This window comes from Gorilla gorilla, chromosome 9 (genome assembly GCF_029281585.2).
Source record: "Gorilla gorilla gorilla isolate KB3781 chromosome 9, NHGRI_mGorGor1-v2.1_pri, whole genome shotgun sequence".
NCBI classification, from domain to species: Eukaryota; Metazoa; Chordata; class Mammalia; order Primates; family Hominidae; genus Gorilla; species Gorilla gorilla.
Window position 1 is genome coordinate 65,128,482 of NC_073233.2, and position 60,948 is coordinate 65,189,429.

General features: G+C 52.2%; 2 protein-coding genes across 2 annotated transcripts; one reads left to right on the top strand and one right to left on the bottom strand.

Moving 5' to 3' along the window:
- The first annotated feature begins 3,939 nt into the window (after positions 1-3,939).
- On the top strand, positions 3,940-21,068 carry RTN4RL2 (reticulon 4 receptor like 2). The gene is made up of 3 exons (XM_004051162.5): positions 3,940-4,406; positions 11,127-11,608; positions 19,695-21,068. Exons 1-3 carry the CDS (start codon positions 4,376-4,378, stop codon positions 20,442-20,444), a joined length of 1,263 nt encoding a protein of 420 aa, XP_004051210.1. The 5' UTR covers positions 3,940-4,375; the 3' UTR covers positions 20,445-21,068.
- Positions 21,069-28,022: 6,954 nt separating this feature from the next.
- On the bottom strand, positions 28,023-58,579 carry SLC43A1 (solute carrier family 43 member 1). The gene is given in 15 exon segments (XM_019037676.4): positions 28,023-28,743; positions 30,600-30,723; positions 32,421-32,494; positions 32,756-32,897; positions 34,720-34,858; positions 35,087-35,122; positions 35,212-35,358; positions 37,832-37,948; positions 37,951-38,009; positions 39,928-40,061; positions 41,649-41,741; positions 44,671-44,747; positions 44,880-44,935; positions 45,046-45,223; positions 57,792-58,579. Coding segments are annotated over 15 exon segments (1,755 nt in total). The 5' UTR covers positions 58,024-58,579; the 3' UTR covers positions 28,023-28,596.
- Between the last annotated feature and the right edge of the window lie 2,369 nt (positions 58,580-60,948).

The window sequence follows — 60,948 nt, forward strand, 5'->3', positions numbered from 1 at the left end:
AGACAGAATGACACACTGTCTCAAAATAAATCAATAAATGACAGCAGATCATCATTTTTCTTTCTGCCTCTAGACTGCAACGCCTATTTCTCCAGGTTGTCACTAGGCTAAAAGTAAAAATAATATTATCAGCATTTATCAAATACAGGGTCAGCTACTCTGTTATGTTCTTTCATGCTTTGTTTCTTTTAAGCCTCAAACAACCCTATGAGCTGGGAACAAGTATCGCCATCCTTCCTCCCATCTTATTTATTTATTTATCTATTTATTTATCTATCCATTTATTTATTTATTTTGAGACAAGGTCCTTCTAAGTCACCAGGGATGGCCTCAAACTTGAGCTAGGAACTAGTGTCACCACCTCCCAATTTCTTTTATTTATTGATTGATTGATTGACTGGCTAATTTTGAGGCAGGGGTCTCGCTAAGTCGACAGGGCTGGTCTTGAACTCCTAGTCTTAAGCAATCCTCCCGCCTCAGCCTCCCAAATTGCTGGGATTACCAACACGAGCCACCATGCCCAGCCCCTCCCATCTTCTGAATTGGAAAACTGGGGTTTGAAAAGGTAAGCGACTTGCCCAAAGTCCCCTCCCTAGCTAGAGAGCTCCAGAGCCAGGGCACAAACCCATCAAAGCCTGTGCTCTCGCCCATTGAGCCACCGGACCTCGTACACTAACCGCCAAGCGTTCTACACAGTGAAGGTGACAAAGAGGTGAAGGGAAGAGCCAGGGAGGTTCTGTGGACTCACTCGGTGGGTATGCCCAGAGGGAAGGGGGATCTTGGGTGGCACATTGAGAGTAGCTGCGCTGTTAGTAAGTGAGAACTCGGAAGTCCAGACTCATCCAGTCTGTGCCAATATACCCCTCCTTCTACCTGGTCTCCTTTCCAAAGCCAGCTGTTCTCCAGACAATGGGGTGGGCGGGGGCGGGTGTCCTCCTCCTTCTCAGGGAAAATCCGACGCTGAGCCCATCTCCAGAGATCTTGGCTTCCCATGGGGCTGCAGATCCACCTAGAGCCACCAGAGGGCGGGCCAGCACTGCGGCCAAGGCTTGAAGACCCAGCACCCCAAAGCCCGGCCAAGCCTCCAGCCCAGTGTCCAAGAGTCCAGCCAGAGGCCGAGTCCTCGATCTCAAAATGTCTAACTGCAGAAGCCCAACTCATGTTCAGGCATGATGTGTCTGATTCTAATGGGACAACCATTGCCACCAAAGAATTACTGCCAAAATAGTAACGACATTAGCTACCTACCACCCCTCCACACACAAACACACCTCATTTTACCAAGCACTTTCTCATGCCTGGGGTGCCTGGAGACTTAATGCAGCCTCGCGATGACCGGGTAGCCTCACCGTACAGATGAGGAAACTGAGGCACAAGGAAGGGGAGTACCTTGTCTAGGGTCACCTGGAGAACTCTGATCTCCAGACTCAAATTTCCAATTCGTCCCCCCCCTCCAACCCTAACCGGAGCTAGGTGGAGTGGGGACAGCAAATGTGGATGGGGAGAGGTAAGAGGGGTCAGAGTGCTCTACAGAGAAGACTAAAGGCATTGTGGCACCTACTGTAAAATGAGACCAGCCAGCCACCCACCCACCAGTCAGCCACCTAAAAGTCTTCAGTGGGCACCTGCTGGAAACACGACAATGGATGACACGAGTTCCCTGCCCTCAAAAAGCTGGTAGTCTAGTTGGGGGTGGAGGGGGTGAGTCAGCAGATAATTATGGGAAACGGTGACACCTGTATAAGGGGCGGGGATGAGCAGAGGGGCTGCGACTGCCTGGAGCCAGGGATTCCTGGACGGGGTTTCCCTTTTCTCGCAGCTCGTCCCAGGAGGGGGAGCTCCCCCCCAGCTTCGGGGTTCCGCCTGCGTTGGGGGCCCGGGGTCCCCTCCCACCCCTCCCCGAAGAGCGCGGGCCCCGGGAACCGATGACAGCACACCTGAGTCAGCCCGCCGCCCACCCGCCCCTCAGCGTCTGTCTCCGCATCTTGTGATATTTCGCTCCCCGGGAGCCAGCCCCACTGCGCTCCGGAGGCAGCTCGGCAAACAAACCCAGCGACAGATTGTGCCGCGGCTCATTCCGGGGAAGGACGCCAAACCCCACCCTGCTACCCCCAACACTCCCTCCCCGCCGCCGCCTCCAGGCCCTCCCCCCAGGCGCAGGCCCTAGTCGGGGTGGGTCCTGGGGAAACGCAGGGTCCTGTCCTGCCTCCTGGAAATAGGGGGAGCCCGGGGTGAGGGAAGACGGGAGCCCCAGAGACTTTCCTTTCTGTTTCTACCTGATCCGAAAACGAGAGGGGCGGGAGAGGAAATTTAGGGGCACAGAGAGGAGCTGGGGGGCCGAGAAGGTCCGAAAATGGAACCACCAGGGGGCACCCGAGAGCCGAGGTGCCCGCGGGCCGGGAGCCTGGGAATGAAACTGGGGAAGAGAGGGAGAGAAAGGGAGGCAGAGACACCGAGACACACAGAGACGAGAGACAGAGACGCAGGGAGCCCCGGGGGGGAGGAGGAGAGAGACGAAGACACAGAGAGACAGTGAGAAAGACAGAAGACCGGGCAGGGAAACAGACGAGTAGAGACAGAAAAGGTCCGAGAGAGAGTGAGGGAGGGAAGGAACAGAGAGACAGAGACCACGAAATATGAGTAAGAGTCGGGGGAGAAAACCAGAGAAATCGAATGAGAACGCGAGAAGAACGAGAGACCGTGGAAGGAGCAGAGAATGTATGGGAAGAATAAGACCAACATTTATCAAGAGCCGACTGTATGCCAGGCACTGCATTGGACCCTGGCACGGATAGGAAAGGAGGAGCCGCGGCGCGGGCAGCGGGGCGAGGGGCTTCTGTGCTCGCGGGAGCGGCAGCCCAGGGGGCTCAGCAGCCCCGGCACCGCCGCACCTGCGGCTCCAGCAGCCCCAACCCCGCCAGCGCTGCCTGGCCACCGTACCCGAAGCGGTTCCCCCCGAGGGCCCCGAGCCTATCCTACGCCGGGGCGGCTCCGCGGACGCTCCGGGCCGAGTCAAGACCTGGGTCAACCGCCCTGCAGCCTTTGTAGGGAAGTGCCTAGGTGATGGGTCCGCTGATACCGCCTGTGACCAGGCCATGAAGGGCCAGAGGGGCTCCAGTGAGACCACAATCCGCCCCTCTTTAAAACGGGGTAGAGGAAGTTCACGCGAAGCCAACAGTCTTCTCCCCAGCTTTGGGTCCTCTCCTGCACCCCCGCGGGAGATAAGGTCTCCCCTCCCGGACACATCATACATACACAAAAAAACGCACACACTCGCACGCGCGCCCATCTCGCACCCGCTTGTAAATGCACTAAGGGGCATACACACACCGGGCACATATTTCTTTCCACCCATCCCCAGGATCGCAAGCGCAAAACCTTGCACAGCCTCACGTTTCCCACCAGCTCAGACATGCACGCTGGCGGACTTTCAGCGGCTCACCCGTGTGCACACTCACGTGCCCCCCCGCTTCCCCAAGCCCGTACAAAGGGTAACGGGCAAGCATCCTGAGTCACACCTGCACAAGCATCCTTGCGCGCACGTGCACGCTCATATGCACTCGATCTTGCACGCACAAACTCTTGCATATACTATTCTTATAGTCGCACACTGGGCTTGAGGTCTGGGAGTGGAAGGAAAAGTGGAATCTTGGAGCTGTCCCAGGGGACAGAAATGCTGGAGGCTGGGACACTGGCGCGAGGGACGCCGCTGGGGGCGGGGGAGGGGGTGACCCAGAAGCTCATCTTCTCCTGGAAAGTTGGGAGCGGGGAACAGGACAAGTCCACGGGTTCCCCTAAACTACCGCATTCCCCCAAGAAGGGATTTCTCTAGAAGAGTGGCGCCGCGAGGACGATCGAACACAGTCCTCCGGGTCGCTTAAGCGGGGGGGAGTGGGGCGGGGTGGAGGGGGTTAGAAAGCCGCTCCCGCCTCCTAGTGGTCGAGAAAGGGTTAAGTCGGCAAGCCAGCAAACGAGGGAGGAGCCAGCGAGTGCGGGAAGGAGTGGGGGTGGTTGGGAAAAGCTTCCTCGCTGTCCCCACTCTCCCTCGGCTAGCAGCCTGGGCACACGGACCGACGGACTGACGGACTCTCGAGCGGACAGCGCAGCTAGCGGGGCGCGGGCGCTGGGCGTCGACGGCCAGCCCCAGCCTTCCCCGCCCCGTCGCGCCCCGCCCCGTCCCGTCGGGGCCGATGGCTCCTCCCGAGGCCCGCAGCCCGGGCGGCGCAGGGTAGAGCGCCGCGGCCCGGCCACGCAGCCCGGGGACTCCCGGGCCCTCCCGGAGCCCCGCGGGGTCCCCGCCGTGCATCCGGCGGGCTCAGGGAGCGAGTGGGAGCGCCATCCCCCCGCTGCCCCCTCCCCCGAGCATCGAGACAAGATGCTGCCCGGGCTCAGGCGCCTGCTGCAAGGTAAGAACGCCAGCGGCGGGAGAGCGGAGGGCATCCTGGGGAGAGAAGCAGGGCGTCCCCTCTTTCAGGGATTGAGGGTGGGGCAGTTGGGGAGGTGGGGTAACCTGGGGAAGGGGAAAAGCTCAGCGCTGGGGCCGCGCCCCCGCCGCCAGGGCTGTTCTCAGCAGGAGGGCATTTGGCTGGGAGCCTGCGGGCGCGTGCGAGGAGCTCGTGACCGAGGTGGGACGCAGGGGGCAGGTGGACCCGGCCCGGAGCGGGGAGGGAGGCTCAGGTTCCGCTGTCCCCGCTCCACCTGCTCCGGGGGACGCTGAGGACTCGGGCCGGCTGGGGAAGCGCCGACTCAGCAACTCCTCCTGCCCGGTGCCTCAGCACTTTCTGGCCACCTGGGAAGACAGGAGATGTGGGTAGGGGGCTGTCTGGGGAGGTAGGAGGCGCAGAGGGAAATCCAAGTGGCCCTCTTTGGTAGGAGAGATGGAGGGCGCTAGAAAGAGGATAGTTCTACTGATTGAGTGACAGATAAGGGTGTGGGCCAGAGATTGGGGGTGGGGTGGGGAGGGGTCAGGGGGAGAGGGATAGGAAGGAGAAGTCAAAGATGGAGAAAGTGGTGAGGGAAGCTCAAAGGAGGAGGGAGATGGAGCGGGGGAGGGGGAGAAGGAATAAAGGTTAGACGGGAAAAGCGTGGAGGGAAGTGGGACCCAGGTGAAGACCAAGGAAGAGGGAAGGAGAGGAAAGACCAGATCAGGGGAGGGATGGGAAGAAGACTATGGACAGGGACCCAGAATCCTGGGATGGAGGTAGCGGGAAAGAGAATCAGGACTGGGACCCTGGGGACTGGAATGGAAAAGGAGAATGGAAAGATCAGAAATCAGAGAAGGATAGGGATGGTGACTAGAGAAGGGGTATCAGGAACCGGGGAAGAGGGTTGGAGACAGCGAACCATGGATGGGAGAGGGGCTGGAGAGGAGTGAAGAGGAGGAGGACGAGAAAGGCTGAGAGAGAGGGACTGGGGATTGGGGGTGCTGCCCAGGGATGAGACAAAGAGGCTTCTGGTAACCACTTACACGTGGGAAGCCCTCCATTCCCAAAGCGCCTGCCTGCCACATTTCTTCTCTCAGGGAGTGGCTGGTGGGCCAGATGGGGGGTGCTTTGAGCTCAGGGCCCTGGGGGTGGCTGTGAGGGACAGAGGGTGAGGACTTTGGAAGGGGAGTGGCAGCCTCCGAGGGTGGGCAACCAGGCTGGCTCCTGTGCTGCCATTTATTTATCCGGCCCGGACGTTGGATTCTGCAGCCGCCGCCGCCACCACCACAGTGGCTGCTTATTTTGGGGTGTTACATTCTGGCAGAGTGAGAAGCTGTTTGCAGCAGCTCTAAACCTCCGTCACCCGCGTCAGTGCTTCCCCAGGCCCCTGCGTCACTGGTATCACCACCACCTCCATCCCACTCCTCAGCTCCCACCTCCTCAGCCCCTGCCCCCTCAGCATCTGCCCGCAGGCCCCAGCCCTTCCCTGAAGCAGCCCGTTGGGTGTGGAGCCCTTGCTTCTCGTCTGGGACCCTGTGCCCCTCCTTCCAGAGCGAGAGGCCTCCGCTGCCTTTCCAGGGAGCATCCTTTCCTGGGACCACTCTGCACCAGCGACTCTGCCCTGTGGGTGGGTAGCCTGGATCCTGCCCCCTACTTTGGGTCCAGTTTTCTTCTCCTCAAGTTCCTTCTTCTACAGGGGCCTCCGGCCCAAAGAGTGGCCTGTGGGCTGAGAACTTTGTTTCTGAGCCTTGGTACTCCAAGGTTTGATAGCCAGAGTCCTGGACAGTGGTCCCTCAGTGAACAGATACTTTTGGCTCTGGACACTTCAGCCTTCCGGGATCAATACCATGTTCTGGCCTCTCTTGGCTCCCTCCCCTGGTCAGTTCTGGCCGTATCTTCTGGACAGGGGTCATCTCTTGACTCCCAAATGTAATCACTACTCTAGAGCAACCACAACTGGAAGCCTAGGAGGTGAAAGTTGCAGAGAGAGCTGGAGTCCCTTCCTTGCCTTGACCCTGAATAGCCAAACAGACTCAGCATTGTGGCTGGCCCAGCCCTAGGCACCTGGGTGCAATTTCTCTCCTGTCTTTACCTCAAGGGCAGTGTCTCACACATTCAGGCGTGGTTTCTGCGGAGGATGTGGCCACCTCTTAAAGAAAGATCAGAGTGTCTTTCTGACATGGGCTTGATGCCCCTCTTTTCCAATCTGGGTTCCACCTTGTACTAGCTGCATGACCTGAGGCCACTGTGTCATGTTTCTGGGGCTCCCTTCCTTCATCTGCAAATTGGGGGCCACAATATTGACCTCCAGGGGATTATGTGTGTTGTGTTCAATGTATAAAGAAGTTAACCTGTACAAATGCAGTGCCTGGGACAAAATAGGTGCTTCTTGGTTTCCTCCTACCCTGCTGTACTCTCCCCTGCAGCTCTAGCCATCCCCTGCTGACTTTAGAGGAGGGGGTGAGCAGAGAGGGTGGGGGAGGCTGCTACAAAGGGCTTTCCTCTGTCCATGAAGTAGTGGAGGGATGAAATGAAGGCTTCTGAGAAAGACAATGAAGGCGAGCTGTAGAGACCTGGTCAGGAGGCCTGGGGTGCTCAGAAACTCACACTTCCCCTCCCCAGCCCTCAACAGTGTTACCTATGATGTGAGGGGTCGGCTCTAGGTGGCCACCGAGGTATCCCCCTTTCCAGCTCTGACACTCTGTGCATCTTGCCCCAGTCTCCACTGGGAATTCACAAAATGAAGGCCAGGAGTGGAGCCGTGGTCCTCGGGAGAGACAGGAGGCCTGGGCCTGGAGGGAAGGAGTGGTGCTGAGGAGGCGTGAGAACAGGGGGTGGGGAAGGGACGTGGCAAGAAAGAAAAGGGCACACACTGGGCAGGGCAGGGACTGAGGGCGGGGGAGAGAGGGAAAGGCACAGCTCTCTAGTCCCCCAACCCCCCAGTCCCGCCACCTCTGCCCTGGAGTGCTCGCTCCAGCCCCAGCAGGCCTGGGGCAGTGAAGCCCAGAGCCCCCGACCCTCCCCTCCTCCTTGCCTCCAGTGAGAGCCGCTGCGTGAATTATGGATGAGCTCCTTGGGTTACAGCTGCTTTGCACGGCAGTGGCAAGGGCCAGAAATGGCAACAGAGTCACTGTTATGCGGCAGCTGTTATGGAGGAGCCCCCAGCACGGGGTCGCTCTTCAGAGAGCCTGCAGGGACCACTATCATGGGCTGGGGGAGGTGAGCCCTGGTTGGGGGAGACATGGGAACAAGACGGAAGAAGCGTGGGGAAAGAGAAGAGAAGTAGTGTAATGTGGGCAGGTGGGGAGCAGGAGAGTCTAGGGAGAGAAAGAGGAGTAGGCACCCTTGCCAGCTCCTGCAGAGTTTACCCTCAAGGCCGGAAGGAACCCTGATGCCAGGGGAATGGGCCTTGCCTCTGGGGCAGGGCCTTGCCTCTGAGATTGCACATCCTTCCCTCTGTCTCTCCTGGGGCAGCGGTCAGTCCAGAGGCTGGGGGAAAGCTCTGTAATCCTCCAGGGCCTAGCGGCCATCAGGGCTCACACTCTGGTGAGCTTGTGGATAAGGGGTAGGATTAAGGGATCAGAGAAGGATTTGGCTTCTTTTGGTGTCAAGTCCTTAGGGAAGTGGAGATCAGAGGGTGACTCTGACAGGAAGGGAAGTGCCCTGGCTGGGCATCAGGAGACTTTTCTGGCCCTTTCCCTGCCAACACTTTGCTGTGTGACCTTGGGTAAGTCGCTTGCTCTCTCTGAGCTCCAATTATCACCTCAGTAGAACAGATGCTTGAACCAGAGGAATGGAGGGGACCTTTCCGGCTTTGAAATCTCCAGTTCTAAGCCCCAAACCTCAACCCTCATGAAACCCACTCAGGGTCCCCACTGTGCTTCCACACTCCACCTCTGCCTGGTTCAGATGAGGGGTGAGAGACATTGCTCCTCCACCCCACGTGGGTCTGAGAAACTCGGGAGGAGAAAGTAATCGTGAAACGCCGCACGGGGGAGGGGTGAGAAGGGCCGAGAAATGCGGAGGTGGTGTGAACGAATGGAACAGCAGCCGCTGTGTCACTGAGTATTACATCACACCCAGCCTACACACGCACGGGGCCCGGCGCTCACACACACGCGGAGGACAGCCAGCACGCACCGACGCAGCACCGACGCAGCGCCAGTAGGGGCCGGGGACACTCACGGTGGGGCCCAAAGGCAAGGAGCAGCACACTGGGAGTGTGGATCTTCCACCCCGCACCTGTGTGCTCCCCCATCTGGAGGAGGAACACCAGGGCAGCTGGGATGCCAGTGCCACACTCGGGGCCTGTCAGTCCCATGCGTGCACACCTGGCTCAGCAGCACTGCATTTGGTGAGCACCTGGCTCACGCCACTACCCAAAATCACAGATACATACACACATTCACACACACGGCAACCTCAGGAGCATGACACATCACACACAAAACCACCACTAAGCATGTGCAATTCGCAGCCTTGGAGACCCCACACTCAAAATCACCAACCCCTCAGTCTCTCCCAGGGTCTCTGAACCCCAAGGAGCCCCAGGATCTCAGAGTGCAGAAACAAGTCTTCCTCCCCTCTGCCTTCAGAAGCCTAGGACGTTGCTTGAAGCAGAAGGTGTTCAGTCACTGTGTGCCCAGGGAATGACTGCCTGGCTTTGGGGGTGCAGGCTCCCTTTCTCCCCAGGCAAAACTGCCAGAAGAAAATCCCAGGAGTCACCTGGAAATCATAAGAAAGTGTAGAGGTCAAGCTAGTTCCGGCCTAGAACTTTATCAGCTATAGTGACGGCAAAGGCCAGGGATGATGGGAGGCCCTGCACCCCTATTAAAATATGAGTACAGACACCTGCACTCCACTCTCTAGCCCCCAGGCTCTCTGGGCCTGCTTTTCCATCAGTATCATAATAAGGATGGATCATATCCAACCTTCAAAAGTTACTTTGGGGGAAAAAAAAAAAAAGCTTTGGCTGGATGCGGTAGCTTATGCCTGAAATCCCAACACTTTGGGAGGCCATGGTGGGAGGATTGTTTGAGGCCAGGAGTTTGAGACCAGACTGAGCAACATAGCAAGACCCCATGCCTACAATTTTTTTTTTTTTTTTTGAGACAGAGTCTCGCTGTGTCACCCAGGCTGGAGTGCAGTGGTGCGATCTCGGCTGACTGCAAGCTCCGCCTCCCGGGTTCACACCATTATCGTGTCTCAGCCTCCCAAGTAGCTGGGACTACAGGTGCCTGCCACCATGCCCGGCTAAATTTTTTTTTGTATTTTTAGTAGAGACGGGGTTTCACCGTGTTAGCCAGGATGGTCTCGATCTCCTGACCTCGTGATCCACCCGCCTCAGACTCCCAAAGTGCTGGGATTACAGGCGTGAGCCACCGTGCCCGGCCAAAAATTTTTTAAAAATTAGCTGGGTGCAGTGGCACGGGCCTGTGGTCCCAGCTCCTCAGGAAGCTGAGGCAGGAGGATTGCTTGAGCCCAAGTGATCCAAGTTGCAGTAAGCTGTGATCGTACCACTGCACTCCAGCCTGGGCGATGGAGCAAGACCCTGTCTCCAAAAGAAAAAAGAAAAAAAGTTTTTAAGTAACTGCGAATGAGGAGAGCCTGGAGTGTAAAATGCAGATTCCCAGGCTGTCCCCCCAGGAATTCTGCATAGTTCCTAGGACTGGCTGGTGGCCTCACTTAGAGACCCGACCCTTAAGGCCCCTCCCGGCACAAAGAGGCTCTGACTCTGCAAGGGCGAAAAGTACAGGAAAGTAAGAGCACTGGGCACCAGTGGGCTGGCAAGACCAGACCCCAGAGTGAGTCCATTTCACACAGGCCTCAGATCTCCAAAGGGTCCCAAGTTACTTCCAGTCATTCTCCAATGGGGTGACTTTGCCCCCCAGGGGACATTTGGCAATGTCTGGAGACATTTTGGTTGTCACAACTGGAGGCAGGGTGCTGCTGGCATCTAGTGGGTAGAAGACAGAGATGCTGCTAAATGCCTTATATAGGGCTGCCCCCACAACGAGGAACTATCCGGCCCAACTGTCAATACTGAGGCAGAGAAACCCTGACGTTAGTTTTTTGACATTAATCTCTAGACAAGGTCAAACATGCAATAGTGAAAACAGGAATGAAGAGATGATCATTCTTCAAACAATTTGCAGTGCTTTCTACAATGGCCTTTTGGCATTATTTTTTAATATATGAGAAGCCTCAGAAAGTGGAAGTGGCCAGGCCACTTGAGGCTATAATGTTGTCCCCTGAGCCCCCAGACATGGGAGCACCAGGGCTCTAGGCCTTTATTTTTATTTTTTAATTTTTTCCCCCTGAAATAGGGTCTTGTTGTGTTGCCCAGGCTGGAGTGCAAGGGTGTGATCATTGCTCACTACAGCCTCAAACTCCTGGGTTCAAGCGATCCTCCTGCCTCAGCCTCCCAAGTAGTTGGGACTACAGGCACATGCCACCATGCCCGGCTAATTTTTTTTTTCTTTTTTTTTGTAAAGACAGGGATCTCCCTATGTTGCCCAGGATAGTCTCAAACTCCTGGCCTCAAGCAATCCTCCTGCCTTGGCCTCCCAAAGTGCTGGGATTACAGGTGTGAGCCACCATATGCAGCCAGGTCTAGGCCTTTACCAAGTTGGGGGGCTGGCCCCCAGCTGGCACTCCTGCCCTGGAAGCCCACCTAGTAAGTTCTGCTTCCCCTCCCCACAGCTCCCGCCTCAGCCTGCCTCCTGCTGATGCTCCTGGCCCTGCCCCTGGCGGCCCCCAGCTGCCCCATGCTCTGCACCTGCTACTCATCCCCACCCACCGTGAGCTGCCAGGCCAACAACTTCTCCTCTGTGCCGCTGTCCCTGCCACCCAGCACTCAGCGACTCTTCCTGCAGAACAACCTCATCCGCACTCTGCGGCCAGGCACCTTTGGGTCCAACCTGCTCACCCTGTGGCTCTTCTCCAACAACCTCTCCACCATCTACCCGGGCACTTTCCGCCACTTGCAAGCCCTGGAGGAGCTGGACCTCGGTGACAACCGGCACCTGCGCTCGCTGGAGCCCGACACCTTCCAGGGCCTGGAGCGGCTGCAGTCGCTGCATTTGTACCGCTGCCAGCTCAGCAGCCTGCCCGGCAACATCTTCCGAGGCCTGGTCAGCCTGCAGTACCTCTACCTCCAGGAGAACAGCCTGCTCCACCTACAGGTGAGCCTGCCCTGCCCCCACCCTCAGCCCCTTTCTGGTTTCCTCTCTCTGTGGGCCCCTCTGTTCCCCGACCCTGGCGTGTGTCCCTCCTCTCTCCCCAGGCCACCCTTCCTGCCTCAGCATCTCCATTTCTCTCTGTCTCTGTCTCTTTTCTCTCTTACATTCTCCAGGGGCTTTACTTTTTCCCTTCTGTCTCTCTACCTGTTTAGGTCCCTTGCTGCTCCTCTCTCTCTCTCTCCAACTCCACAACCTTCACCTCTCTGCCTCTGCCTGTCTGTCTGTCTATCCCTTTCCATCCATCACTGCCTCTCTCACTAACTTGCCTCCCCCATCTGTCTTCTGCCTCTTCTGTCTGTCTCCCTTCACACACCCACTCCGCATACACCCCCATGTCTGTCTGCGTGTGTGTATCTGTCTCTTTCTGTGATCTCACGTGTTTGCCTTCAGGGCACTCTGCCTTCCCCCAGGGTCCCCTGCCCAAAGGCCTTTGCAGCTGTTTTTCTCACCCACCCTCAAGTCTGCCCACATCACGGGGAAGTAGAGAGAGAAGGCAGAGCCACAGCCACTGGCATCCCACAGAAAGTTGCGCTTCTCTCCAATTCACTGGGCAATGGGACGGGAGAAGCCCACACCCCTTCTAGATTCCCGTTTTCCAAACCTGTCATCTCAATGCAGGGGAAGAAAGAAAAGGGTAAATCTCTGTTATGCAGCTGGAGGATGGATGCTCTGAAAATGGAAGGAATACCAGTAATTGTTATTCATTGTTATTATTATTGATCTAATTATTGTTTACTGTTGTTGTTATGCTGACTGTTTGACACGCAAATCATCCCACTCCATTTCCCCAGGAAGCAATAACACACCCTCCAAACCACCCTGAGAGAAAATCTTCCCTTGGCTACAGAGCCTCCGGCTGGAAGGGAGTGAGAATATCCAAATTCTGCCCTCTCCCTACTTGAACCTGGAACGTGCTTCCTCTGCCTCATCCAGGGCTAGTGCCTAACTAGTTATCAATCTGCTAGTTGGAAAATCAGGTCAGTGCTGATGATGCTAATGATAAAAACAATAGCCATAACAATCGAACAAACATACTGAGCACCCACTACGAGCTAGATGCTAAGAATACGGTAGTGAACAGAACAGACCAAACCCCCTGCCTTCACAGAGATACCATTCCCATGAGGAGGGAAAGAAGTAAAATGCACGGTATATTGGAAAAATATGTCTTATATTATTCTTATTGTTGCCTAAACAGTGACAGTAATAGCAATAGCCGCCACCACTTAGTGGGTACACAGGGTCAGCCACAGTGCCAAGCACTTTATAGGTATCCACTCTGCCATTTACAAGCATGTGACTTTTTTTTTTTTTTTACCTCCTCAGACCTCAGTTTTCTCATCTGTACAATGGGGTAGCAAGAGCACCCATCTCCTAGGGATTTTGAAAGCATTAAATGCATGAATAATTTGTAAAGCACTTAGAATAGTGCTTGGCATACGGTAAGTGCTATATAAATGCTTGTTAAAATACTATTTTAAAAAAAGAAACGAGCCTTATTTAACATTGGTTTCAGTGAAGTGGTGAAGTGGCCCAACCTGGACTCCATCCTGAAGATGTGGGTCAACTTCAAGGATTATACTAAGGTCATGAGTGAGTCCCAGAAATTGCACCTCACAGTTTATGAAGTGCACTCAGCCACCTCATCTCATTTCTACAGCCCAGTTGGGAGATTATTTTCACCTCCTTGTTAACAATGGAGAAGCTGAGGCTGGGGGCCCTGAAGACCCTACAGAGATATAGTCACCTCCAATCATAAATCTTTTCAACCATTGTCGGTGTGACCGGAGGCTTATGTCTTCTCACCATCATGTTGAGCCTCACAACAGCCTGGTGATAGGGACAGTTAGGGGCACTAGGGACATGGGATGAATGTTCCTGAGGCCACACACCCAGGAAGAGCTGGCGCTTGAACCTCATGGTCTGGCTACAAGGGGGACAGTACTCTGGATTACAATTGAGCAGGCTCATTTTTGAAAGCACACAGTTTGGACTCAGCAAGACCTAGGTTCAAATCCTGGCTCCTATATATATGACTTTGGACAAATTACTTAACCTCTCTCAGTCTCCATTTCCTCATCTCTAAAATGGCAATCAGGATAGTACTTAATAATAATCTTTTTTTTTTTTTTTTTTTTGAGATGACGTCCTGCTCTATCGCCCAGGCTGGAGTGCAGTAGTGCGATCTTGGCTTACTGCAACCTCTGCCTCCCAGGCTCAAGTGATTTTCCTGCCTCAGCCTCCTGAGTAACTAAGATTACAGGCATGTGTCACTACACCCAGCTGTTTTTTGTATTTTTAGTAGAGACGGGTTTCACCATGTTGGCCAGGCTGGTCTTGAACTCCTGACCTCAGGTGATCCACTCACCTCGGCCTCCCAAAGTGCTGGGATTACAGGTGTGAGCCACCATGCCCAGCCAATAATAATCCTTATTTAAGAAGTTTTGTAAGGATTAAAATGTAAGGCATTTAGCACAAAGATTAAAATGTAAGGCATTTAGCACATATGGGCACTATAATAATAATTACTACTACTACTACTACTACTAATACTGAGATCAAATACTACTACAAATTGATCATGCATTTAATGCTTTCAAAATCTCCTTATCAATATATATTAGTTATTTAGGAGGAATTTGGAGTCAGAGGGCCTGAGCTTGAATCCCGATCTACTATTTTCTGACTTATTTAACTTTAGGCAGGTTGCTAACCCTCTCTGAACCTCACTTACTTTATCTGCAAACTGGGAATGATGAAAATAATACCTTCCACCAAGAATGGCTGTAAATAGGAAATGAGTTAGTGTATAGAAAGCCCATAGTTCAGGCCTGGTGTGGTGGCTCATGTCTGCAATCCCAGCACTTTGGGAGGCCAAGGTGGGTGGATCACTTGAAGTCAGGAGTTCGAGACCAGCCTGGCCAACATGGTGAAACTCCGTCTCTACTAAAAATACAAAAATTAGGCAGGCGGGGTGCAGGTGTCAGTAATCCCAGCCACTAGGGAGGCTAAGGCAGGAGAATCACTTGAACCTGGGAGGTGGAGGTTGCAGTGAGCTGAGATCGTGCTACTATACTCCAGCCTGGGTGACAGAGCAAGACTCTGTCTCAAAAAAGAAAAAAAGAAAAAAGCCCATAGTTCAGTGCTGAAGAAATCATGTTATTATGACCCCATCCTCCATTGACTCTCAGGCCAAGAACAGCAATCAGGACCTGAGGTCAGCAAAGGCTTGGGCAGAGGGGACCTCAGGTGGACATTGGGGTCTTCTGAAATGGGAAGTGTTTGTTCTCTACGCCCCTGGCATGAATGGTACCAGGCATCATGGGAAGGAAGCAACTTCACACCTGGCCTTTTATAGAGGAGATGGAAAACACAGCCTCTGCCTGTGAACTGCCTGGTAGGGCTGGGCTGGGAGATGCCACAGGCAGGTGAGGAAACGTGGGCTGGGGTGAGATCCGCAGGGTGCAGGTGTGACCCAAGATGGAGCCAGGCCTGCCCCGAAGGGGAGCTTTGGAGGAAACTCCACCAGAGGACCACAGCTTTTCAGAATGGGGAAGGGCCAGGCACTGTGCCAGGTGAGTTCATTCATCAACAGATATTTACTGAGTACCTACCACATGCCAGGCAATGTTCCAGGTGCCAGGGATTCAGGAGAGAACAGAAACAGTGGCCTTGTTCTCCCAGAGCATATTCCCTACTCAAGTGTAGCCAGATGATAAAGACACTTGTTTTCTTTCTTTTTTTTTTTTTGAGACGAAGTCTTGCTCTCTTGCTCAGGCTGGAGTGCAGTGGCACGATCTCGGTTCACTGCAACCTCTGCCTCCCAGGTTCAAGCGATTCTCCTGCCTCAGCCTCCCAAGTAGCTGGGATTACAGGCATGTGCTACCATGCCTGGCTAATTTTTGTATTTTTAGTAGAGACGGGGTTTCACCATGTCAGCCAGGCTGGTCTTGAACTCCTGACCACAGGTGATCTGCCCACCTCGGCCTCCCAAAGTGTTGGATTACAGGTGTGAGCCACCGCACCCGCCGACACTTGTTTTCTCTTTCAGTCATTACAGTGGCCTGCATGGTTTTTGTTGTTTTGTTTTGTTTTGTTTTTGTTTTTGAGACAGTCTCACTATGTCACCCAGCTGGAGTGCAGTGGCGCAATCTTGGCTCACTGCAGCCTTACCTCCTGGGGTCAAACAGTTCCCCCATCTTAGCCTCCCCAGTAGCTGGAACTACAGACATGTGCCACCATGTCCAGCTAATTTTTCTATTTTATAGAGACAGGGTTTCACCATGTTGCCCAGGCTGGTCTCGAACTCCTGAACTCAAGCAATCCACCCGCCTCGGCCTCCCAAAGTGCTGGGATTACAGGCATGAGCCACCGTACACAGCTGACCTGAATGGTTTAAAAATAGTCTTTATGCTCAAGCAGATCAGATCTCAGTTTGAATCCCAGCCACACCTCTAATTTGCTCTATGGCTTTGTGCAAGTTATTTAACCACTCTGAGCCTCGATGGACCCATCTGTGAAATGGGGATAACCTGTACCTTGGCGAGCAGGGGTTGTGAGGATTAAAGGAGATACTACTGAGCTCACAGCCCAATGTCTGGTACAAAGTGAGTATCCAATGAATGGTAGCTATCCATTAACATTTACCAGGGAGGACACCAACTGAAGCTCAGCAAAATAAAAGCACAGTCCAAGGTCACCCAGCTAGTAAGGAACATGATCTAGAATTGGCCCAGGTCTGTCTGACTCCAGAGTGCAGTTGTTCAGAGGTCTCTGGAGTTGGAAGCCACGTTCCACTGCATATTAGCTGTTGGACCCTAGGCGAGTCACTTCACTTCTCTGAGGCTCCATCTCCTAATCTCTGAAATGGAGATAATAATAGTATCCACCTCATAGGGTTGTGACAATTAAGTTACTATATAGGATCTGTGTAGCACAGAGCTTGGCACATGGTAAGAGCTCAATCAGTTACCTGCTTGACAATGCTGACGCCGATGATGACGATGATACCCATCCTAGACTGATGAGCTCTGTGAGCGGGGGTGCCTGGCACAGAGTAGACACTCGGTACAGCTCTGTGGAATGAATGAGGCACATCCCAGAACTCACCAATTCATAAAAATCAGATGCAGATGGGATCTTAAAGATCACCTATCCTAAGTCCCTTGTTTCACAGATGAAAAGACCCAGGCCCAGAGAGGTGCTTGGAGCTGTGCAAGGTCACACAGCCAAGCAGCTCATTTGATTAGTGTCAGAGCCAAGAGCTGGGAGTTTGGAGGGAGGCAAGGTTAAGAACAGGATGCTGTCAGGGAAGCGGGCAGGGATGCTGCGTTAAGATTCCAAATGGATGCAGAGAGCTGTGAACCGGCCAGTGGGGAGGCAAGGGAAATGTGGTTTTTGAAATGGAAGAGGATGACTTTAGCAGAGGCTCTCAGCCCAGAGGGAGGGGAGATAGGGAGGGGCGGGGGGAGGGCTAGGGCTGTGAAAGTCAAGAGCTTATTAATGCATAGAGAACGGTTTTAACAGTGGAGAGAGGAAGGACCGGATTTGAAAGCTACAGTCAAGGAAGTGGCAACGGGATTTGGCAACAGCTTGGATGAGGGGAGGAGGCAATGGACCCCAAGGCAGAGGCTCAGAGAAGGGAGGGGCAGGACTTTTTGCAGAGAAACAAAAGGAGAGGAGAGGAGGTTAGAATCAAGAAATTCTGTGGGCCAAAACCTGGGGCTGTGTGTCAAAGGCACCTGAATTCCCTAGGATCTCTGGACGTTTGGTCTACTCTTCTGACCTCCCGAGGTCCCCCAAAATGTGGATTATCCCTGCTCACTCTCCGCCCACCCCGGCCCCTTATCGATCCTCTGACCATACATCTCTGGGTGTGTCCTACTCTTGCTGACACTTCATAAAAGGAGGAACCCCATTTAGGTGTTTTGAGTGGCAGGGATTCCAAGCCTATCCCCTGGATGGGCCTGGAAGAGAACAAGAGCACCAGGCCATGGTGAGTCAGGCTGAGGCCAGGGAGGTGCAAGGAGCCAGCTGGAGGCCTGAGCCAGGATTTGGGGTGGTGGCAGCAGGGGGCAGAGAATGGTGGTGTCAGAGGCAGCCGAGAAGGTTGAGGGGGACGGATCTCAATGTGGCCAAGAGGAGGGCTCTTGGCACGCTCAGTTCCTGTAGCGAAGAGGGCGGAAGCCAGATGGGAGGGGGCGAGAACAGGCAGGAGCACAGGAAGGTGGAGGCTGTGGGTGTGGGCTGGGAGTCAATGCCCTCCCCCAACCTGAGGCCTCCGACCAGGCTCCTGGGTGGCAGGCATGGGGAGGGAAGCGTCTCCCCAGGCAGTGAGGGAGGGAAAGCCACAGTCAGGGAACAGGCCCCCTGGGTGAACTGGCCTGAGCAGAGTGGATGCTCCTGTTCTGAGACCCAGACCTCCTGGAACCTGCTGACCACAGTGATGCCCTGCACAAGAGGGGAGGACCTCAAGGCAGTGAGGTCAGGGAGCTGAAGTCCTGCTTCCCTCTCTGGCAAGCCCTTATCTCTTTGAGCCCCAGTGCTCTCCTCTAAAAAAGTGAGCTGGGCTGATGGGTGCCAAGGCATTAGCTCCCAAGTCAGCTGATCATCAGAATCCCCCGGTGAGCTGGTTATAATGCAGAGTCCAGGAATCCCCACTGGCCGTGGGCCACACACACCCGCCAGCCCCCCCCCCCCCCCCCGCTGTTAATTCTGAACCATAGTTCCAAGGTCCTTTCTGCACTAATGTGACCTGATTAGGTGACTCCCTAGCACCAGGCAGGTGGGACAGCGCCTCTAAGGGGAGTAGTAATGCAATGTGGCTTCCTTCCTCTCCTCTCCTGCCGCCTCTGGGGGTGGAGCTGATGCCCCTCACCCCAATACCCAGCCTAGTAGCAGTACTTTGGTTCCCCCAGGGAGCTCCTCTTTTAAAGAAAAGGGACAGGACCCAATTGTAACTGAGCCCCTATTGTCATAGTAGCCACCATTTATTGATGGTTGACTATGCACCTGCCAGATACTGTACCCTTAACAGCATTTATCATCCAACCCTCCTTTAGCCTGCTGAGGGGGTTATACATAATAAGGAATATTGCACATACTGAGGAACCTGAGACTCCATGAGGTTAAAACTTGCCTAAAATAACACAGCTAGGGAAAAGGCAAGCTGGATTTTGAACCAGGGCTCTAAGTGCTGAGCCTGTGGGCTTCATCATTGGACCAAATCCCTGTGTGCTGGGCACGTGTCCAGCACTTCCCTCATATGATCTTTATGTGAACCATCCTCTGGAATCCTCAGAACAAACCCAGGAAGTAGGTATACTCATCCCCATTTTACAGATGAGGAAACAGGCACAGAGAGATGACTGGCTTGGCCGAGTTAAGAATAATGGCTAACAAACAAAAAAACAAAAATTAAAAAATAAAAAGAATAATGGCTCACTCATGGAACTCATAGAACTCCACATGGAAAGGTGTTCTAAGCACCTTCATACATGCTGCTTCATTTAATCTCTACATTATACAGATGAGGAAACTGAGTCACAGATATCCTGAGTGACTTGCCCAAGGTGGCATCAGTTAATGACAGATCCAAGATTTGAAATCAGAAAGGCTGGCTCCCCAGTCTCCATACTTCACCAAACCAGAGGTTCTGAAACTCAAATTGTGGTCCTGCCATGGCCACACTGGCTTCCCTGGGGAACCTGTAGACATGGGGATTCCCAGGCTCCACCCCAAACCTCCTGAATTAGAAACTCTGCCCCCCGCCCCACCCCGCTCAGAGATCCGCAGGGGATCCTAATACACCCGAAAGTTTAGGAACCACTGACCTCACCAATACCACTTTTTCCACAGCAATAGGTTAGAGGAGGCAGAATCCAAATCCAGGATGCTATGAATCAAAAGGTCAACCCTTTCTCTTCTGCCACGGTGCACCCCCTTCCCTCCCCCGGCCCAGGCCCCAGCGGGGTCTGCACCCTGCCTCAGGCCCATTCTCTTCTTCTGTGCCCCACTCCACCCCACCCAGGATGACCTGTTCGCGGACCTGGCCAACCTGAGCCACCTCTTCCTCCACGGGAACCGCCTGCGGCTGCTCACAGAGCACGTGTTTCGCGGCCTGGGCAGCCTGGACCGGCTGCTGCTGCACGGGAACCGGCTGCAGGGCGTGCACCGCGCGGCCTTCCGCGGCCTCAGCCGCCTCACCATCCTCTACCTGTTCAACAACAGCCTGGCCTCGCTGCCCGGCGAGGCGCTCGCCGACCTGCCCTCGCTCGAGTTCCTGCGGCTCAACGCTAACCCCTGGGCGTGCGACTGCCGCGCGCGGCCGCTCTGGGCCTGGTTCCAGCGCGCGCGCGTGTCCAGCTCCGACGTGACCTGCGCCACCCCCCCGGAGCGCCAGGGCCGAGACCTGCGCGCGCTCCGCGAGGCCGACTTCCAGGCGTGTCCGCCCGCGGCACCCACGCGGCCGGGCAGCCGCGCCCGCGGCAACAGCTCCTCCAACCACCTGTACGGGGTGGCCGAGGCCGGGGCGCCCCCAGCAGATCCCTCCACCCTCTACCGAGATCTGCCTGCCGAAGACTCGCGGGGGCGCCAGGGCGGGGACGCGCCTACCGAGGACGACTACTGGGGGGGCTACGGGGGTGAGGACCAGCGAGGGGAGCAGACGTGCCCCGGCGCTGCCTGCCAGGCGCCCCCGGACTCCCGAGGCCCTGCGCTCTCTGCCGGGCTCCCCAGCCCTCTGCTTTGCCTCCTGCTCCTGGTGCCCCACCACCTCTGACTGCGGTGCTGAGATCGAAGAGGCCAGTGTCCGATCCCCGCTTCCCGTCCACCCGGGGCTGCGGCTCCGGCCCCAGTCGCCCCCCCCGCCCCTGGCCTTGCTGCCTCCCTTTCCCCTCCCAGCTCCTCTCCTCCTCGGGGAGCAGGCCGCCTCTCCTTGCCTGCCCCCTGGGCTGTCCTGACTTATGGCAGCCCCAAGAGGGCGTGTGTGGTGGCTCAGCCCTGCCCTCCCCAACTCTGGCCATTAACTCTTCCCCATCCCAAGGCTGGGGTGGGGCCCCCCAGGCAGCCGCTGACCCGCACTCCTAAGGGCCCACAGCGGACACCAGAGGGGCTTTTGTCTGCAGAGCGTCTTCCACCAGCAGAGCCTTTGGAAGCTCCCCCAGGGAGCCCCACCCAGGACCCTTTGGGGGATGCCTCAGTCAGGGCCAGGCTGACCCTGACCCCTGCTTACCCTAGTCCCCTCAACCTCCTGACACTGGAGGAATACTTTTCTCCTAAGTCTACCCTGGACACTTTTTAGGGCACCTGGAGAGAACTTTCCTCTCCACTGTGGCCCCTGCGTGGTGAAGATCAAAAGAAGTTGTTTGGGAAAAAAAATTTATTAAAAAATTCTATTATTTTATCTACTGTAAGATTTGTTGACTTGGGACCCCGAAAGCGGGATGAGGTCTCAGAATGTAAGGATTGCAGGGCCAGGAGGGTTGGAGAAGGGGAGCCGTCCCCCGCCATCAAAGAGCTTCCTGGTGGCTGGAAGTGGTGTGCGCTCCCCCGCCATGATGAGGAGCTGAAGCCCTGCATTCTAGGTGAGGCGCAGTGTGGCAGCCAAGAGTGGGTGCTGGTGGCACCTCTTCTCTTCATTTGTCCAGGGGAAGAGCTGCAGCCAACCCTGAGTGGTCTGGCGCCTGAGGAACTAAGCCTGGGGAAGACCTGCTGTCTGGTTAACAGCCCTCTTCCAGACCCTGTTCCTTCAGGAAACAAGAGCAGTTCTCCTGCAAGGAGGAGTCACATACACACTCCTGGTCACAGACAGCCCCAACATGGCTTTGGGTAAATGTGAACAAGGCACTGCTCCCTCAGGGAAACACAGCCCCATGCCAGAGCAAACACCTTAGCAAACAGAGACCAAGGCTGGGTTTCCGCGTACACTTGCCTCCTTGGCTAAGTGCCCTTGTGCAGTGCACAGCGTACACACGTGCACACAGCAACCCTGTGGGTATGTGGTCTCTCTCTCGGCTCCTGTGAGGTAGAAGCCATCAGGGATGAACCAGGTCAGAGAAGCAGGTTTCCAAACAGGCTAGAAGAGGGACCGAGGAACTCGGGTGATCAGTGGGACAGGAATCCCAAATTGGGATGCATTACTGGCTTGAGGTACAATCAGAACCTTCATCTTTCTGGTATGTGGAAGAGAGGCTGGGGACTGGGAAGAGCTCAGGCTAAGAAGGACTTGGGTTGGGATTTAGGGGTGAGTCTCATCAGACTGAGCACTTGGAGAGAAGTTTGGTAGTTTGAATTTGGAGCTAAGAATCTAGCTTGGGCAGGGTGTGGTCGCTTGCACCTGTAATCCCAGCTAATTGGGAGGCTGACGTGGGAAGATCACTTGAAGCCAAGAATTTGAGACTAGCCTGGACAACATATCGAGACTGAGTCTCTTAAAAATGTTTTTTTAAAAATCTAGCTTGGAGTGGGGTGTGATGTCTCAACGTCTGTAATCCCAGCACTCTGGGAGGCTGAGGTGGACAGATCACCTGAGGTCAGGAGTTCAAGACCAGCCTGGCCAACATGGCAGAAACCCCGTCTCTACTAAAAATTCAAAAAAATTAGCCAGGCGTGATGGCGGGTGCCTATAGTCCCAGGTACTCAGGAGGCTGAGGCACAAGAATCACTCCAGCCTGGGTGACAGAGACTCTGTCTAAAAAAAAAAAAAAAATCTAGCTTGGGAGGTGGGAATAGAAAGACAGAGGGGGCCTAGATGCTAGGGCTTGAGGAGGCAGGCTGAGGTTCTGTGATTCTGGCTGGGGAGGTCAAATGATCTTGAGAAGAAGAAAGGAGAAGAAATCAGCATCTAAGCCTGAGGCAGGTAGACTCCGGTTAAGGGTGTGGGGTGGGTTGGGGGAGAGTGAGAGCAGTTGGTCAGAAACCCAGGGAGCTCGGAGTCTGGGGTCTTGCAGGGGCTTGTGTCAGGCTGGCTGTGAGGAGGTTAATGGGTTGGATTGGAGGGACAGCCAGGCAAGAGCTCTGGTGGAGGAGGGGCTGCTGGGGCCTGGGCAGGGGGAGGGGGGCTGCTGGTAAATTAGAGGCAGGCTGTCCAGGTCATAGAATTATCATTGTGAAATATTCATGGGCCTTCGGTCCAGATGCTATTTCAGAACAGTGAAAGCAGGAGGAGTGTGTGAGCCTCAGGAAGAAGCCTGAAGCAAAGCCACTCTCCACCAACCCCCACCCCTCCCACCACCAGCCCAGACAGACCCACGGACGCCCATCACGTGCACACCCACACTCCCGAGCTCTCACACACACTCGCACCAAGCACAGCCATGTAGCACGTGCAAGCACACCAACCACCCACGGGTCCCACAAACAGGCAGGTGTCCCTAAATTCTGACATGCACACTGACATGCACACCCACTCAATCAGGACCCAGCAGAGATCACCTCCAGCGATCTCACATGCACAGACCCCCAAACAACCCAGATTCACCACCTTGACCCACACACCCTGAAATAGGAGGGATGTTCAAGGCGATCCAGCCTAACCCCCACCAACGCTCTGATGGGGAAACTGAGGCCATAGAAAGGAAGGGATTTGTCTGAGATTCCTCTATCCCCTGAAAAAAGCAAAATTCATTCACCTCCCACATTCTGAGTGTACCCCCATTCTGCATTTTCGTCTGCCAGACACCCAGCCTAGTTGTAATTAACTCCTCCCTTTCTCTAATTTCCTGTATCTATTCAGTTACCCAGTCCCCCACCCAGCCACAGTCTATCCCTTCCTTCCCATTCTCCCCACCACCTCCCTGCTCCAGCTACTCATTACCTCATGCCTGGAATATAAAAGAAAACTGCGATAACCTCCTCGCTGGTTTCCTACATGGAATCTCTCCCTCCCTCCCACCCAGCCATACCATGGTGACCAGATTCATCTGATCAAAATTTGCATATGTTATGATGTCACTCAGGAGCCTGTAATGGCTTCCTAATGCCTATAGGGTAAAGGTAAAACACCTTAGCAGAGCATCAAAGATCCCTCAGAGTCTGGTACCAACTGCTTTTCTAGCCTTTTCTCTCACAATCTCATCCCAAACCTTCACTCCAGCTAGAACGTTTGTATCATACTGGCCACCAGTTATCATGTATGTGAAACCCACCAACCGACTTTGAGTGCCCCCCTAAAATTTCTCAGTCTCTCCTGAAGTAGGAAACCTCTTCCCCCTCCTCAGATCTCAGACTCCAGAGCCCTTTCCCAAGGCCAAGACTTCACCTCTCTGACCATATACAGGGGTTCTTCAAAGCAGCAGACAGAGGCTCAGGCTCTGGCTCCCTCCAAGCAGACTGCTGCCCCCGACTGGCCACCTTGGGAAGCACAGCCAGGCTTCAGTCGTCTAGAACAGAGAATGAGCATCTAACCGCCTGGGGAGAGGAATAGGACACCAGATGATAAGGTTTATAAGCCCTTAAGCCTCTAAGGTTCTTACACCCAGAGTAGGCGGGGGACGGTTCTCAGCCCTGTTTTCCTAGCTGCGGGCTCCCAATTTTCGATCCCTAATCCGAGAGGAACTCCTCTCCAATGAAATACAGACTTGGGACTCTCAGGACACTGTGGAAGGGAAATTTCCCAACAGACTCTGAGAGTCCAGGAGGCCAGGGATAGACCAGGTGGCAGGCCCAAGGTCCAGCTGGGGTCAGGTTTCTATATGAATTTTTAATGCTTCCAGATAGACCTGTCAGATGTTCTGAAAACTGAGCATGTCCTTTCATCTCTGTACATGATGCCCTTCTCCAACCCCATTGCCCCTGCAGGAGGGCAGGCCTGGGACAGATATTCCGTGGCCTCTGGAGAAACGGTTTTGGGACAGTAGAAGGGTAAATGACCTAGTTATGCTCCCACTAGTAAGCTGTGTGACCTTGGGCAAGTTACTTAACCTCTCTGAACATTAGAGTTCTGTGGGGGTTTTTTTTGTTTTTGTTTTTGTTTTGTAAGCTGGGGACAATAGTGCCAGCCTAAATCAATTTGTTGTGGGGACTCAGTGCAATAGCCCATGGCAAGGTGACCTACATGCTTGCTGTTATTATTCTCTTTCCTCAAGTTCTGCCTCCCTCTTCCAGCTTTTCTTCCAACCCCAAAGATGTCTCTGGCTATTGCTTCGAAGGTAGGAGCTTTGGTTGGTTCTCCCCTTTCTCTTCAGGCCCAAACTCCCCACCTCAAGATCCTTTGGCCTTTGTAGAAACTTCAGGTGAGGAGGTGGCAGAGAGATAAGAAAGTGTGCAAGGCTGGTGGAGTGAGAGAGGAGGATAGATGGCGAAGCCCTAGCAGAGGGGAGGGAAGTGGGCAGTGGAGAGAGGAAGGGAAGACCCTGTTCAGAGAGAGAAGAGCCAGGCGCAGACTCATTCCTTCATCCCTCCCTTCCTTCCTCCCTCCTTCCTTCCTTCCTTCCCTCCATCTTCTCCACACCTGGTATCATCATACAGAAGCAGAGACGACTACACTTGGTGAAAGTTTCAATTCTCCTGTGTGGAGAGGTGGGCACTGAGGAAGGGGTGGGGGCTGTCAAAGGAGACTTACCCAGTCTTTCCAGCCCACCAATCCCTTGCCCAGTGTTTCTATAAAATAAGGGCCTTTTGCATCTGATTTAAGTAGGAAGCTGATTCCTGAGCCCCTCAGATCTGCTGAATCAGATAGCTAAGGGGGCCCTGGAATCTGCATTTTAGCAATGGAGGTGGGTTATGAAGCACTCCAAAGTTTGAGACGCCTCAAAGGTGGAGTGGTTCTGTAGGAGGCAGAAAGGAAAATGCAAAGGGGGAAGGGGTCACACTTGGGGAAGGTTTCAGACAATACTGAGTGGAAACGGTGATGCCAGGTGTGGGGAATAACAGATAGAGGAGGCAAAGTGAGTGGAGACCAAGCCAGACCGGGGAGGAGGGGGCCACAGCCAAGGTGAGACAGGTCAGCAGACAGAAACCGAAGCAGACACTTGCAGGGTGCACCCCGCCCTCTCTTCGTGGCGATCTGAGACCGAGGACGTGGAGACCCTGGAGAGCCCCCCACCTTGTTTCTGGGGCAGGGGTCAGAGAGGAAGCCTCTCATCACCGGGCACCAGCGGCCTTCCCCGGAGGCTCAACACGCAGATACCTGGATAGGCGTCCATCACTCCCCCGGCCAGAGCCCACCAACGCTCCTCGAAGTCCGACCTTGTCCCTCCTTCTACCCCACAGTCCCCAGTCCTAGCTCATCTGCATAAAGCTCCAATTAACATGTTTTTCCTTTGCTATTTGCGATCCCAGAACTCGTTCCCCACCCCGAGCCCGTTTCCCGCCGCCTCCTCGCCCCTGGGAGGGCGGCCCCATTAACCCTCGCGACCGGGGCCGCTCCTGGCGGTCCTGACCCCGCCACCCCTTCCCGCGGTGGGGGTTTGGGGGTGAGGGGCGCGCCCTGGGGCAGAGGATTGCGCGGCAGGGTCTGCCACAGGCCAGAGGCCAGGGCTCTCCGGGAAAAAGGCAGGCGCATATATGCCCCCCTTTCTGGGAAAAGACGGGGAGGGGGGCTTCTCCTGGGAGATTCCAGGCTTCGAAATTCCTCGTTCCCTATCCTCCGGCCCCCGCACCCCTCCTCCTCCCCGCCACGCACCCTCTCCCCTCCCCAGCCATCTGTTCCACTCCGCAGCGCCGCGACAAACACGGCTCCAGCTCGCTTCCGCCCCTACCCAGCCCCCTCCCCAAGCCCCGGGGAGTGGGGGAGTGAGCAGACGCCCTTCTCCTAGGAGGCCGGAATTTCTGCCTCCATCTCCCACCGGGGTCCGGCTGGCCAGCGGCAAGCTTCGAGACCCGCCACCAACCACCACCACCGTTGCGAGGGCCGGTGAGGCTGCAGATAACGCTTGCAAGGACGGGAGTCGGGGAGGGTGTAGGGAGAGTTTAAAGGACGGGCAGAGCAAGCCCCGGGTAGGGGCTCTGCAGCCCAAGACCCGGGAAGAGGCAGGGGTTTTCCCTCCCGGGTCGCCGCCCCCCGCACCCTCGGAGCCAGCCGCAGCCATGCAGCGCCGCCTGCCGGGCACACCAAGGACCTGACGTGCACGTGGCGCTTCCCCCCACCCCCGGGTCCGCTCCTGGCTCGCGCTCAGCCTCCCCAGACTATTCGCAAATTGAGGATCCCGGACAGAGAGTGCAGAGACCCCGGCAAGCCTACTGAAAGCCAGCCGAACTCGCTGGTGGGTGCTGGCCAATTCTGATTTTGTACTTTGCAAAAACAAAAAAAGTCAGTGTTGGAAGTCGGGAGTCTGGGCTCAGAGCAGCAGGGATCTGCGATGTGACTTTGCCAAGTCTCCAGACCCCTGAGGACAGGTTTTCCTATCTGAAAACGGAGCGGTCAGTCTCTCTTATTAACTTCTCAAGAGAAACAAAGACAAAGGGAGGGAAAATGGCTTATCTGGAATGCTGTCTTACAGAGCCAACCTTTGGAGGTGGGGGGATGGCCAAGGCCTCTGAGGTCACTCTTAGCCCCAGGAGCACCTGAGAACCGGAAAGAAGCTTGGGACCTCCTTTCTGCAGAGCTATCCTTTCCACAGACTGCCGAGGTTCCAAATTGAGCTCCACCACCTAACACTGTGTGCCCTTGGGTGTGTGCCTTAACCACTCTGGGCTTGTTTCCTACAGCGACAAGAAAGAATGACACCACCAACCTCTTAGGCTATAGTTTGGATAAAATGAGATAGCTGTGTAGAACAGACAGATCCTAAACCAATGTTAGTTTTCCCTTCATTTGGGGACTTGCTCTAACCTCCAGGGCTTATGTCCCAGAGGCACAAGCAGGTGCAGGGCTGGATAAATAAGGTATGTCTTTCTGCAGGATCTCTTGTCCTCACTGATGGTGTCTTCTCTTGATATACATAATTTTAAAGCCTCACGTTATTTATTTATTTACTTTAAAGCCTCACTTTAATGTTAAAGGTAAATGTAAATATAGTATAACAAGGAAGCTCAAAATTTGCATAAAGTTTTAAGATAAAATAGGAGACTCCAAAAAAGTGTTACTTTCGGCAGGCCCTAGGGATGCTATGGTGGGAAGTTTGAGTCATACCTTAGCATTCTTTCTAAAGCATTCTGTCCTAATCCTCTGTATGGAGAAAAGCCAGCTTCCTGGATGTACCCCAAATCCTGGGAAGTAGGGGGCAGGAGCTGGACTCCCTCCAAGCACTAAGGGCAGGGCATGGTTGGGAACAGGGAGGTGAGCCAGACAGCCAGAGGCGAACGGGCTGGCATGCCAAGCGTCCTAGTTAATGCCCAGCTAAGCCTGGGTGAAGAAGGATGGGGGTGTGGGAAGACACCCCCCACCAACCGCCAAAGACAGGCGCACACCAGCCAGTCTCTCACTTCCCTTTTTATTTCCTCTAAAACTTGCAAGAGGCAGCACCAGAGAGGGAACCTGCCCTCCTGGCCCTGGAAGGGGCCGACCCCCAACCCCTAACCCAGGACACAGCTGGCACCTCAGGCCCCTTTCCTTCTGAAAGGAGGGCTGTGTCTCTCTCACATTCACACATACACAGACACATGCATGTGTGCACACTCATGGCACATGGGACCTTAGGGGTAGCCTGTTTGCTGATCCCCCCAAGAGGTACCAGGAGGCAGACCCCTAGAAGGAGATAAGAGGCAGCTCCACACCCTGGTCTCCTCCAACCCAAGGAGGAAGAAGGCTCAACCCCTCTAGGATAGGGACTGTCTTCAGTCAATGGAGCGTTGCTTTAGGGGGCGTTTTTGAAGGTTTTTTTTTTCCTTTTTGCACTCTTTACAAAAATAGAACTTCTCTTGGTATTTATAAATCTACGGCCATGGCTCTATGTGCATTGCATGTTACAGGTAGAAAAGCCATATGGGGCACTCCTTTTGGTTGCTCAGGCCTTGATTGCCTGTCATCCAGGTCCCTTGGTCTCAGAAGTCTATGCGGTCACCTCAGAGCCACTAAGCACCTTCAGTGGGCCCATCCCATTGGCGGTGTACTCCTTCTGGAGCCGGGCACGGTAATAGAAGAGGTAGGAAGGCAACAGGAATCCCAGGAGTGAGAATAGCAGGAGGCCCAGATTCACCTTTAGGGCAAGGAGAGAGAAACAGAGTCAAGTAGGTACTCATCTGCCCTTAGCCTCCCACAGGGAGGAGAAGGCGGCCATTTTTCTCCAGGTCCTGAGCCAGAATAAATACAGCTAGTACTTATTATGTGTAGTCATTGTTCCACCAGTATCTCACTTAATGTTCAGCAATTCTGCAAAATGGCTGAGATGAGACTTCTCGGGTATAACAAGTGGCAGGGCCTGGTGGGTGCCCACACCATATGGCACTCTCTAGGTAGGTATGAGGAAGGCACAGCACTGTAGGAGTCTGGGCTGGTCAGGCTGCTCCCGAAATGGGGCCTTCTGGGCTCACCTCTCTGACCTTTGGAGATGTTAACCAATGGGATCCCGTTCAGGGTGGCGAGAGGAGGCTCTCAGACACAGTTCAAGGAACTGGGATGCACAGCCTGGTGGACAGAAGGCTTGGAAGGCCCAGAACACACAGGCTCTGACTCGGTTCACATCCCACTCTGCATTACTCACTGTGTGACTTTGGGCAAATAATGGCAATTCTTACTGAGTGCCTCCTTCTCAGGGCTGTTGTGGTGAAGATGTAAGTTAAAAAAAAGTATGCATCATGCTTAGCACATAGCGAGTGCTTGGTAAATAGAAGCAGTTATTTCATCACAATTCTTTGGGAGGAGGGTTTACGTGTGGGTGGCCCCACAGGGCAGATGAAAGATCAGCGTCAGGGAGGCAGATGAGTTCAACGTAAGGAAAAGACTTACTAACAGCAGCAGGGCTGCCTCGTGCAGGAGTGGGTGCCCTACCACTGAGGGTATCTAAGCTAAGAGGGAAGGGTCCCCTTTCAGGGGTGCTGGAGACAGGATCCCACACTAGGTAGAACTGGATTGGACCAATGGTGCCTGAACACAGGCCCAAGAGTCAGGACTGGCCACTTCACAAAGCACCTGGAGTTTACTAAAAACAGACTCCTAGGAGGTCAGGCACTGTGGCTCACACCTGTAACCCCAGCACTCTGGGAGGCCAAGGTGAGAAGATCATTTGAGGCCAGGAGTTTAAGACTAGCCTGTGCAACATGGCAAGACCCTGTTTATCTGTACAAAATTTTTTTTAAAAAAAATTAGCCAGGTATGGTAGCCATCACCTGTGGTTCCAGCTACTCAGAAGGCTGGGGCCGGAGGATTGCTTGAGCCCGGGAATCAGAGGCTGCAGTGAGCTGTGATTTTACCACTGCACTCCAGACTGGGCAACAGAACAAGACACCTTCTCTACAAAAAAAAAAAAAAACAATAGGGCCGGGCACGGTGGCTAACACATGTAATCCCAGCACTTTGGGAGGCCGAGGAGGGCAGATCACGAGGTCGGGAGATCGAGGCCATCCTGGCTAGCACGGTGAAACCCCGTCTCTACTAAAAATCCAAAAAAAAAAAAAAATTAGCTGGGCGTGGTGGTGGGCGCCTGTGGTCCCAGCTACTTGAGGGGCTGAGGCAGGAGAATGGCATGAACCCGGGAGGCGGAGCTTGCAGTGAGCCGAGATGGCACCACTGCACTCCAGCCTGGGCAACAGAGTGAGACTCCATCTCAAAAAATAAAAATAAAAATAAATAAATAAATAAAATAAAACAATAAATTAAAAACAAAAACAGACTCCTACGGTCAGGCTGAGATATCCTGATTCAGGGGACTGGGGAATCTGTATTTTTAACACTCCATGAGGGGTTCTAAAAGGCAGACAACTTGGAAACCTGCAGATTAGAGACCTCTGAGGTGCCTCTGGCTGAGATGAGTGAGGGATGGCACCACATACAAGGCCCTACCCCTGCCCCCAGGAGAGTGGCTCCTGCTCCCCCCACACCAACCCTCGCTCTCACCCAGAAGGGCTCTCCTTTCAGGGGTCCCACCATCGCCATGAAAAGTGGCTGCTGAAGCAAGGCGAACACAGCACTGATGAGGGACTGCAGGCCTGTCAGCGTCCCAAAGTGGTTGGATGGGAACCTGTCCACGAGACGGGGAGTATCAGGGGTGTGTGGCCCTCTCCAGCCCAGACCAGCACCTCTGCTATCCCCTCCCCACCATGGTCCCCGCTGGCCAGGCAGGGTGGTGCTTAAGCGTTCGGGCTCTTTGCATGGGCTCTTTGGTCCCCAGCCTTGAGGGCAAATGCTCCAACTTCAGGGCCACTGAGCTGGGTTCTCACACCTCCTGTATGTGTGATATTGGCAAGTGGCTCAACCTCCCTGAGCCCCACTTCCTCCACTAATAACAGGGATGGCATTGACCTCGCAGGACTGTCCACTGTATTCTGTCAACAAACATTTAGCTGAGAACCGACTATGTGCCAGGCACTGCTCTAGGTGCTGGAGATACCACGATCAAGCAAGTCAACAGATTCCTGCCGTCGAGGAGGTGGCATTCCCATGGAGCAGGTGGCGGTCAGACAATAAGCAAGAGATAGGCAGAGTGTTAGTGATAAACGCTAAGGAGAAAAACCAAGCAGAGAAGCGGGCAGTAGGGAGGTTGCAATTGTACATGGGACAGCCAAGGGAGGCCTCACTGAGAAGAGGACAGTCAGGGAAAGACCTGAAGGAGAGAAGGTAAGATTGGGCGCCTTGCAGATATCTGGAGAAGAATGTTCTAGAAACAGGGACTAGTACATGCAAAGATGCCAAGCAGAGAACACACTTGAGACTTCCGGAGCACTAGGAAGCACTGTGGCTGTGGCAGAGTGAACAAGGGAGGAGGGGGACCTAGAGGGGAGTGAAGTGCTGGGGCCAGAGCTTGCAGGGCTTTTTAGGCCATAGTAAAGCCTTTGGCTTTTACTCTGAGACAGATGAGACAGGACACCACAGAGTGGTGTGAAGAGACTTATGTCCTGACAGGTGACTGCAGCCCCTGTGTTAAAAATAGACTGAGACGGCGGGGCCAGGGCAGATGTGGGAGACTAAAGGCTGCCACAATAATCCAGGCTAGAGATGTTGGTGGCTAGGACTGGAGAGGCAGCAGTGGAGGTGACAAGAAGGGTCAGATTTGGGGTGTGTAGAAGCTGCTGCTGGCTGTACTGAGGACGGAGTGAACATGGAGGGTGAGGGAGAGAAACATCAAGGAAACGCCAGGGTTCTGGCTTGAGCAGATGAAGGAAACAGAGCTGCCCTCTGCCGAGACCGCTGCAGTGAGGCTGAACTCAGGGAGCGATGGTCAAGGATCCTGCCTGCTGCCTGCACCAACGGAGCACTTAATAATGGTTGTGATTTTGTCATCATTATTGTAATGTCCTGTTACTCCATCACATACACAGGGGAGAGTCCCTCAGCAGCGCCCAGCAGGGGAAACCAGGAGAGAGATGCAAGTGGGGACTGTCCAACATGAAGAGGAAAATTATAAGGCAAATGGCTGCCCTTGGGAAATTTCTTCAGGGTGGGCATGGAGGGGAGGCCATTCTGGGGACCGTTTCAAACAGCAGACATAGAACCAAAGTGTCATCAAGCCAGGTATTTCAGCTTCCTCTAAGGGAAGACTCCAACAGGGGGAGTCAATTACAGCAGGATAGGCTGCCTTTAAGGAAGTGAGCTCCCTGCCATCAGAGGGGCTCAGAGAGAGGTGCATTAGGGGATGCCTGGGGCCCTCCCAACCCTTCCCTGGGGTTCTCTGATCACGGTTGCAAAGCTCAGGAAGGCATTTCAGCCCAACAGACTCACACTGCAGCATAGAGACTCCCACAGGCTGAGTGGAAGAAACCTCGAACAATGGTGTGCAGGACAAAGGTCACAAACTAAAACCAAAAAGAGAGAGTGAAGAGGTTAGGAGAGTGTGTGGAGGCTGGAGGAAGGAGGGGTAGGGCGAAGAGGCCAACTGGGCCTCAATTCCCACCCCCTCACCAACCCAATCTACTAGAAACACTTCCTGGAGAACCCGGAAAATAGATCCAGATCAGAAGACCAGAACTGCACTTCCTGGAAGGCAGGTGCTGGATGGACCATCCCTTTGGAGGAGCCTCGGGAGGCAGGGAGAGGAGAAGGATGGAGGTGGGTACCTGGAGGTGTAAGTTGTTGATGAGACAGGTGATGCCAAAACCCACAAGCAGCAGGTTGGTCAGGGTGAAGGCATTGATGGCATTGGTGAGCTTTTGGATCTTGCAGTAGCGTGGTCTGATGGATTTGGTAGCAACCCCGTCCCTGAGGAGAACGGGAAGTCACTGGCTGCTGCCTCTACGTTCCCAGGACTCCCTGGTTCTTGGCCTGGCCCCTCCCCCTTCAGATGTGCCTTCGATGTCAAGGCAGCAGAAAACACAGAAATCCATGTTTCTATGGGAAACCCATAGAAACCCACGTTCTCTAGCTCCATGTTTCTCAAAGTGTTGCTCCCCTACCCAATGACACACGCATCAAAGGGGGTGCTTTCTTAACATGCAGATTCACAGGCCTCATCTCGGCCCTCGGAATCTCAGCAGGGATATCTGCAAATCTGCATTTGGACAAATATCCCCCACTAAGTGATTCTCATGCACACTTGAAGGTTTGAGAACCAAGGATGGGAAGGAAGGTGGGAAGTGGGAAGCTCTCACACTGTCTCTCATCAGAAGTCCTCAGGAAGGTGTCCCTGCCCTAGACAAAAGCAGATGCCCTCCTGGGGACAGCAGCTTGGCCTGACTGTCCAGTGCTTCCTCTCTCTGGCACAATCAAGGGCTCTGGGGCCAGCCCAGGAGAGAGGTCAGTAGGCTGGGGTGAGGACAGGCGGCCCATGTGTCCTGGACAGAAGGGCCCTGCTAGGGGACCCTCACCATTAGGAGCAGAGGGTAGAGGAGGAAGGCTCAGTGCCAGGGCCAGGCTCTGCTAGCAGGGAGGGAAGCCACTGGATTTCCTTCTCTCCCAGTCTCTTTCTCCCATCCTCTTAGGATAAACAGGGACTGTTTGAACGAACACAAAAAGAGCAAAAGCAGTCACAGAATCTGGGTTCAAGACTCCATGGTGAATCCCAGCTACTCGGGAGGCTGAGGCAGGAGAATCGCTTGAACCTGGGAGGCAGAGGTTGCAGTGAGTTGAGATCGTGCCACTGCACTCCAGCCTGGGCGACAGAGCAAGACTGTCTCAATTAAAAAAAAAAAAAAAAAACCCTCCAGCCAAGAAGACAGCCCTCAAGGATCCTGCCTCCTGGTATTCCCCTGCTTTGTCCAGTCTCCCTCCACAGTATATCAGGGTTGCTCTGTGCCTATAATAGAATGTAACAGAAGTGATGGTATGCTACGTCTGAGATTATGTGAGAGAAGATACAGGGTCTCTGTCGCTTAGCCCTCTTGCTCAAGGGGAAAGCAGGTGCTGTGTCCTGAGCAGCCCTATGGAGAGGCCATGGGGGTAACTGAACTGACATAGATTCTCCAACCCCAGTCAGCCCTTCAGATGACTGCAGCCCTGGCTGACAGCCTGACTATGTCTTCATGAGCGACTGTGACTCAGAATCACCCGGCTGAGTCTCTCCCTGATTTCTGACTGTCAGAAACTGTATGAGATGAGAAGTGTTTGTTGTTTTAAAATGCCAAGCCTTGGGGTGATTTGTTATACAGCAATAAATATCTAATATACCAACTCTACCTATTCTAGCCCTAACAAGACTTTAGCGTGTACCCTTGTAACACAGGTTCTGGAGGCTGCCACTGAAAGCTGTGTGATCTTGGGTGAATGACTTAACCGTGCAACCCTGTACCTCGGTTTCCTCATCTGCAAAATGAAGATATTAACGCACCTACCTCAAAGAGGTGTTGTAGGACTACACAAGGCAAGGTGCCAAGTGCACAGTCAGCACTCTGCATTAGCTATTCTTATTATTAAGCAAGCCAGGTCCCTTCCTAGCCTCAGTTTCCTCATCTGTAAAATGGGGAGGTACCCCTGATCTCCTAGGGTTCTTGGGAGAAAGCAACAAGCTGCTGGATGTAAACGCACAGAGAAAATGAAAAGCACTGCCTGACCACTTGCTGTCACCATCCCTGTACAGGCAGGTCACCTGGCATCTCCGAGGACAGTGCCCTGAGTTGGGGCGTCCACGCAGTCCTTGATCCGCCAGTCCATGATGTAGCCAATGAGGGGGCAGGTGAGAAGGCACAACAGCTGCATGGCCCCGAAGATGGAGGTGTAGAACCCAACTGGGCAGGATGGGAAGGGCAGTGGGGTCAGGAACTGGCACTCAGTGGACACTACCACCCCTTCCAGCGGAGGCCAGAGAGCACCAAAATAGCCTTCCTCTGAACCCAGACTCTTACATCCCACAAAAGGGTTACCTGGGTGGGCCCAGGCCTAGAGGAGTCCCTCCCCCTGAGAAGCGGGTTGCAGCGGGGTGGGTGTGAGCCAGGGCCCTGCTTTCATTGCCCTACCTGTCTCTGCCACCTTTTGTTGCTGTTCATTCGTCTCTGTGGGTAGGGAAAGGTATGGTGAGGGGAGCTCAGCCAGGGTGACCCTCCTGTGCCCCCAACCCCCAGGGGCCTCAGCGGTGCCTCACCATGCTCCTGGCCACCAGTCACAAGGTACTCCAGCATCTTGTTCACGGCAGCCATGTAGAAGATGATCCGCAGCTGGGTCATGCCCATGGTGAGGAGGCTCCACAGGAAAGTGGGGGAGCAGAGGCTCTCGCGTAAGGGGACAGACCCTGGGGAGACAGCAGGGGGCGCCCCTGAGCCCCAGACCTTCCACTGCCCTTTGATTGTCCCAGCTCATGCAGTTCTTGGGGGGAGTGACACTAACTATGTGACTTTGGAGAGAGACTGGTTTCTTCAAAGACGGGAAAGTTCAGATTCACTTGCCTCCAGGCTCTTGCTTAGCTCAGAACATTTTTGGATGTATGTCCTATGCTTCGTGTGGTAAAAATAACTCAGTTATGTGCCATGGCTCACGCCTGTAATCCCAACACTTTGAAAGGCAGAGGTAGGAGGATCACTTGAGCCCAGGAGTTCAAGACCTGGTGGTCAACATAGCAAGACCCTATCTCTAAATATATATATATATATATATATATATATATATATATATACAGAAATTATATATATATTTATATACAGAAATTATATATATATTTATATACAGAAATTATATATATATTTATATATAAATATACATATATATTTATATATAAATATACATATATATTTATATATAAATATACATATATATTTATATATAAATATACATATATATTTATATATAAATATACATATATATTTATATATATAAATATACATATATATTTATATATAAATATACATATATATTTATATATATAAATATACATATATATTTATATATAAATATACATATATATTTATATATAAATATATTTATATATACAAATATACATGTATATTTATATATACAAATATACATGTATATTTATATATATAAATATACATGTATATTTGTATATATAAATATACATGTATATTTGTATATATAAATATACATATATATTTGTATATATAAATATACATATATATAAATATATATATATATATAAAATAAGCCAGGCATGGTGGTGCACACCTGTATTCCCAGCTACTCAGGAGGCTGAGGCAGGAGGATTGCTTGAGCCCAGGAGTTCAAGACCAGCCTGGTGGTCAACATAGCAAGACCCTATCTCTAAAAAAATATATATATATAATATATAATATAAATATATATAATTTATATATAACAATATTATATATAATATATATAATAATATAATATATATAATTATATATATATATATAAAATAAGCCAGGCATGGTTGTGCACACCTGTATTCCCAGCTACTCAGGAGGCTGAGGCAGGAGGATCACTTGAGCCCAGGAGGTCAAGGCTGCAGTGAACTATGATTGCACTACTGCACTCCAGCCCAGGCAACAGCAATACCTGGCAGGGCACGGTGGCTCACACTTGTAATCCCAAAACTTTCGGAGGCTGAGGCAGGAGGATCATGAGGTCAGGAGTTCGAGACCAGCCTGGCCAACAGGGTGAAACCCCGTCTCTACTAAAGATACAAAAATTAGCCGAGCATGGTGGTGCACGCCTGTAGTCCCAGCTATTTGGGAGGCTGAGGCAGGAGAATTGCTTGAACCTGGGAGGCGGAGGTTGCAGTGAGCCAAGATCATGCCACTGCACTCCAGCCTGGGCAACAGAGTGAGGCTCCATCTCGGGGCAGGGGGGAAAGAAAAAAAAGAAAAAAACTCTGAAGCACTCACTATGGGCTACACACTTGACATTTATTACCCCATTTAATAAAATCTTACAACAACCCTATCCTTATCACATTTTACTGATGAGGAAACTGCAGCTCAGGAAGTTAAATGACTTGCTCAAGCTCACAGGGCTGGAAGCAGCAGGTCAGCCTAACTCCAGCTCATGCCCTTAGCCATGTTGCCCTCTGAGAATCAGCACTGGGGGTAACCACCCTCAAACTGCACACTGTTTTGCACTTTACAAAGAGCTTCCACACCCATGGTGTCATCCAATCATCACAACTAACTTTACAGTTTGTGGGGTGCTTTTAGTGCTAGTTTAAGAGGTAAGGAAATCAAGAGCAAGGTTAGGTGATCTACCCAAGTCACATAGCCTATAACTGGAGAGCAGGACTCAAACTCCTCAACTCCCGCTCCTGACTCCAAGGAGCTCCTTCCACTTATCATGGAGCTGGCGGTCCTGGGATCTTCATGTACCCTCCTGAGAAGCAGCCCAGGCAGGTGCTGCAGCTCCTCCTGTGACCAGCAGGGGGCAAAAGACAGCCAGGTGTGGAGGACCCCTGCCAGGAGGCTCACGGGCCTGGCTGCACCTGATGCAATAAGCTCAGAGGTTGCAAGGGGCCCTGAGGAAACCAGCTTCCCAACAGGCCCAGAGACCTTGTCCCCATTTTGGAAGCTCCTCCCTCCCCAATCCCAGGAATCCAGCAGGGTAACCCTGAATCTGAACTTCCCAGCGTTAGCTGAGCTTTGATGTGCCCATCTGTAAATGAGGAGCATGCCCCACCTACATCATGGGGTGTTGTAAGGACTGAAGAGGGGTGCGAATAAATACTCAACCATGAGTGCTCACTGAATATGAGGACCCACCATCACTATCCCCCAAGGCCGGCACCTTGACCAGACACTCACTCTCAGGAAGGTTTTCTGAGGTGCCCTGAACATCCTGGGGTGACATGAAGGCATCCGAACCGTCCTCCAGGCTGGGGGCCTTCTGGTTGAGCCTCTGGCCCATGGTGGTCACATGGTGTAGAAGAGGTCACCTGTCACCTTGTGGTCCAGGGCCAGCCCACTCAGCTTGATCTTCTTCCTGCAGGCAGCCAGGCCAGAGTGTAGAGGAACCAGTCACACAGAGCCCACCTTCAACGGCCTAGTGCTCGGCAGCCATCCCAGCAGTTTCCAGCACTCCTTTACCCGGCACTGACATGCTCACAAGCTCCTAATGCAGAGCTTCTGTTTCTGTTGCTCAGAGCTTGGCTCAGGGACCAGCTTAGCACAGATGCCAAGTAAATGAAGAGTGGATCAGCTGTTTTTCACTTGGGCTGTTCCCATGGAGGAGGCAGCATTAACACCTCAGACTCCAGAGTCAGACAGCCTGCGTCCAACCTAAGATTCACCCTCCTTTGAATGGCATGACCTTTGGAAAGTCACTTTGTTCCCTGCACTTTTGTTATTAATGGAGTTAATACCCAATCTACATCATACAGCTGTTTGAGGATGGTATAGGGGCTAAGTACAGTGCCTGGCGTAACTGCCAGTTCTGTAATGTCACCTTATGTGCTTGGTGTGGAGTATCACCTCTTGCCTCTGCTGAACTGACAGGGGGCTGGAAAAAGTTGGCATTCAGGTGGCTCCACAAAAGATGGGGTGCTTGATTCTTTTATGTCCCTCTTTTTGGGACCACATGGCATCGAGTGCCATTGCTGAGGTGCATCCTACTCAGATCTCCTCCTCCAAACCCAGAAAGGATGAAAACAGTATTTGTCATTACTTTTTTTTTTTTTTTTTTTTTTGAGACGGAGTTTTTGATCTTGTTGCCCAGGCTGGAGTGCAATGGCACGATCTCGGCTCACCGCAACCTCAGCCTCTAGGGTTCAAGTGATTCTCCTGCCTCAGCCTCCTGACTAGCTGGGATTACAGGCATGCACCACCACACCCAGCTAATTTTGTATTTTTAGTAGAGACGGTGTTTCTCCATGTTGGTCAGGCTGGTCTAGAACTCCCGACCTCAGGCGATCCACCCTCTTCGGCCTCCCAAAGTGCTGGGATTACAGGCATGACCCACTGCGCCTGGCCCATTACTTTTAATGGCAAAAACCACAATTACTTTTGCACCCACATAAATAGTTACCATGGGCTGAGCATGGTGGCTCACGCCTGCAATCCCAGCACTTTGGGAGGCTGAGCCAGGCGGATCACTTGAGGCCAGGAGTTCAAGACCAGCCTGGCCAACATGGTGAAACCCCGTCTCCACTAAAAAATACAAAAATTAGCTGGGTGTGGTGGCGTGTGCCTGTAATCCCAGCTATTCAGGAGGCTGAAGGAGAATCGCTTGAACTCAGGAGGCAGAGGTTGCAGTTCACTGAGATCACGCCACTGCACTCCAGCCTGGGCGACAGAATGAGACTCTGTCTCAAAAATAAATAAATAAATAAATAAATAAATAAATAAATAAATAAATATTTACCATGTTTTGACCACCTGTTATGTGCCAACTGTATTAGTTAAAAACACCCATGGGAGGCTGGGCACAGTGGCTCACGCCTGTAATTGGGCACTTTGGGAGGGCAAGGGGGGAGGATCCCTTAAGGCCAGGAGTTCAAAACCAGCCTAGGTAACACAGTAAGCCCTGTCTCTACAAAAAATAAAAAAATTAACTGGGCATGGTGGTGTGTGCCTGTAACCCCAGCACCTCGGGAGGCAGAGGGAGAGGTTCGCTTGAGCCCAGCAGTTTTAGGTTGCAGTGAGCCAGGACCAAGACACTACACTCCAGCCTGAGTGACAGAGCAAGACACTGCCTCTAAAAAAACAAACAAACAAAAGCGACCTGTGGGTAGGTAGGAACAGGCTCATAGTACAGATGAGAAAGCAGAGCTTGGAGAGCTCAAGCGATTTGCCAAGCAGAGGTCCAAGCCGAGGTCTCTCTGAATCCAAAGTTAATTCCGTCTATCATATCACCACAGCCCTCTCTGCCCCAGGGAGAGTCTCTGCCCACTCCAGCCACTCACGTGTAATTGACTTCCTCAGGGGCAGGAAAGGCTTCGATGGGCCAGTTGAGGGTGCAGTTCAGAAAGATAAGGCAGGCCAGGCCAGACCAGGTGAACATGATGACCACGAAGGCCACACCGGCATCGTAGATCAGCTGTGAGAGGAGGGGGCAGGCCCGTGGGGGAGACTGCCTGGCCCCAGACCCCACCAAGGTAGATCCCAGGCCTCAGAGGCCTTAAAGAAGTTCTCTTCTCCCCTTGTCCTTGTGCCCAATTTGCAGATGAGGAAACCAAGACCAGAAGTTTAGAGTCAGACTCAGAAGACCCATCATTCCTTTTTCTTTTTCACTTGAGGTCCCCTAGAGAGCTATGAAATAGTCTCCACAAAGCCTGAAGTTGCTGGCCACTGGCTCAAAATATCTCTGAAATTTCCATTATCTTAAAAAAATACATACATTTTTGCCTATGACTCCACAAACATTCATGTTCATGTTCACACAAAAATGTCCACTTCATAGTATGTACAAAGGAAACTTAGTGCTCTAGGTTTACCAGGCCTAATCGTGTTTATCCCGCCCCTTCCTGGCACATTCCCCAGGGGAAAAGGCAAACCCAGACTGCTCATGCTCAGCCTTTTCTCACCTTTCCCAGGTCCTCCCACGTGCAACAACTGGGGGGTTGGGGAGAGGGAGGTGCAAGTGCTCTGCCCAAGGGCTCTCAACCCCAGGGCAGGTAAGTTCTCAATTGAATGAGATTCTGTGCAAATGTGTCAGCCCCTCTTATGGAAGAAGCTGGTGCACCATCTGTCCTCTTGTCCTCCCCATACCATCTGACCAGGATAATTAATGTCTGCTCTCCCCTCAGGCTCCTGCTCAAACCTTTTTCTCTGCAGTCTTGGACCTTGGTGCCTTTTCCTCCCTAGGGGCAGGACAGAGCTTCAAAGGGCCACACCCCCAAATGTGTAGAGGTAAGATCTGGCTCTTCAAACACTACTTCAGTTGAAAAGAAGGGAGAACTGCCCACCCTCCATGCCTGCCCACCAGAACAACTGATGGCCCCCCTACCCATGCACTCTCTCAAACTCCTTTGGAGACACTGAGCAAAAGTACCTTCTTTAGTACTCTTTGTAAAGTGCAAAACGGTATGCAGTTTGGTACTGCCCACCATGGAGGTTGAGGAGCATGGCATGGCTCAGTCAAAGGGTCCTTTGATATTTGACAGATGAAATAGAGGCCCCCATCTTGCACTGAGCTAAAACTTTGGTCTCCTGGCTTCCAGGTACACCAGGTTGACCTGTCCAGGATCCAGCCTGGCATAAACTCACTTTGTGACCTTGGACCAAACCACCCATCCTCTCTGGAAGGTGTGGAAAAATGTGGCCCCAAAGGCTGAATAAAGCCAGAGAGTCAGGGACCTTGAACGCATGTGAAGGGGCTGGACTTGATTCTGTAGGTGAAGCTAAACCACTGAAGGTTTTTCAGCAGTGTGTGAGCCAGTTCCCCATCTGAGATCTTTCTGGAAGTCACGTGAGTGACAGAGTACAGAAAAAAAGAATCAGAGGCAGGGAGACCAGCTGAGAAAGCTTGCTGTGGCCCAGGAGAGAGGGGGAAGGCCTGCATTGGGATGATGACAGAGAAAGGAGAGCGGAGAAGTCAGACCCGTGGGTCAGCACTAGCTGCTGCTCACTCAGCCCCACCCGGTTCTTGTGTCAAGACAAAAAGAAAACCCAGGTGGCCTCATACCTTGATTCCTGGGAACGTAATGGCAGAAGAGGCGTAAGAGCCAATCATGAGGGCCATTAACGTGGAGCGCAGGTTCCCAAACATGTTGGGCAGCTGAGGAGGGAAAGCAGCACCCATGAGGTGGGGACACCGTGACCCTTGCCCAGCATTCCCAGCCCTGCTCCATACAATAGCCCCAGGAGACGCAGCAGAAAAGCCCCAAGGTAAAACAAACAGAAAAATCAATGTGGGAAACTGTACTCTGCTCCCTGCCTACACAGTCACAGTGCCCTTTAGCTTCAAAAAGGCTCCCAGACACCCCTCAGAGAGACATTTTGTTAATTTTGTTTAATTCCAGGTTTCCCAAGTTTCTTACGTAACACCTCTGAACAACACATGGAATAGGTGCTTAAGAAACACTGATCTTGGCTGGGCGCAGTGGCTCATGCCTGTAATCCCAGTACTTTGGGAGGCCGAAGCTGGTGGGAAGCTTGAGGTCAGGAGTTCAAGACCAGCCTGGACAACATGGTGAAACCCCATCTCCACCAAAAATACAAAAATTAGCTAGGCATGGTGGCATGCGCCTGTAATCCCAGCTACTCCAGAGGCTGAGGCAGGAGACTCGCTTGAACCTGGGAGGTGGAGGTTGCAGTGAGCCGAGATCGCACCACTGCACTTTAGCCTGGGTGACAGAGCGAGACTATGTCCCCACCCCCCAAAAAAAAGAAAAGAAAAGAAAGAAACAGTGATCTTGTCCAACCCATTTGAGATGAGACAATTGAGACCCAGGGAGGAAAAGTGTACTCAAGTTCACAGAGCACATTAATGGCTTTCTCCCCATTGTCGCTGTCCCAGCCCTAACCCAAAGCTGTGACCATGGCTGTGTCCCGGTAATAGGCGGTGCCTCTTAACCCTCTCGGTTGACGTCCCAGCCCAGTTTCTGCTTAATCAGGACAAATCACATCCTGGGAGGTGAGGGTGGAAATAAGGGAGGGAACTGAGCCAGGGCAGACAGTCTCCAGAGGAGGTGGCTCTGACGCAGAGCAGGGTCAGAACCCACACCAGGAGAGAATTTAATTGATCATGTGTCCCACTCACCTGCCTCAGCCAAGCCCTCAGGGCAGGGGAAGGCAAAGTCAGAATGCCCTTCGCACACACCCTCCTCTGGCCCCACCATCCTCCCCAAGTCACTAGATCCCACAGCTGAGAAGGACCTTAGGATCCGTACAAAGTCTAAACACACTCCACAGAGGGGGAAACTGAGACTCTGAAGGGAGGCCTCAATAGCTCTGGTAAAAAAGGCGTTTAGGCCGCGCGCGGTGGCTCACACCTGTAATCCCAGCACTTTGGGAGGCCGAGGAGGGTGGATTGTCTGAGCTCAGGAGTTCGCGACCAGCCTGAGCAACACGGTGAAACCCCGTCTCCACTAAAATACGAAAAAATAAGCCGGGCGTGGTGGCGTGCACCTGTAGTCCCAGATACTCGGGAGGCTGAGGCAGGAGAATTGCTTGAACCTAGGAGGCAGAGGTTGCAGTGAGCCGAGATCGCGCCACTGCACTCCAGCCTGGGCGACTCTGCGAGACTCCGTCTCAAAAAAAAAAAAAATGGTGTTTAAACACATATAACTAAATTATCCTTCCCCCTTCCCCTGAAGTGGCTGGCTCAGGAAAAACCTCTACCCACTCAGGCATAGGTTTTCCTGCACCCTGCATCTGTGAGGCACCACTGCCAAGGACGCCAGGGAAGGCTGCCAGGCCTGGAGAGGGGCAGGGCCCTCTCCCCTCCAAGGGGCCACAAACGCTGTCTGCGCCCAGTACCGTGGGTAGGGCGAGGCCGGCCGGCTAACCCCGGGCTGGCGGCCTTGCAGCGCGCGTGGCAACAGCAGCTGGGCCCGCAAGACTCAGCACGGGACGTCCTGGTCCAAGTCTGGGCCAAGAGCAGCGGCCCACGGGGCGGGGCCGGCCAGAGGGAGCGGGGAGAGGCTGAGGGGCGGTGCCAGCGCCGGACCCTGCCATTGGCTGGAGATTACAGGAGGCGGGGATATAGCAGGGAGGAGCCGCTGGACAAGCCCCACCCGGCCGCCAGGGAGGGTCTGAGGTCAAGCGCCGGAGAGAAGGGATTTAGGGCCCTGGGCCAAGTTGCACAGCAGGGAGAAGGGGCTGCGCAGAGGGGCGGGGAGAAAGGGATCCGCTTCCTTCCTTTAGAGTTGTGAAATGTCCCCGGTTGGAATTGAAGGCGGCTGCTGGGGAGAGGTGAAATTCAGCCAAAACCACCCAGTCAGGCAGCCCTTCTCAGAGATAAACAGTCCGAGCCAGCCCGGCCAGGAACCTTCCCCCCCAACCTCCCTAAGCCTTTAACACTCCTAAGCCTTTAACGCGTTTACACACTCACATAAATAAACACACTTTGAGCAACACACATACACCACTCACCACATGTAATAGGTCAAGCCATGTGCATGACTAGGTGTCGACAACTTCATATGGTTCAACCTAGTACACTCACAAACACACCTACCAACTCATGGCTTTCACAGGGACGGGGTCACACACCCACTCTCCCACGACATGGCAAGCGTACACACGCTATCTCAAGCTGCTCCCTCCCCCTCAAGATCATGTTACCCAGTTTTATTTTCTTCCCAGCACCTATGACGACTGACATAATTTATTAGTTTACTTGTTTATTGGGTTATCTGTGCCCCTCACCCCCAAAATGTAACCTCCAGCAGGGAGGATGACTTGGTCAGTCCTGATTGTGCTGTAGTCCAGGACCTAGAACAGAGCTCCATGGACATTCATGGGCTCTGTACACACAAACACACACATTAACATACACCCCGACACACAGCCTCATCCACACATACACAGCCTCACACCTGCCCTTTGCAGCCACCTGCACAGTTTCTCACACACTCACTTGATCTAGTGATCTGCGTCCACAGGCCCCTCCCCCAGCCCACTCATACTGCCCTCACCCCACTCACTCTGCCCTCACCCCACTCGGGGGAACTCTGCTGCCAGGCCAGGCCTGTGACACTCACCGTGAGTGAAGTGAACGTTAGGCAGATGCCACCAAAGCCATTCAGGGACAGCGCCAGGAATATCAACGGAGACAGAGCTGGAAAGGGGAAAGCAGCAGATGAGGGCATTTGGGGAGCTGTGGGAAGCCAAGGGCGGGAGCTGGGGTAAACATCTGCCTTCATCCCACCTATTCTTTTCTTGTGGGGCCACAAGAGGACAGACAACTCACCTTCCACGTCCCGGGAGGCCAGGGCCATGAGGGTGCAGGACGCAGTGAAGCAGGCACTGTGGAGACACAGGGAAGGGCGAGGGGTTGGCCTGTGAGCACCCCCCCCCTCCCCTCCCCCTGCAGCACGGTCCCTGTCCTCCCGTTCCCCATAGCCCAGCCACCTCACCTGCCAACCAGCCGCACGGGTCGGGGGCCAAAGCGGTCCATGAGGATCCCCAGTGGCAGGGTGGTGGCGCTGAGCACGAAGGAACCGATGGTGAAGCCCAGGTTGAGCATCTCGTCCTGCTGGTCACAGTCCAGCCACCTGCGCTGCTCATCCTGGGTGGTGTTGGTGCTGCTCTCAGCTGAGGAGGGGGAAGGGAGGGCTCAGCACATGACAGCAGGAACAGCTGGGCACAGGAGACAGCAGCCCACAGTCAGGCGGCCTGCTTTCAAATCCCATGCCAAGTGCCTTTGGGGGTACCCTAGAGACATATCTCCTCTGATGGGGCTGCTCCAGAAATGGCAGCCATTAGTACCTGACCCTGGGAGAGTCTTGTGCACACACAGCCTGAGGCTTCAACTAGCTCAAATGAAATACTGGACATAAAAGTATTTACTAAGTTGTAATATGCACTCAATGTCCAAGCTTAGGGGGTTGTGGACCCCCAACAAGAAGTGCCCCCATATCTAGAGGCAAAGGCAAAGGCAGTGAGTGGTACTCTAACGGCTATAACAAGAATTCATTAAAATGGACCGGCGTGGTAGTTCATGCCTGTAATCCCACCACTGTGGGAGGCTGAGACAGGCAGATCGCTTGAGCCTACAAGTTTGAGACCAGCCTGGGCAACATGGTAAAACCCCATCTCTAAATAAAAAAAAGAAATTTAGAAAGAACACTAAAACTTAGATGAAGCTTTCCCGATAAATGATAGTCTGATAAAATAATAGCTAATACTTATTGAGCACTTAACTATGCTCCAGGCACTGTTCTAAACACAACAGCCCCATAAGTCAGTTAATAAAGTATCCCGTTCCCCAGGTGATGAAGCTGAGGCACAGAATGAGAACCAGGCACTGCCCTCCAGTCCCCTCTAGAAGTCCACTTGGAGGACTTGTCCTTAACGGTAAACTGCCAACTTGGAGATGTGACAAGTTAAGGAGAAAAGCTAGTGATAGGAGACAAAGGGTTGCTTCGCTTTACTCAATGCTCAGTGAGTCATGAGGTGGCTGCCCCCAGGCCTCCAAGTTGTCACTTGGCAGCACTGCCAAGGGCAAACTCAGGGTGCACCTGGAGCAGGCAGACAGACCAGGGTCTGAATTCCCACCACCAGCCTTACTAGCTGTGCACCTTGACCAAGTAACTTTCTTCTTGTCTGTAAACTGGACCAAAGAATGCCTAACCCACGACCTCCTTAGGAGGATTAAATTGGAGACAGTAAACAAAGAGCTTTGCACAGGGCCTGGCCCAGAGAAAGTGCTCCTGAAGGATCTGAGGAAGGGGTAGCTGACCCTCCTGCTGGGTCATGTGGTAAGCACGTACTCTAGGAGCTGGGCATCCGCACTACATGAGACAGGAAGTTCTCAGCTCTAGAGTGACAGGTGCTGCTAAAAGAACAAACCAGGCCAGGTGCAGTAGCTCACACCTGTAATCTCAGGACTTTGGGAGGCCAAGGTGGGTGCATCTCTTGAGCCCAGGAGTTCAAGACCAGCCTGAGCAACATTGGGAAACCTTGCCTCTACAAAACAAATTTTAAAAATTAGCCGAGCATGGCGATGCATGTCTGTAGTTCCAGCTACCTGGGAGGCTGAGGTAGGAGGATTGCTTGAGCCCGGGAGGTCAAGGCTGCAGTGAGCCATGATCACACCATTGCACTCCAGTCTGGGTGACAGAGCAAGGCCCTGTTTCAAAAAAAAAGAAAAGAAAAGAAAAGAAAACAAAAAAACAAAAAAACCAACAAGGGGACAAGGGGATGTGATAATGCCTGGATGCTAGGGGGTGGTAGAGGACATCTGCCCTCAGTAGTGAAAATGACCCCTGACTTTACATATCCAAAGGGCATGCAGGCGGCAGAAGAGTAAAGAGAAACGAATCTGTGTGTTAACATAAGGAAGAACACAAAGGCCTGGCAGATCCTGAGTGTTGACCAGCCACGGAAGGAACCGTCCTGGACAACAGAGAGTCTTCTTCAGTACCAGCTGCCAAGGAGGTGGGGAAAGTGCTCAGACACCTCCAGGAAGCACTTAGGGGGCTGGACCACACAGCCTTTGGGGATCAGGCTAGCCCTATAATTTAGTGATCTTTATGATCACTGTCATTTCTCTACAGGTTTGTTTTTTTTTTTGAGACAGGGTCTCACTCTGTCGCCCACGCTGGAGTGCAGTGGTGCAATTATAGCTCACTGCACCTTTGACTTCCCAGCTCACTGTAGCCTTGACCTCCCGAGTTCAAGTGATACCCCCACCTCAGCCTCCTGAGTAGGTGTGTCTACAGGTGCATGCCACCACACCTGGCTACTTTTTGTATTTTTTGTAGAGATGAGGTTTCAACTGTTGCCCAGGCTGGTCTCGAACTCCTGGGCCCAAGTGATCTGCCTGCCTGGGCCTCCCAAAGTGCTGGGATTACAGATATGAGCAACTGTGCCCGGCCTCTCTACAGGTTTATCTGCATTGGTTTATTCATTCTACACCCACTTACTGGATATTTACTATACAACAGCACTCTGTTGGGACAATGCGTAAAGCAAGAAGAAATACAAAGATGATTTTAAACCAGAGGCTGCACACCAGTGACCAGCAGTTGCCCCCACCCATGTTTTGCTTTGCTGGCAATGTTGACCCTTATAGTGTTGTAAATTATAATTGGGTGCCAGTTTAAAATCAGGAGTTATCACATAAAAATCCAGATGTCTTGCTTCTCTTTAAAAAGTTAGAAGATCGGCCAGGTGCGGTGGCTCAAGCCTGTAATCCCAGCACTTTGGGAGGCCGAGGAGGGTAGATCACAAAGTCAGGAGATCGAGACCATCCTGGCTAACACGGTGAAACCCCGTCTCTACTAAAAATACAAAAAAAAAATTAGCCGGGCATGGTGGTGGGCGCCTGTAGTCCCAGCTACTTGGGAGGCTGAGGCAGGAGAATGGCGTGAACCTGGGAGGTGGAGCTTGCAGTGAGCCGAGATCGCGCCACTGCACTCCAGCTTGGGTGACAGAGCAAGACTCCGTCTCAAAAAATAAAAATAAAAATAAAAAGAAGATCTGGGCATGACTGTAGCTGAGTGGAGGCCATCCCCTTTTGCCAGGGCTTGCCTTCTCAAGGTCATACACGTCCTCACCTCTCTTTTAATTCCCAGACATTGCTATTCTACACCTGCCCTGCTTTACCCAATTATTAGCAAATGCCTGGCCTCAACTGGCATTTCCATTTGCAGTCCCTGAATTAGACACTGTTCCTGCTCCTAAGTCTTTGATAATCAAATGACAATTTCCCTCACAAACAATCCCACTAGCATGCAAATTTACACCTACTTTGTGCTAATATTTTCTATAGAGAATCCCATTTAATCCATGCAATAACCCTAAAAGGTGAGTACAATGGTCCCCATTTTATAAATGGTAAGGGTCCAAGAAGCAAAGCAATTCAGTTAGCCAGCTTCTTACAGGCAGGCTCAGATTCAAACTCAAGATAATCTCCAAAGTCAACAGCTTTCCACTGCACCAAAGGGCCTCTGTGTTACATGGGCCAGTTAGCTCAGTAAGTTTCCCAAGCACACGTCAGTGCCAGAAAGGACATGTGCTCTTCCACTAACGGAGAATCCATTCCCGTGAAATGCTAATGACTTAGTGTCAATTCATACATTCATTCCTGTTTTATCGATCAGTCTTTTATGAGTTTGACCGAGTTCATTCATAAGGAAGGCTTGATCACTCTGAGTAGTTGGATAAAAATCCAAATTCTGAACTAAAAGGGGAGCCAGCCCAAGATGCCAAGACCTCTTAGAGCTGTGTCCATGTTAATGACAACAGAAAAGGTCTTTGGCATCAACCCCCAACCCCAACATTTATAGACAAATAAAGCGAAGCACAGGATGGGACAGTGATTAAGCTGGGCTTGGAAGCCAGGGAAAGCAGTGTTTCCCAGTATGTGGTATGCACAGCATGTGGGCACTCAAGATGGGTTCAGGAAGTAACATGGAGCAGTTTTTCAGGTTTCATAATTATTCGTTATTTGAATGTGTATTAAAAACATACATTGGCCAGCCGCAGTAGCTCACACCTATAATCCCAGCACTTTGGGAAGCCAAGGCAGGTGGATCACTTGAGATCAGGAGTTCAAGACCCACCTGGCCAACATGGTGAAACCCTGTCTCTACTAAAAATACAAACATTAGCCGGGTGTAGTGGTGGGTGCCTGTAATCCCAGCTACTCCAGAGGCTGAGGCAGGAGAATCGCTTGAACCCGGGAGGCAGAGGTTCCAGTGAGCCGAGATCACACCACTGCACTCCAGCCTGGGCTACAGAGAGAGACTCCATCTAAAAAAAACTAACAACAAAAAAAAAAACAAAAAACGATACACGTATATATGTACATATATATGTATTAGAAACATACATGTATATGTATAATGTTTGGGGGTGGGTAACAGCAAACCCGATATTCCAAGAATATTACACTTTAGAATGAAGCTATTTTTTTTTAAGCAGACTGATTCAAAAGGAATTATTAAGTAAATAACACCAGCTATGGCAAAGGGAAATGGTAAAATCATGAAGGTGAACTGCAAATGACTAGGTTTGGGATGGTTGTGAAGCACCTGGAGTCTGGAAGAGCCGGGTTCAAATTCTAATTCCACTAGCTGTGCTGCAGAAACTCTCTGAGGCTCCATTATCTCATCTGGGAAATGGGGACAGTGGTCTCAACCACCTGAGAGGCTGGCTCTGAGAACTGTCACACATACACACACAGTGAACACTCACAAAATGATCACATTTTCTTTGTCTCCCTGCTCAGCATTCCTTTCCTAACCCCATGATGCTTCCCTTTCCTGCCTCTGACATGGTCACATTCAGCAAAAACACCTTAGGGGTTGGGTGTGGTGGTTTATGCCTGTAATCCCGGCACTTTGGGAGGCCAAGACAGGAGGATCGCTTGAGTCCAAGAGTTTGAGACTAGCCCTGGCAACATAGTGAGACCCCATCTATACAAAAAATAAAAACATTAGCTAAGCATAGTGGTGCACACCTGCAGTCCCTGCGACTCCAGAGGCTGAGGTGGGAGGATCACTTGAACCTGGGAGGTGGAGGCCACAATGAGCTGAGACCACACCACTGCACTCCAGCTTGGGTGACAAAGTGATACCCTGTCTCAAAAAATAATAATAAGTAATTAATTAAATAAAATTTTAAAATTAGTCAGGTGTGGTGGTGTGCACCTGTAGTCCAAGCTACTCAGGAGGCTGAGGTGGGAGGATTGCTTGAGCCTGGGAGATCAAGGTTGCAGTGAGCATTGATCATGCCACTGCACTCCAGTCTGGTGACAGAGTGAGACCTTGTCTCAAAAACAAACAAACAAAATCTTAGGATTGGGCTCTCGCTGGTGTCTTGTCTATGGCTGGATTCCCCCAGGAGAGCCCTGGGCCATTGGAGGTCAGGGACATCCACACTATTCCCATGAGTCCCAGTAGAAAGGTTCTGGAGTCCAATGTGAAACTAAATCTTTACTCTGCCCTTTATTTACTAGCTGTGTGACCTTGCACAAGTTACTTAGCATCTCTGAGCTTCAGGTTTCTCTTCTATAAAATGGGGTTAATAAAAATAATACCTGTATCACAGATTTGTAGTGAGGACTAAATATCTAACTAACAAATAGTAAATGCCTAAAGAACTTTAGCAATTGTTTTATTTGGGCACTTATGCTGGATATAGAGTAGTTTGTGATAAATTGAACTGCTTCTGCCTAAATTCTGAGAAACAGAGGCTCCGTTAGCTGTGATACCCTTATAGGTAGGTCAGAGGACGTGGCCAGGTAACCCCAAAGTTGATACTAGTGAATGCTTCAATAATGAGTTCCAGGCCAGGCACAGTGGCTCACATCTGTAATCTCAGCACTTTGGGAGGCTCAGGTGGGAAGATCACTTGAGCCCAGGAGTTCAAGACCAGCCCTGGCAACATAGTGAGAACCTGTCTCTACAAAAAATAAAAAATTAGCCGAGGCCAGGTGCAGAGGCTCAAGCCTGTAATCCTAGCACTTTAGGAGGCCAAGAAAGGGGCATCACTTGAGGCAAGGAGTTCTAGACCAGCCTGGGCAACATGGTGAAACCCCGTCTTTACCAAAAATACAAAAAAATTAGCCGGGCATGGTGGCACAGGCCTGTAATCCCAGCTACTTGGGAGGTTGAGGCAGCAGAATCACTTGAACCCGGGAGGCAGAGGTTGCAGTGAGCGGTGATTGCGCTGCTGCACTCCAGCCTGGGCGACAAAGTAAGACTGTCTCAAAAAATAAAAACAAAAAATAAAAAATTAGCCGTGCGTGGTGGTACATGCCTGTGGTCCCAGCTACTTAGGGGGATGAGACATGAGGATCACTTGTATCCAGGAGGCTGAAGATGCATTGAGCTGTGTTTATACCACTGGACTCCAGCCTAGGCAAGAGAACAAGATCCTATTTCTAAAATAATAATAATTGTAATAATCATAATGAGTTCCTCATTTGTTGAGCTCTTCATATTTTTGTTAAATGACATCATTTGATCCTTAAATCATTGTTCTTTGGAAGAAAGGTTGACAATTGTCCACTTTGTTTTATAGACTTGGAAAGAATGGAGATCCAGAGAAGATAAGGTCACATAGCAAATAACAGCAAAGCCAGGTTCAGAATGTAGTAACAATCCCATCCGTAGTCTGAAATTTTATCTGCTTACCCTCATTTCATTTTCACAACAGCGCTATAAGGTATGGATTACTAGTCCCATTTTACCATATGGGGTAATTGAGGTATTAAGAAAATTAAGTGCTAGGCACGGTGGCTCACGCCTGTAATCCCAACACTTTGGGAGGCCAAGGCGGGTGGATCACCTGAGGTCAGGAGGTCGAGACCAGCCTGACCAATATGGTGAAACGCTGTTTCTACTAAAATTACACAAATTAGCCGGGCATGGTGGCGTGCACCTGTAATCCCAGCTACTCAGGAGGCTGAGGCAGGAGAATCGCTTGAACCTGGGAGGCGGAGGTTGCAGTGAGGTGAGATCGCACCACTGCACTCCAGCCTGGGCAACAGAGCGAGATTCCATCTCCAAAAAAAAAAAAAAAAAGAAAAGAAAAGAAAGAAAGATAGAAAGAAAATTAAGTAACTGGCTTCAATCACCCAACAGCACATAGCGGAGTTGGAAGCCTGCCTCTTTCCACACACTATGGCAACACAGATTCCTGGTCTGATTCTGTGTTCTTGGGACACTGCAGAGGAAGACTGACACCCAAAGTGAATAAAGTTTCAAGAAGCAGAAAGTAGACACTTTTGATCATGCAGCATGACTGAGGCAGATCAGGCAACAGCACCCACAGTCAGCCCGACAGCCTCAAGGATTTTGGCTGGAGTCCCTTGAAGGGAAGAGAGGTAGGTAAAGATAGGCATGTTGTACCGTGCTTTGCAAGAATGGACAAATAAGTCCTGGAAAATTAAAAAATTAGCCAGGTGTGGAAGCACATGCCTGTAATCCTAGCTACTCAGGAGGCTGAGGTGGGAAGATCACGTGAGTCCAGAAGTTCAAGGCTGCAGCAATGATCACACCACTGAACTCCTGCCTAGCTGACAGAGTGAGATCCTGTCTCAAAAATGAAACAAAACAAATAAATTCTGAGAAAAGGACTGGGCACGGTGGCTCCCACCTGTAATCCCAGGACTTTGGGAGGTAGAGGCAGATGGATCACTTGAGGCCGGGAGTTCCAGAAAAGCCTGGCCAACAGGTGAAACCGCATCTTTACTAAAAATACAAAAATTAGCCAACCATGGTGGTACACGCCTGTAATACCAGCTACTCAGGAGTCTGAGGCAGGAGAACTGCTTGAAACCAGAAGGCAGAGGTTGCATTGAGCCAAGATGAAGCCATTGCACTCCAGCCTGGGTGACAGAGACTCTGTCTCCAAAAAAAAAAAAGAAACAAAGAAAGAATTCACTTTGGTCACCTCTAGTAATCCCTAACAGCCAGATTTAGAAGCATACCCACTTCTGGGCAACTTACAACACCAAGTGGATATCTCACACTATATACAAAATCAACTCAAAATGGATCAAGGATCTAACTATAAGAGCTAAAACTACAAAACTCAAAGAAAACACAGGCCGGGCATGGTGGCTCACACCTGCAATCCCAGCACTTTGGGAGGCCGAGGCAGGTGGATCACGAGGTCAGGAGATCGAAACCATCGTGGCCAATGTGGTGAAACCCCGTCTCTACTAAAAATACAAAAATTAGCTGGGCATGGTGGTGTGTGCCTGTAGTCCCAGCTACTCAGGAGGCTGAGGCAGGAGAATTGCTTGAATCCAGGAGGCAGAGGTTGCAGTGAGCCAAGATCGCGCCACTACACTCCAGCCTGGGTGACAGAGCAAGATTCCGTCAGAAGGACAAAGGAAGGAAGGAAGGAAGGAGGGAGGGAAGGAGGAAGGGAGGGAGGGAGGGAAATAAGGAAGGAAGGAAGGAAGGAAGGAAGGAAGGAAGGAAACACAGGTGTAAATCTTTGTGACCTGAGATTAGGCAATAGTTCCTTAAACATGACACCAAGATACAAGTGGCAAAAGAGAAAAATAGAAAATTGGACTTCAATATTAAAAACTGTTGGGCACTAAAGGACACCAAAAGAAAGTGAAAGACAACCCAAAAATGGAAGGAAAATTTTTACAAATCATATATAGGAGACTTATATCTAGAACATAAAGAACTCTTACATCTCAGTAATAGAAAGATAACCTAATTTTAAAGTGGGCAAAGGACCTGAATAGACCTTTCTCCAAAGATATGCCAAAAGCCAATAAGCACAGGAAAAGATGCTCAACATCATTGGTCAGTAGGGAAACACAAATCAAAATCACAAAAAAACTTTACATCCACTAGGATGGCTATAATAAAAAAAGATGTGCAGGCCGGGCGCGGTGGCTCATGCCTGTAATCCTAGCACTTTGGGAGGCCGAGGTGGGCGGATCACTTGAAGTCAGGAGTTCGAAACCAACCTGGCCAACATGGTGAAACCCCATCTCTACTGAAAATACAAAAAATTAGCCGGGCGTGGTGGTGGACGCCTGTAATCCCATCTACTCAGGAGGCTGAGACACGAGAATCGCTTGAACCCGGGAGGCGGAGGTTGCAGTGAGCTGAGATCATGCCATTGCATTCCAGCCTAGGCAACAGAGTGAGACTCCATCTCAAAAAATAAAAATAAAAAAATACAAAAAGATGGGCAACGACACATATTGTTGAGGCTACAAAGAAAGTGAACCCTCATCACCGCTAACAGGAATGTAAAATAGGCTGGTCCCAGTGCAGTGGTGTTTACACCTATTGATCAAAACCAGTTCCTTTTCCACTCCCACTGCTTCACTTGACTAGTCTTAAATATATATATATATATATATATATATATATATATATATGAGAAATTAAAAATTTAAAATTTAAATTTAAATTTAAAAAAATGTAAAGGAGGCCAGACACAGTGGCTCACGCCTGTAAATCCCAGCACTTTGGGAGGCCAAGGGGGGTGGATCACCTGAGGCAGGATTTCAAGACCAGCCTGGACAACATGGTGAAACCCCATCTCTACTAAAAATACAAAAATTAGCCGGGCATGGTGGCGGGCGCCTGTACCTGGGAGGCTGAGGCAGGAGAATCGCTTGAACCCAGGAGGTGGAGGTTGCCCTGAGCTGAGATAGTGCCATTGCACTCCAGCCTGGGCAACGAGAGAGAAATTCTGTCTCAAAAAAAAAAAAATTTTTTTAAGAATATGAAATAGTGTAGCCACTTTGGAAAACAATTTGGTAGCTCCTCAAAATGTTAAACATAGTTACCCTTGCAACTGACCAGCAATTCCTAAGAAAAATGAAAGCATACCTCGACATTAAAAACTTTACAAGGGCCAGGCAGGGTGGCTCACACCTATAATCCCAACACTTTGGGAGGCCCAGGAGGGAGGATCACTTGAGCCCAGGAGTTCGAGACCAGTCTCGGCAACATAGCATGACCCAGTCTCTACAAAAAAAAATTTTTTTAATTAGCTGGATGTGTTGATGCGGGCCTGTAGTCCCAACTATTCTGGAGGCTGAGGTGGGAGGATCATTTGAGCCCAGGAGGTTGAAGCTGCAGTGAATTGTGATTGTGCCTCTGCACTCCAGCCTGGGTCACTGAGTGAGATACCCTGTCTCAAAAAAATTAAAAAAAAAAAAGTCCAGAAGAACATTTGGGTCTCACTCTGTGGTCCAGGCTGGAGTATAATGGCACAATCATAGCTCACTGCAGATTCAAACTTCTGGCCTCAAGTGATCCTCCTGCCTTAGCCTTGAAATAAGCGTGGATTACAGATGAGCCACCACACCCAGCCAGACCATTATTCATAATAGCCAAAATGTGAAAACAACCCAAATCTCCATCAACTGACAAATGGATAAATAGAATGGTGGTTGATCCATACAATGGAGTATTACTCAGCAATAAAAAGAAGTCCTGATACATGCTACAAGGATGAACCTCGAAAACATTATGCTAAGTGAAAGCAGCCAATCACAAAAGGCTAAATATTACAAGATTCCATTTAAATGAAATGTTCAGAATAGGTAAATCTAACTTTTATCACAGGCAAAGCTATGACAGGAAATAGATGAGTGGTTGCCTAGTGCTTGGGGGCAGAGGTGGGGGTGAGGCGAGTGAGTACTGCTAATGGTACAGAGTTACTTTTGGGGATAAAGAAACTGTTCTGAAATGGACTCTGGTGATGGTTGCACTACTCTGAACATACTAAAACTGTTAAATTATATACTTGAAATGGGTGACTTGTGAGGCATGGAAATTATATCTTAATAAAGCTGTTTTACATATTTTACATATTTAAAAATGCAGGTGGAGGGATGAGCCCTCTAAAGAGAAGCAGGAGTTTGAGGAGGTTCTAAATATTGTGTGGTGGGTACTGAGGCATATAAATTTGTCAGACCTCATCAAAATGTATGATGTAATCTTCAAGAAAGTTGATTTTAAAGAAACACCACCAGCACCAGGTGGAGAATGCAGGAAGAAGTTACACAAGGGGTAGGCCAAGAGTGATGGCTCATGTCTATAATCCCAGCGCTGCGGGAGGCCGAGCCGGGTGGGTCACTTGAGGTCAGGTGTTCGAGACCAGCCTGGCCAACATGGTGAAAGCCCGTCTCTACTAAAAATACAAAAATTAGCCAGATGTGCTCGCTTGAACCCAGGGGGAGAAGGTTGCAGTGAGCCAAGATCATGCCAATGCACTCCAGCCTGGGTGACAGAGTGAGACTCTGTCTCAAAAAAAAAAAAAAGTTACATAGGGGACAGTGGCAGGTGTCAAGGGCAGGCAGGGTCTCTCCTATCTCCAGGATAAACTCATAGGGGACTGAGATGCCATGTGGGTCCCTAATAGCCCTCCACTTGGTTTTTGCAGCCACCCTTATGTGTATCATTTCATGTCAGGCCTCTTCTTCCCGACCCACCCAGCCATCCCAGCCTGGCTGCCAACCCCACCTCCTCCAGCCCCTGTCACCCCATAATTGGGGCCAGGAGGCATGGGAGAGTCGCCATCTCTCGGTGCCATCTGTTGCATCTTTACAGATAACCATGGCTGGATACGGCAGATCCTGGGGTGGAGCAGCCACTGTTCAGAGCAGTGATCAAGACCTCCCCATCTCCACCCCTCAAGGAATCGGTTTTCTCCCATAGCCACATCAGGTGCTGTGCAGGAAAGAGTTGAAACGAGAAGCCAGGAGCAACCAGAAGGACACTAACATTTATTAAGCACTGCGGACTCTCACAGCACTCCCACGGAATCGATATTATTATCCCCATTCTGAAGACCAGGCAACTGAAGCTCAATGTTTAAGGAACTCACCGAAGTCACCAACTGATAAAAGTGATGGAAGCTGGGATTCAAATCCAAGCTAAACTTCCTTCCAAGCTTACTCCACAACACAGAGGTTGGGGAAAGGGGATAAAAAGAGAGGGGAGCCCAATTCCATTTCCACCCAGCTCCTTAGGCGGAGCTTGTCAGCACAGCTCTCTCCTTCCCAGAATAGGAAGATACCCATCAGAGGCAAGTCCTAGACACCAGCAGTGGTAACTCCCTGCCCCAAGGCAGCTGCAGACAGCCTATGGCTGTAGTTACTGCTCCCAAAGAGTGTTAGAATTCCCACTCCCAGCTTCGGGGCCACTCACACAAGGTGATTGAAGTGGAAACCAGAGACCCTCCACAATGCCCTCCTAGAGGAAATGAGGCTATGTAACTTTGTCCAAATGAGTAATTTGAAAACCTGGGGGCTCCCAGGTCCTGAAAAGGGAAGAATGTGGGGCCCTTTACATTCATACTCCACTTTGTGCAGCTCTCCCTTGTCTTATGATAGCCCTATTAAGAAATTCCTCTCCCAGCACGTCTCCTTCAAAGAGCTCTAGACCTGAGGCTGTCAGAGGCTTAGGACTCTGCCTATTAGTCCCAAGGTCTGGATGACCAGCAGGACACCTGGCATTCAGTGACCACTGGATTAGATAAATGAAATAGTGGGCAGAGTGCCACCCATTCTCCCCCTGAAGTTTGAAGAGGTCGAGAAGTGAGGCTGTCCAACTGCTGACCCTGCTTTCTGTCCACCTGGCTACCTAACCTTCTCTGGCTTCCACCTGCCCCTTTGCCATCCCTCCCCCCAGCCCACCCAGCCCATTTTCAGGCATACCTGGGCACATGCTGGAATAGAAGCCCTCGTTCTTCAGAATGATCAACAGGGAGCCCCAGCCCAGGAGCACAGCAGAGAAGAAGAGGTTCTCCAGCACAGCCGTGCAGGCCATCCACCAGCGCCTCCGGTACGCCTGTTGCAGCGTGGGGGCCATGCTGACCCCGAGCCTGCACAGAAACAGAGCGCTGGGTGAAGGGCCCCCCAGTGGCCCCAGGGAAGGGTCCTGCATCATGGTGGCACCCGACACCTCTCGGGCCAGCCCGCGAGGAGCCCCTCATGGAGGCCCCATAGAGCCCTGGGCTTCCCAGCCGGTGCCACGGAGCTGGCTCCGTGCGCACTAGCAGTGCCAGAGGTGCACGCGGCACGAGGCTCCCGCTGAGCCACTATCGGAAACAAGGAAGGTCCTGTCTGCGCGCTGCAGCTTCCTAGCAGGCTGCCGGGTTCTCCCACCCAGGCCAGGGCGCTCAGGGCCGGGCTGCTGGGGGAGAAAGTCCGCATTTGCCCAGGTCCCCAGAGGACAGCAAGGGGCAGAGCGCGCTCTGAAGCACCGCGGGCCCATGTCCGGACTCTCGCGCCAGGAAAGACCCCTAGAAGCTGGCAGGAAGAAGGGCAAGTTCAAGGCTACCCTACGACCCCATCTTCCAGTTGCCCCTCCAAGACCTCTCCTTCCCTCTGGGGCCGGGCGACAGCAAGCCCTCCCCCTTTCCGTATCAGGTGACCCACGACCCTACAGTCTCTCGGGCCAAGCCAACAGCTGCCACGTGGAGGGAGACCCAGGACGGGCTCTCCTCGGTTCCCTCCTCCCCCGCGCGCCCCCCACTCACTCCGCAGGGCTCGGGGCACCAGGCTTTGCACCTCGGAACCCGCTTGCCCCCCTCCAGCCCCGGGAGGGGGCTCGGACTTCGGCAGGAAGTCTGGCGGCTGCTGACTTTATAAGGGCAGCGGTGGCGGATGGGCTGGCGGGCGGGTGTGTTTACCAAAGGGAGGGAAAGAGCCCCAGCTCCCCCCGCCGCGGCCGCTGCAGCCTCGGCGGGAGGAGAGGGAACGCGGGCGGCGCGGGGGCGGGGAGCGACAACCGGGATGAGACCGAGGAAAGCGGAGAGGAGAAGGGCAAGAAAGACCCAGAGAGAGGGGAGGAAGTACCAGTCACTTCTTCCAGGGGGGACTCGGTATTCTCATCTGTGAAATGGGGCTTTGGGTTCAAGCGCTCCAGGAGGTCCGCTGGAACTCTGGCAAACGCGCAGCTCTAAGCAGAGGAAGTGCAGCGAGCGGGGACCCGGGAGGAAGAGAAGAGTCGGAGGGGTCAGAGAAAAGAAAAGGGAAGGACGCAGAAAAGGGAAGGACGCGCTTGGCGAGATGGGACACTGTGCCGCGGGACCGCGGGCGCAAGTAACGGTCTTTCCTTGGGAAGCCTGGCAGTGTCGGCGGGAGCCGGCCTCGGTGTCTCTCAGCCGACGCACAGCCCGAGACCCTACGCGCGCCCCCTCCCCGCCCACGCTGCTCACCTCCGGTCACCGGCAAATGAGCAGCCAGCAGCTGCGGACGCCTCCGGGAGCGCAACGCTTTCGCGGCGCGTCCGGAGTCCCGTGGGCCCAGCCCTGAGCCGCGCCCGCGCTGGGGTCTTCTCTGCGTGCAGGACCCGGTGGCCACGGAGCTTCAGCCTGACAGCCCGGTGGCCTCGCCTCCGCTGTCTCCTCGGAAGAAGCGGGGGAACTGGGAACCCGCCGGGCGCCAGAGGTCTGCGAAGCTGGGCTTGGATGAAGTGGATCTGCGGAGTTGATAGTTGTATTTACACGCGTCCGGGGCTGCGCCCCGAGGTGGGGGCGGGGGCTCACTTCTTTTCCCCTCCCCTTAGGTCGAGTTTCACGCGCACGTGACTCGCCCGCTGGTCCCGGACACTCTCCCTCTGGCACAGCCCCAGCACCTACATTTCCACCCTGGACCCCCATCTTCTCCCCCAAGCCCCCAGACTAACATCAGGCAGCGCCCTCTGTATCCTTGTTCAAAACAAAGTGCGATTCGGCTGAAGCCGACTGACCGCGATTCAGGGCCGCCTTGGGTGGGGTTTTGAACTGTGCAGCTGGAAGCAGTGTTTTCCGAGAGGCAGAGTGGCACGGGTTTCTTTGGAGTTAGTCAGATCGAGGTCTGAGTCTTGACTTTTTAACTGACTACCCTGGGTTACCTAGGGCAAGCTACCTCTCTGAGCCTCAGCTTCCTCCTCCCTAAATTCGGTTAAAATGGAACCTACCTAACTGCCCAAAGGAATCGGGATTGTGATGCAGGTAAAATGCTAAGCATAGCATTTGGCATAGTAAGCATAATGTTAATTGTTGCTGCTGTCATTATTTCAGAAGACCTGGTGATCGGATGCTTCCAGATCAACAATTGATTGACTCCAGGTAAATCTCTCAGCCTCCCTGAGCCTCAGTATCCTCATCTGTAAAATAGACTACTATGGTGTGGAGTAATGAGAAGTAATCTCATTACATGTGAGTTTAATTGTGTGTTAAGAGTGCTGCTAATGCATGCTGAGCTTAATACCTAGGTGATGGGTTGATAGGTGCAATAAACCACCATGGCACACATTTACCTACGTAACAAACCTGCACATTCTGCACATGTACCCCAGAACTTAAAATAAAAATTAAAAATTAAAAAAAAAAGAGTGATACTGGTGGCCAGGTGTGGTGGTTCATGCCTGTAATCCCAGAACTTTGGGAGGCCAAGGCAGGAGGATCGCTTGAGCTCAGGAGTTCGAGACCAGCCTGGACAACATGGTGAAACCCCGTCTCTACAAAAAAGAAAAAAAAATAGCCAGGCATGGTGGTGTGCACCTGCAGTCTCAGCTACCCAGCAGGCTGAAGTGGGAGGATCACTGAGCTGGAGAGATGGAGGCTGCAGTGAGCCAAGATCATGCCACTGCACTCCAGCCTGTGTGACAGAGTGAGACTCTGTCTCAAAAACAAAACAAGAATGACTACAGAAAGCTCCAAGAAGGCCTCAGATAAAAGGGAACCCCTGAACAGATGAGCCACCAAGCCAAGAGAGGAACTAATGGCTACCATAGACAGGGCACTTTCCAAAATAAAAATACTGTTATTAATTCCTCAAGACATCATGGTCCCATTTAAACCTCATAGCTTTTCAGAGAGGGAGA

Excerpts from the sequence above, each read along its gene's own strand:
- RTN4RL2 (XM_004051162.5), top strand. The coding sequence starts at position 4,376 with ATGCTGCCCGGGCTCAGGCGCCTGCTGCAAG. Across the intron at positions 4,407-11,126 it reads GCTCAGGCGCCTGCTGCAAG|CTCCCGCCTCAGCCTGCCTC; the intron begins GTAAGAACGCCA and ends CCCTCCCCACAG. Across the intron at positions 11,609-19,694 it reads ACAGCCTGCTCCACCTACAG|GATGACCTGTTCGCGGACCT; the intron begins GTGAGCCTGCCC and ends CACCCCACCCAG.